We start from the raw sequence: 60,338 nt of genomic DNA on the forward strand, positions 1-60,338 counted from the left end.
TGAAGGGGCACTGTGTAGTTTCGGAGAAGAAATTCAAACTCAGAATGATTTAACATTTTACAATGTTAATATGCGAATGATACAAACTTCAGAAATATTTAATTTTTTCCCCATAACTGGATAAACAAGCTGTTCTTATAAACAAAGTAAAACGGTATGAAGTTGTGTTGTCCTTTAAGGTCAGTTTGTTTATTCTGTTTAGTCAGTCATGGAAAAAAGAAAAGACTATAGTAGGGCTGCAGCTCATTACTACTTGTGTTGCTGCTTTAACATTAAATCTTTTTTAGGATTAATTAAAAGTGTTATTGAGAGCCCATTAACCCTAACCCAGCTACTAAATGTGCATATTGCATTCACGTCACAGCACCGCAGCTGTTTGAATCACCTGCCCCCTTCAAGTGGTCGCCAGTGTCTGCACTGGCTGACGCTGGCTAATGATGCTAACGTTAAGTAGCAAACGGTAACATTGCTAACACTAGCTAACGTTAACCCTGCGGCGGCTAGAACAAAAATCGCTTGTTTTGAAAGCCCGACTGTTCAGAATCTAAAGCCGTTTAGTTGACATCGATATTAAACAGGCAGCAAACGGCAAAGTCTGACATTTGAGGAAAGCTGGAGCCAATTAATGTTTGGCATTTTTCCTTATTGCATTCTGCTGGTTATTAATATTCTGTCAATCTATCACACAGAATCACAACTTATTAGCCCAGTGATATAAGTCTCTAATATCCGTGCAGTATGATGCAAAAAAGTCTACCGTCGTGCCTCTCAGTGCGACGTCTCACCTAAATAATATACTGTCTGGGTTCCATGTGTTTTGCCCATGATATTATTAGGAGAAAAGTAATAGGATAGCTGAAGCACATATATATCTCATATATGTATATAAAAATTCTCTAAGGTCGTACCAGAATAAGCTCTAGTTAGTATGCATCGCAGCACATGTTTTTCCTTCCAGGATCAGTCTTACATGGAATTGATTTGTGCTCAAAAATGACGGATAATCCTCCACAGGGAGAAAATTTAAACCTGACATCCATCTATATGTCAGCATGTTACTCCCTCAACATAATGTATAGAAAATATGAGCACAAGTCTACGATAAAACATGTTTTCATGAGGTGTGACAGGTCACAAGGCAAATGCTGAGTCAGTGTCATTACAGCCATTGGGGGAAGAGAGGTTCTCCGGTGCATGTCTGCAGCAGGGTATATGGTTCATGTATGAACGGCTGTATGCACCGCGTCCCACTGTGTTGTTCCACGGCCCCGCTGGTTCAAATGGTACGCCATGCATTATTGATGGAGGCGTAAGTGCACACTGACCCACTGGTCTTGAGGTGCTCGGGCTCTTTTCTCAGCGGGAGGGAGGAGGAAGGAACAATCAGCTATGGTATGTCACGGAGGTGGAACCTGACCCCTCATCTACCTTCCTCTGACACTATTTCCCTGTAGTCACCTCATCGTCTACAAGAGGATATGGAGTTTCTTTTTTTTTTTTAAACACATGATGAATTGAGTTAGGCTACCATAGGCTTCCTTAATTAGAGTAACACATAAAAAGCATGAAATATGTCCATGATTTTTACATGCATGTGAATGTGTTCTGACTGCAAACGTGCATAGGAAAGGGGAAAAAAAAAAAAGTTATTCAAACTTTTATTTCCGTTTTTTATTCTGCAATTGGCTGTAACTGGGGAAAAAAAAAAAAAAAAAAAAAGCAGTGGAGGCAGAGCCAAGCTTGGAGCGCTTTTAAAAGAAAGAATTAGGCTGGGAAAGTAAATAGCGACGGCAGGAGTTCCTCTTTCAGAATAATGGTCTCAGCGGAGCGGCCTGTCACTATTAACAGTCCCTTCACAGTCCACTTTGGTTCCTTACAGTGATAGCATTCCCACGGAATTTAGAGTCGGAGTGCTGCAATCACTGCCTTTTCAGTGCTGAATTGCTTTCCTTGCGGAATGAGAACAACAGGCCTGATTGCACCTGATTGGTCCATCAAGTGAGCAGTAATTCTACCTTTCTTTTCACTTGTTCCTGCAGTGACGGGCTTTCACTGCAGGAGCACCAATTAGAGAAACGACTCCTTATTCTGTCATGTTGTTAACCTCCACGCTAATCACATCTCTGTTCAATATGGAAGGAGGCAACAGGGGAAATCTTGTAAGTTAACCTTTAAAGGGTTGTGCAAATTTTAATCTCTGGTATTTTCTCAACCTGGGTAACTGCTATATTTAAGTCTTGATGTAAATGAGTCATACTTACCAAAGTTTTCGGAATCAGTCCAGTTCAGCCGGCAGACGCAACACAGCTGCAGTTGCTGCAACATAATCCTTTGGGGCAACTGTGACTGTCAAAGTCAAGTTGTTGTTCTAAGTGTCTGACAACAGTACAGAAAAGTAAAACTTTTTGTTAAATTGTGAGGTGTGTTGGTACAGTTGTTGCCTCATCTAGATCAGATAAGCTGATGCTACAAAATCAGCTAAATACTTAGCCATGACTTTGGAAATAAATTCTTGCTTGCAGCTCCCCTAAGTAAACTCCAAACCCCTCTTTTCAATGCTCTCCACCACTGTCATCCTGCAGCGACTCACCTCTCCTGTGATTTCAGAGCAAGACTTCTCCATGAATGAGAGATGATTCTCGTTACAAAAAGGATCTCACACTTAATAAGGGCTTACCTCCATAGGCATCATTACCGTGATGTTTTGAGACATTATTGTAACACCCTCAGCCTGTCAGTTGCAAAAAGAAGGAAAGGATTACATGGCAACCATCGTCGGCCTGGTAAGGCTGCCTACTGAGGCGATCTAATGGACCAATTTGAAAAACTTTTTGTAAGTATGAATTATTTACACACCAAAAGATGTAACCGTAGGGCCCAGGTTTTAAAATACTGGTATTTCTTGGAAATAATAATTTAAATTCAGAGGATTTATAACCTTTGGACAAGCTAGCTATTTCCCCCTGCTACCATGTTTTGTCCTAAGTGGTGCTCACAACCTGTAGCTTAATGTTTATGGAACAGATATGGAAGCGGTATCAGTCTCCTCATCTAAATCTCAGCAGGAAAACAAAGAAGCATACCTAAAATGTCAGACTGTTCATTTAAATGTTAGAAAGCAAAAGGCCAGAATTCGAAGGTAGTTCAAAATTATGGGGGCCAGCAAAAAAAAAAAAATGCTTACCGCTGCTCAGTATACGCCTTGCAGTGTTCTGTGTATCTGTGGCTGTCATGATTAGCTTCCATTAGCATATAGCTCAACTAGCTATGAAGTTAACGTTAAGTTGCACAGATACCTGACTGGCCGCACACCGCAACCTCGAGATGCCAGGAGCACTGCAGTCAAGTGAACACAGCTGAACACCAGACTGGATCTGAACACAGCCTCTGACACCGACAGAGGCCAGTTTGAAGACAGGGACATGGTACAGAGGTGATTTCCAGCCAATCTGACCAGGACTATGACTTTAGGAAAGATAAGACATGTTAAATTGATAGCCAAGCATCAGCAGTGGGCACGTTGAGCCAGAATATTTCTACTTAGCGGGGCAATTAAGCTTGTCTTAGAGAAACTTGAATTCAGACAGTGTATGGTAGTATTTATTCTGTTGAATAAGGAAAATAGGTTTAGATTATTTCCTTTCTTGACATTTTTTTGTTTTGTTAATTGAGTAGTAGTGAACGTGCTGCTTTTAAATCACCCCACTGAAACTCCGGGGGCTGTGTGACTGTCACATCTTGCATCCGATACTCTGTCATTAATGTAAGTGCATTTTTTTTAATGCTTTAAATTAAATTCTATCCACGTCCTATGTCCTCCTTTAACATTGTCAATAGTGATAGTATAGGCCTAGTTTTGCACTCAACCAAGTGATACCGTTCAGAGTGAAGTCACAGCAGAGCAAACTAAGTCAGAATTGGCACCACCGTGACCTGCGTTCCTCTTTCCAGATACACTGTTGCACAGGATTACCTAATTAACTTAAAATACTAAATGCAAGAGGAAGCTGAGGTGGTGACAGCCCCCCTGGGGACAGAGCTGTGCTATGCTCCAATTTTAGCTTATTTTGGATTAAATCTCATCATGGGATAAAAATGAGCACTTCTAATGAAGATATAAATATTAATGTTTTAACTACAGTTGACACTATTGTAAAGACCATGAATTACACATAAGACCATTATATCATATAATTATACAATGTATCTTGAGTGTAAAAACGTTGTCACCATATTTCATCCAATGTAGGTTTGTGTATACTCGACTCATGTTTCACTCCAAACACTCCTGTTTCACTCTGTTTTGTCGTGAATTATTAATGAATCACTACATGCATATTTTTCACGCATTTTTGCCGTCCATTATCTTGCTGTCTCAGTCTCAATTAACCATGGACAACCTTTATTTAAGCATGTCGCACGTCCCCGATCCCTCGACCCTCATTGAACCAGACTGTCTCCGCAAGTGTGTTGCTCGGAGCCCCCACATCCTCTTGGATCGTGCGCTTTCACATGAAAGAGGCCGAATCCGCTTCAGAGGGCTGAAGGGACGACGCCATTATATCCCTTTTGGTCGGACACTTAGAGAGAATAAAGAAGGCAAGTACTCCAGTCTTTTTTCATGTGCTCTGGACACGCCGTCCTCAAACAAATCAACAGGAGATCAGCAGTGATCCTGTCCAACCGCTGCATATTTTTCCATTAATATTCTGAGACCATTAGGCATATTCAAGTGTTGTATTAGAGTCATGCAGGTTACAGTAGCCAGGGGTGCATATGTGTCACGTTCACAGAACCAAATATGAAATAGTAAGTAATAGTAATAGTGTTAAGTCTAAAACACAACTAACACCTGTCCTGGGTAACATTCCAGTGTGTGGAAGTGCAGCCCAGCAGTCTGAGAATAGGCTGATGCCAGTGCCCCTGTCTTGTTCCTCACTGGACACCAGCAATTGTAGCCATACTGGTTACCTAAGCTGGCGTTCCATTGTGCCCATGGCCTATTATTCCGAAATTATCCCAACAGTGTGGAAAATGTCTCATCTGACCACAACCCCATCTGGCTGACAAACCGCTATCCTGAAAGCGAACAAAGCCCCGAAGGCCTGTTCTTCTGAAGATACAACACTCTCTCTGAGAGGTTTGTTTTGCCTCTCAGTGTCAGGCAGGGTTACAGTATGTTACATTATCTGAGGTGGGAAAGATTGTCAATTAAGAATGGAACCGTCAATAATTTAGCGCCATTCATGGGGCCAGCAGTCGCTCAAAGTCACAACTGCAGGGAGTGTGTGTTTAAGGAGCAATGGGCCTTCAGAACGATGGTACAACACCCCAGCATTCGACAAAAACATTGCTTCAGCCTCGTCCTAAAAGCCTCTCTTGTTATCAGGATTACACAGTTAGGACATCAGAATAAATGTTGGCAAACTACAGATTTGTTGGAATGCAGCTCTCTGTCCCTTTAGGCTAAGTCTTCCTCATGGTCAAGTTAGGTTTAGACTTAGTGAGCATTAGGATAAGTTGATATGTTTGGGCTGAAAACACCTGCTTTGCTCACCACAAACAGCTGGAAAATTGTCCATATGTCTCCTTAAGATCCAGCGGTGTCAAGCCTACAAATGTTGAAATGCAGTCTGGCATTGCAGTCAGTGGCCAGGAAGTCTTTCTCTCTGTGTCTCCCATGACACAGATGATCCACTTAGTGAGGGTTTTGACTTTTTACCAAAGAAATGCTTTAGCCTCAGTCTCGGGCCCAGTGGTGTTCTGTTTGTCGCCATCAAGTTGTTCTCCTTTTAAAATGAGTGAGCTGGGCTCAAACAAAATCTGCATTTGGAGGCAAACACAACATAACATTAGCTCATTTAGCTAATTAGAGCTGTTATTGCAACCAACAAAATCAGTTTCTTCTGTTTACCATTTGAAATCAAGGAATATTGTCTGTGCTACAAATGTGGATAGTAAATCTGCCACGGTTATTAAACTGCACGAGTGCCATATGAGAATAGAGAGCGTGAGAGGGATAGCAGCATTTGGGGGCGCAGGGTTAGCGAATGGTCAGTTACATCATATGCCAAAGCATCTCTGCTCTGCTTTTTTCTTTTTATTCCTGGAAGTCAAAGTTGTTTTATTCAGCAGACAACAAAGAAGTCAGAGATACAGAGGCCAAACATGATCGTTGCCCAAAGCCAGTAACAGCTGCGAATGCAAAATAAAGAAGGTGAAGTTGCTCTCCCTTAGGGGATGATGAAGGATCTTTTAAAGTCACATTATCTAAACATGTATTCAGCATTTTGGAGAAAGATCTTGGCTGCAGGGGTTTAGGATCAGGCTGTGGATGAAACTCGGCTTTGTTCAATAATGGAACATGATTAGTTTACTGGAAGATGACTCAGCCTTGCATCTGAATGCAAAGTAGATTAGGAACAGAGATGGTAGGGTGTGTCAGAACTTCACTGTAACTGGAGAGCGTAATATTTTAGACTAGACTGATGCTGTTTTCTCGCATAGTGTGTATTGTAGTTGCTCCCTGAGCAATGGCTTTAAAGGTTGCAGGCTGGACAAACCTGTTGATGCCAACGCCAACACTGTTGCCAGGCAACTCATCAGTCTTGCAGCTGATCCAGAGTCATTCCAAATCAGACAGTTTTCTCTTCCAAACTTTGACGTGTGAGCTTCTGATTTTCGAGAGTCTGTCTGACAACAGGTTGTCTTATGCAACTGTGTTTGATCGAGGAACAACACTGAGTCACAGCAGTCAAGTCTGCCTTCACACTTTGCTCCAGGAAAGTTAGTTTTCTACTGATCAAAAAAAAAAACTCCCTGTTGATTGTGATATTACATCCTGCATCCACTTAGCATTCCCACCATCCCTTTAAAAATGTAGTGCGTCAGAGCTTTCGTTGCATTTGCAGAGCAGAAATAATCTCATATTCACACTGTCAGGTCTCCAAATATGCTAATTTCAAAAGCTCAATTTTGTTTTTTTTGCTCTCTGTTTCCATGGTAATGTTCCACATGTACAAGCCATGTCAGTCCAAATGAACACACACATTCACAGCTCTGATCCTGACCTCGCCGATATACACCTATTTGTGCATCATAAAGGCCAACGTCGTAGAAATCCAACACCTCCACCTTGACGACCGGACAAGAAAGAGTCATCGTGAAGCCGCAGAACCGGTCAGAGAAACACACCTTTAGCCATTTCAGAGTAAACAGCTCATCAGTGCCAGCAACAAATGTGGGCACAGGTGCTCGAATATCTGAGGGGGAGGAAGTTGTGAATATCAGAAACCTCCCTCATGCAGGTGAAAATTTCATAACCGTACTTGACATGTGCACGCTGTATATGTCACATCTCACATTCGTTTATTTTATATATATATATATATATATATATATATATATATATATATATATATATATATATATATATATATATATATATATATATATATTCACTGTGTCAGGATGGGAGTGACAGCTGCCCTGACATCCATTTCTGTTGGCCATTTATGTTCATGCACAGGATGTAATGAAAACATTCCAGCCGGGACTGAGTCAAGTCATATCAGATTATGACGACGCATCACTGTATGTATGATATTTGTGATGAGGGTGCAGACAGCAAAGGTCCTTAACAATTAGGAACAGCGATGATGTTGAACACTAGTTTGCAACAGGTCGTGTCTCTCGACTCATTTAGTCTCGTTCCGCGTCCCTCTGTAGTGCTGCCCTCAGCCTTAAAGCAGCAATGATTAAGATTTTCATACCGCCACAGTGTCAGAAAGGATGGCTTGTGGTAAAAAAAAAAAAATCCACAGAGGATCAACCCCTGGGTCTGTTGCCCTCAGTTGTACATTTATAGTTTATAGTTTTTAGTGTAATTTTATTCATATTTGTATGTGGCATATGTACCATTTAGACCTTTTCTACCATACATGTCATGTCACGTTCACACTACATGTTTGTGACCAAGCCAGTGATTGCAGTTGGAAGCTGCAATTTAACTGGATATTATTGACGGTCCAGATTCAGCCTTTGCAAAGCACGACAGCACCAAGGACATTTCCAGGGATATCTTGGGGCAATTTCCAACCGTACCTGTGGCAACGAAGCCAAGTATTTTCAAGCCAAAACGTGACCTCTTCCTTACCCTAAACATGTGGTTTTCTTGTGCCTAAACCTAACCAGATCAAAAGTGCAGCTTGTCACAAGATAAAATTGTTAATTGAACCTAAAGAAACTCAATTTTGCAACTAAAAAAAATATTATTCCTCAGGAGCTGGAGGAGACCAAAAATAGAGACAAAATTAAAGAATTAAGATGAATTTGGGGCACTGATTAGCCCCATGTGCAGAGGCTTTGTCCTCGCTGCAGCAACCCCGGGTTCGAGTCCCGACCTGGGGCCCTTTGCTGTGTGTCATACCCCTCTCTCTCCCCCATTTCCTGTCATCTCTGAAGCTGTCCTATCAACAAAGCCATAAAAAGGCAACCCCCCCCCCCCCAAAAAAAAAAAAAAAAACGTGGCAGCTTGATTTTGTTGCCCCTAAGGCCATACAATCAGATGTAGTTATATGGTCGTGACTAGTTCTCCACCTGTGCATTTTGTAAGTCTTCTGCTCATTCAACCTGAAGAGCACGAACTGTGAAAACTCTGGTCAGCCTTCCATTTGCATTTCTATCGGCGTGTTTAACAACCTGTTTGTACAGTAGGAAGAAAGATACAGACGTCATCACACTGACGTCCAGCGAATGCAGCCACAGTAACAAAAGGCAGCTGGTGTTTATGCCGTCGCTGTGATTGTTCAGAGGCTCCGTGCTTGCTAAGTCGTGCTGCTCACACGTTCGTTTTAACAGAAACAAAAATGCACCTCATTAAGGAATCCAAAGATACTCCGTCTTATAGCTTTATCGTGATCTAAACATAAGATCGACTGCGTATGGTGGCTTAAGACCGACTGTTTGTTCACTTTAAGACTACATCTAATGTCTCTCCTCTGGAGTAGCTTATATCCTGCATGATATGATAGAATGAAGTGGTAATTGGATTTCGCTCCTCGCGCTGAAATCCGATAGACCGCTGCCAAACGCTAATCTCTTATCTACCTGTCCATCACTGCACAACAGTATGACAAAGCAGAGATGGAGTACACTGACTAATCTGGAGCGCAGCTGCTCTTTGTCACATCGTGGGGCTCGTTCAGAGACATGTGGCTTACCTCCTGACTAAGCACAGTTGGTGCGATTTTTTCCAGATGCTACCTGCCATCTGATGCTCCTCCAGCATTCCCACTAAATCAAGGCTCCATCCCAGCACTCCCCTTCCACCCCTCCTCGTCACACAGGATCGGAGGCTTTGCTCTGGCAGACGGAGCATTGTTTGCCCCTTGGCTTCGCAAAGCGTCCGTCACGTGTTGCACATTTTTTTTTTATCATTTTCTAAATTGGATTTAAAGCGTGCGAGTACACGGCCATTTCCCCAGTCATGCAGGTTGATTAATGATTAGGAGATGTTGTCTTTTCCTCAGACAATCTGACGTCTTTGTCTGAAGATGTGGATTTATCTCCAGGTCTGACAGCGCCCCATTATTCAGCATCATTCCCCAGAGCTGACACGGTGGATCTAGCGCAGAGGCATTATGGACCGCAAGCATCCATTAGGACCAAAAAGGGGAGGGCCGAAAAACAATGTCTGACAGCTTGAGCTTTTGAGTTTAATTAAATGTGTCACAGGTTTCTGCCTATTTATGGTCTGGGTGGAGTGATAGGGACAGGCTGTAACTCCTGCGTGCACAGCAAGAAGAAATTTACCTCATTTATCTCCCACTGTGAACAGAGGGCTACATATTTTTTTCAGAAGTGTGAGCACTTGGAGCAGGAGACTGTACCAAGGCGCCAGACTTGTGTGAAATAAATTGTTAGACAGAGAAGATGAGGGTGACAATAAGACACTTTTTTTTTTTTTTTTTTTTATGCAGGATCGGTATTGGCTGCCAGTTCCCTGATAACAATATTGTAATCACGTGAAGAGACAACAACTTTTTGTGACTTCAAATCCCTTTGTGCTCACATTGTCTGAACAAATTCACATAGCAACTAAGAGTCCATCCGCGTGGGCGCTTGCTTCAGCCATTTACAAGTTATTTTCCTCTGAAAAACAAAGACAAACATTGCAGCGTCCTGTATTCGTCCTGTCTAGAAAATGTGTGATTAGCACCCTGTGTAGATCAGTGGAGGGTGCAGGCTGCTGATGACCCTTTGAATCCTGTTTAGCAGACTGCCATCACCTGAAATAATACGTGACTATTATACTCACACAGAGTTGGGTTTATTACAGGCTTTATAATGTCAAAGTAATCCTGATGCTTTTAACACATTTCACCAAAATAGCACAACACTGTCTGGCTAGTCTTTTTTTATTTTTATTTTTTATTTCTCATACTAAAAGGAATAAATGCATCCTACCAGAACACTTTACAGAAGATCTTCATCTGTCCCTGAGCAATGGAAAAAGCATTGAATGAGACATTCAGAAACATTTCCTGTCTCCTAATGCAACAAGAAGCTACTTTGGCAACATAATGAAAAAGAAAAGCTCTGTAAAATAGCCAAGGATCCGATCAGATCAGATACAACTAGAGCTTCAAATACTGCAACCAGAAACAATTTATCAGTTTAGCCGACCCAGTTCTGGTCCAACATGTTCACATCACGTTTTATAGTGAATTCATTTCGATCAGTATTTGTTTTCATATGTGATGAATGTTTTCCACAGTAACAAACATTAGTCCCCTTTTGCACTCATAAGGTCACTCATACATAAGAGCCACCTAAACACAGCAGCTTATTTTTCATCAAGATCTATGCATTATTCCTTTGCAGTGAATAGAAATGGTGAAAAAAAAACCCTTCCTCTAAATGTTACCAAAAGTGACATTAACATTTCTGGACTCACTTTCACTTTGTCCAGATCTGCACCAAATTAATTAATGGGGTCTATTCAAGCCTGAGACCAATCCTCTGTCCAAGTTCCATGAAATTCTGTTGAGGAGTTTTTGTGTAATCCTGTTTACAAACCACCCAACCTACAAATGGACACAAGTTAACACAAAACCTCTTTGGTGGAGGTAGCTGTCTTTAGCTCAGTCAGCTGCACAGCTAGCAGTCCAGACAGTGGCACCAGGTAAGCGTTGGTGTTTACACAGCAAACAAGGGAGCTTTGGACCGAGGCAGATTAGCATGCACGACACAACATATAGAAATCATAATGTTTCAACTGTTATTTACACACATTCAGTTGATAATTGCAGTCATTTTTGTAATGTTTTGAAACCAAAATACTTACATACTGCACCTTTTAATGGAAAGTTCATAAATTGGGTGAGTTCAGTACCAGATTGTCTGGACTGTAAATATGGTCCCTGAAAAACATTAGCAGAGTTTACTGGGTTACCTTAAAGTGGTTTTATATCTGTTCACCTTACTGGGTTAAAACACAGCTCCACAGGGGTGACTACAAACATAGAACGAAAAGCTAGACCTCAGAGAGCCTTGTCACACATTCATGACGTCTTCAAATTGTACCAGAAAGCTGCTCATAAATCCCGGGGAGACTTTATGGATCTATATTGGATTTGTCGGAGCATTTGCAATGAAATGAACCTCATTGTCTTGCCAGCGATAATCAATCTAATTTGGAAAAAGTACACATTATCCTGGCAGATTGAAGAGCAGAGTAAGCTTTTGCGTCCGATAAAAGATTGATCTGTCCCGAGCTACGTGGGCTGAATAATGTATTTGTGGGACTGATAATTAATCAGGTCTTGTTTTTCTATTACGGAATGCACTAAGTAATTTGATTCGACGGCGACATATGTCAGGCTTTATTTATTTTTCGATTTGAACGTTTCCAGCTTTTGTTTCCTCCAATTACAGTGTTTTTTTTCTTTTTACCTCTGAATGGAATGCGAGTTTTCTGCCGAGTCACCCTCCTTTCATATCCTAAATCTAGTTTAGCCTGGATTTGTATCGACGGCCTACATTCCAAGCCTTTTACACCTTTCAATTTCCTCAAAATCGACGCAATTTTGCCATGAATCAGTTGACATGGGAACACAGACGGCAGTGAGTAAGCCTTTTTTTTCACATTATGTGATTTTCGGGAAGATTTTTTTTTTTTAATGCCTTAACAAACTTAATAAACAAGCTCTCTTTGTTTTCATGAATGAACAAACAAACTGACCTTAAAGGACAACGCAGTTTCATACTGTTTTACTGTATTGACCTGAATATAGGACGGCCCTGATTATAAGACGACCCCTCTTTTCAAGACTAATCTTCAGAAAAAGACTCTGATAACCAAAATTGACTTAGAGCACCACGATAAGCTTTTCTCTTACTGTTAGCATTTTTTCAGACGGTCTTTTTCAACCTGCCATCTTCGGACGTTACACTCCGTAACTCCATATTTCTTGGCTGCCTGACGGTTGTTTGACGCCTTTGCTGCATTGACCACCATGATCGTAAATTCAGCATCATAGCTCCGTCTCAGGTGTCCGATAACTTGCCCCACTTTTGATCCACTTTGCTCTGCACAATCACAGCGCCTCTCCGTTTTTCATCTCCTGTCACTTCTTCTCCGCTGTGATTGACAGATAACCCCCGCCACAGTGTCAGTGACGTCTTTACTATAAGCTGGCGCCCTCTGCCGTTGCAGTCATGTAGCGACCCCAGACAACTATCAGCATACGGTTAGACCCCGGTTATAAGACGACCCCACTTTTTGGTGTTTTATTCGGGTCAATACGGTACTTCTGGCGGACCCTGCCACCTCTCTATCTTCAAACAGTGTTCTGGGGACCTTATTTTCTGCAGAGAACAGTTTGTTTATTCAGTTCTGGAAAAAAAAAAATTCATGTAGTTTGTATTATGACATCTTACCACCATTTATAATTCACCGAAAACACTGTGAAGACGTTGAGTAATATGGAGCGACTGCATCCTATTTGTGCCCGTCAGCAGAAAAGTGAAACGACGTCAAGAAGAGATGTTGATCTACGCTGCAGTCATCACGGGGGGGAATTTTCCTGCTCACGCAATAAGATGTAGCGCGATCCAGCTACCAAGGCAACCCACGTCTGCTGCCGGGGGGTTCTCTGAAAGGACCTGGCAGGGTTAATTAATTAGACATGAAGTGACAGAAACAACATCTGAGACCACCGCAGAGTCCGGCTCCTCATTTCAACTGAGAGATAGACGGAGCCTCTGGAAGTTTTCGTCAGAGATGCTTCTTTCCCCTTGTTTATGTCAGGAAAACTATCAGGTTCATTTCCTCACTTTCCTCGTCAACTTTTTAATACGTGGAGGTTAATTTGCGTGCACTCCGAGGAGGGCAGTAATGAGGGGAAAAGCCATTAGCCGCGCTCGTGAGAAACGCCTCTCTTGCCTCCTTTTTTGCGATCCACATCTCAGAAAAATCAGAAGTAGATAATGTTCGGAGTACAAATGACAGTCCATATTTCCATGGCAGCAGCCCAGCAGAGCATTTTAGCACAATTTAATATTTGATAGGACCCCTTTCCTGTAATGGAAGCCTCATGTTTCAGATGCACCTGATGGGGGAAGAGCACAATAGACAGGATGCGGTCAGCAGACTGGATGTCAGCTTGCAGCAACAGAAAGAAACATACAAACTAACAACAAGGCAGCAACTTGACTCAACACACATTTGCAGAGTGCTGGCAAGTGAAAGTCAGCTCGAATAATTTGTTGTGGACAGAAAAACACTCCATCACTTCAAACCACTACTCGGCCGTCTTATCCTTAATTTGTTTGGCGCCGAGTTAATATTCTGAGCTTTTGAAATGACATTTACAAATCATTTCACAGCCCGCAGTTGTGTGTCACATTTTGTGCGCACGTGAAAAAAAAATTGGACTCACATAGCCGAGTGCGAACTGTGAAGTGTGAATTTGTTTCCGAAAAATCACAAATTCAATTTTGCGGACATGTTTTGCAGCTGTAGAAATATCACGTTCGTGTGTAAAGTTAACGAAGCTGCTGAAATGTTTTATGTGTGCGCAGTTAAAATTTATGCATGAAGACACCGAACAGTTTAGTTTCATAGTCTGAGAGACATTGTGCAAATATGCCATGTACCTATGTGACGTTAAAGTCACAAGCTGCAAGATGCTTTTCATGCCTGAGCCTGACATCATGCTGCCCACTGACCATCCAACCAGAGGAAGTGAAACCACCTGCTGACCAAATGACTCATCTCACTGTCATAACTGATCCATTTAGTCCAGTACCATTTTGAGAGTCTCGAACTGCAGGAAGCATGTCATTGATTTGAGACACACCTTCAAACGGGTAGCCCAGTTTTCCCTGCTGCGCCAAGTCAAACCAAGCAGATCCAGACTGGTAGATGTATTGTAAAGGTCTCATTATACATCTAACTCTTTGATTTAGCCTGTATCCATGTGCAAAAATTAACATGCAAGTTTCAAAACCTTTTTTTTACAAATGTGCAAACTGTGTACATACATGCAGAAATATTTCGAAGCAGCAAAAGTTAATTATACATTCACACAGTCCAAATTGCAAGGATTTTTTTTTTTTTTTTTTTTTTTGCAAAATCACACATTGTTATTATTTTTTTTTTCACTTCACACATAAAAAAAAAAAAGGTGGCATACGACTGTGGGCTGAAAAATCATTTGCTGAAATCACTTCACCAGCTCTAATGACCCTTATTTGTGTTCCATGGTTTTGAACCCCTTTGTTTACTCAAGTCAAAAGCTCCCCGTGGGCATTGTTCAGAATCCATTCGCCACATCCAGTGCATATTAAAACAGCCATCATTCAATGCTCGGTGAATTATCGTACGCAAATAAAAATGTAATTGGGCTTGTGCGCGGACGGAGAAGGAGGAATATGACAAACCCATTTAGGAAAACTGATGAAAAACAGACAGCTGCGGGCAAAACACAGCGTCGCAATGATCTAATTACTTTCTTCCGCACATCCTCCACAATTACAGTACAGCTGCCTCCCCAAATCACTGGGTATGTTAATAAGTAAAATATCTCATGCTAAAACTCTATTACATGGAAACAAACAGAGAAGTCACTGGTTGAGAGCAGGCTCGCTAATTGGAGCCCTGCATGACGTCCGTTTGTTAGAATTTGTCAGGTACTTAGCTGTGATACATGTCATGTTGCTGTTCCATGGTCCATCTGGGAAAGGTTATTAAAAAGTAGATGATTATTAAAGCTTACCTCAGCTCAGGTGAGGAAAATCTTGATTTTACAGCATATAATTACATTCTACTTGTGTTTAAGAACATGATTGTCCAGCACAGAGGCCTGACCTCAATCTCACGCAGCAACTTACGCTTAGGTGATTGCAACCTCGAGTGAGCCAAGCCTTATCATTCAGGATCAGCGGCCGACTTTACTTTCTAATATCTTGTGACGACTGGAGGCTATTCTGTCAGCATTTTGATATCCATGGTTGTTATGTTCAACAATCAGGTATGGGGAGGAGGGGGTTTGGTGTCCACATCCTTGTTAAAACACAAGCATATAGCAGCCATGCTAGCAGCCATGCTAGCAGCCCTGTGATGCAGTACTTCAGCATCACAGTGCTCTGAGCTTATTGCTAATGTCAACATGCTCACAAAGCAGTTACAATAAGAGGAAATATTTTATTATACCTGTTTTTTTTTTTCTGTCTTTATTCAAAAACATTTTAAGGTACAATACATTAGAACTGGACAGCTCTCAAATTCATGCGCCAAAAAAACAGGGGGCAGTATATCACCTGAGCAGCCGCTAACTGCTGCTAACGGTAGCATGTGTTAGCTGGTTAGCTTGGTTAACTGTGCAGCAGGCTGACAGGGCACCAGGGAAACACTGGCGTTGTCTAACAACCAACTACTACCTCTTGAGTTACAAGCTAGCCATGGGGCTAGCTGGTTAACATGCTAACTTTAATAGATATCTGTGTAACACAGTAAGTAGATGTCTTCAACATAACATTGTGCTGTTTTGTCTTCACATTCTGTTAATCATTTCAGTAAATCTTTTAATCTTTTAAAGTGAAATTCTTATCAAGTGCATCTTGAAATGTCAATGAGCAAATAGGGAACAATCAAAAACATCCTCCTGTCATTTAAAGCTTAGCGTTAAAAGACGTCTCATTTGCTTCATCTGGACTGCGTGGGTAAAATACTGTGCGCAAAACAGCCTCGCACTATCGTCAGAGTTCCATTCAAATGTCACTGAATGTCCACTGATGCGCATTTCCAACATCACCTTTTTCCCAAATGAGCTCTGCCCACTTATACCAATGATAAGAGCTCAGAGACGAAATACAAAAACAGTCACCTCTCATGTGAAATGGGCAGAAAGTGTTGAATAGAGAGCACCGTCACTGATATTTAAAAGCTGATTTGGAAAGTAGATTTCAAAGGCCTTCAAACATCATCATTAATGCCAGGATATAATGTGGCTTGCACAGCCCTTTGTAGCTGTCTTTTCAGCCTCACTGAGCATGGCTTTTCAGGGCGCGACAGATGATCGCTGGAGTCTATTTTTAGGACACATGCTTCGTGATGAAGAGCCACACATCTGGTCAAAGTATCAAACCAGCGAACAAACTCCAAAGTGTCCTCCTGCCGCTCGTAACGTGAGAGTGGAGGGTTTGACCACAATGCGAGGGGAGAAATAAAGGATAATGATGACACTCCTTTATTATCCACAAACACCTTGGCGCCTCGCTGGATCGGCCGTGATGCTCTCATGTACTTGAGTAAGAAAGGCGTGCTTAGCTTGCATGCATAATTGATCAAGTCGCCGGGCTAGATGAAAGACGGATATGCTGTTGTGCACAATGAGAAGCGGAAAAAAAAAAAAAAGTCTCCCATTGGCTCGGCCCTAATGTGAAAGGAAATGGACTGCCACTTATTGCAAGATGCACTGTTATGGATGTCTCATTGCTTGGGCGAGGAGGCTCTGGCTCTTGCCAAAATGATGGTCTAAAGGTTAAGCGGGGGGGGGTTTATAAATAGGACTGCATATCAAGCCATATGCGGAAGATTTAAGCACTTACTTGATTAAGAGGACCCACTAGGCGAGGCTCTCGCAATGCTGCTCAGTCTTGAATTGATCACTAGATTTCAAAGGAGACCAGAGCACAACCCTTGATTGGCCCCGATTGCAGTGACCCCTGCAGCAGGATGATGTAACCTGAAACACTTCCAAAACTGCGCAGGAACAGCCCAAGGAATGTGATGAAGGGCTCAAGACGTGGGACCGGCCTCCAAATTCCCCAGATCTCAATCTGATCGAATTGTCCAAATTATAGAGACACCACTTGGTATCCATCAGGAGTCAAAGGATCTGCCAGGAGTCCTGTCAGGAGGTCCCGTGTCCATGCCTCGATGGCTCAGGGCGGAGTACGATTCAGAGCTGAGCCTCCACAGATCAGTCGTGCGCAATCAAATTAGGATTTGGGGAATTTGGAGGCCGTGTCGACACCTTGAGCTATTTGTCAGGTTCCTGAGCAGTACTTGCAGCGTGGCAGGACTCTCTGTCATGCTGTGGGGCTCACTGTCATCTATTAGAGCTGTTGCAAACGGTATCCACATGAGTGGCAGGAACCCAACATTTCCCAGCAGAAGATTGTGCTGCAAGAAGATGGTCAAAGTTATTCATTTCACCAGTCCGTGGTTTCAACGTTGCAGCTGATGGGTGTATGTTGTTGAGTAGTGAGTTGATAAGGTGAAAGTCTGCACCAACGGAAAACACTGCTCATGGCACGCCTCGTCAGTAGTCTTGCCTTGAATTCCGTGACTTTGTGACATCCCACTACGTCAAAGAGTCACACGTGTGCATGATTTATTCCAAGAATTGATTTGAATTGATTAAGCCTGGCTATTTTGTTATTGTTAGCAGTGCTGGATCAGGCATGTGTGAGCTGACCAATCAGGTAACTGGGTGTTCAAGAGGGGGGGGCCTTAAAAAAACAGAGACAAGGGGAGAATATAGTGCTGCAACACTGGACTGTATGAGAAAACTGATGTGCTTTTAGCATCAAAGCATGCAAACATGCATGGGTAGTCACCCAAAACAGAGTTATAATAGCATAATATGTCCACTTGGAAATAAGAATTTGATGTCAGGGTTTATTGCAACATAGCTGTCAGTGATTTGTGAACATGCAGATGTGTCTGAATAAAGGCTGACAGAGAAGTGGTCTTTGTTTTGTTCCGGGAAACATTTCTGTCACTCACATCATGAATTCCCAGTACTTTTCATTAATGCCGGCGGATGACACAGGGCTCTATCTTTCCACCTGTGGCATTTTGATTTTGTGATATCTTGGTCATCTGAGAGGAGCACTGTTGTTTTGAGGTAAGAGTTCACCCAGCGGTGCAGACCCATTCATCTGTCTGTGCTTCGTCACAGTTTCATTTAGTATTTTTATTGAAGCTGCTTTATTGCTCCTCCATGTAATCTGTCATCTCGTGTGCCCACCAGCTCCGAGCAATCTGTCTGCGTAATGCTGCGAAATGGAGCGTGGCGGCAAGTTAGACAGACAGACAGCTGCTTGAATAAAACTCTCAATAGCATCAAAAGGTTCGACAGCTACAGTTTTTTCCCGTCCTTTATTTGCCTCCAGAGACGGTGGCGTGTCGCACTCGGCTGATGCCTATTCTCATATCATTCACTGGAAACAGTACAACCAGAACAATGTGTTTTCAAAAGATATTGTTTGTTTTTGTTTTGTTTTTTTCCCTGCTTTCCTCACTGCACTCACATTTGACTGATGACTTTCAGATTGTTTTTTAAAAATGCTAGAAAACAGATGCACTATGGCATTCTGCAAAAGAAGTGTTCCAGTGCTTTGCCTCATTTCCATCAGAAGGGGCCAAATCCACCCTGGAGCAGAAGATGAGCTGAAGGCCCCTACTGACCGCCCCGGTTCCTCCCACTCTGTGATGGTTGTGCATGTATCATTTTGCCTTTAAACATGCAACTACAATCGTTTCCGCCACTTGGGTACAAATGAAATGAGCTGTTCACACATTTTCTGTTCACACATATCCTCAATTTAAGTGAACACTGTGCGTTTCCAAAACAACATTCTGATGACTGACTGGAGGGCAGTAGATACGGCGTCCTCTGTGGATCTGCTGGTTCTAAATACATTCTGGTGAAGGTGAGATGTTGGATTCGGTGTACTTGAGAACCAGTTTCGAAGCACTTTGTCAGAACCAGGGTGAGTATGCTTTCACTCGAGGTACTTAAATCAAGTCATGGGGGTTTTGATTTCGTTTTGTGTGTGAGTGTGTGTGTGTGTGTGTGTGTGTGTGTGTGTGTGTGTGTGTGTGTGTGTGTGTGTGTGTGTGTGTGTGTGTGTTTGCATTTGTCAGCAATTTGAAAAACAACTTCATGTAATTAATTGTGGCTTTCAACAAGCCCCTTAGCACTTGCAGACCTTCCGATTCAGCCTAAGGTAGAGCTGTCTGTATGTAGCCTGTGAGGTAAAACCCAGGGCAAAATAGTTTACAAAAGCTGCAGCCTGTTCAGCTCATTACACTGAGTGCTTGGTACTAACTGAAGGCGAGTCAGATGAGTGTGCCAACACATTTGTCTCCTCTTATCTGGACTATGGTGGCTGGAAGGTCAGAGGACGCTGTTCCTGTAATGAAATAAACCTGAAACTACGTGACTAATGTGGCAGCTCATTTACAATTTGCATGAGAAAAAACCGTTAGTGCTCCTTTACGAGTATTCTTGGGATTGCTGTGTCAACTACTCTGAGGCAGTTTGTTTGATTTGATGACGCTTCCTTGTTCAGCACACACAAAGGTCTTCGCTGCTTCAGGACTTATCCTATAATGGAAAGTGACACATTCAGTACTTTGCATTTAGGAGGATGCTTGTATTCAAAGCTTTACCCAGTGCCATTAGTGAAGACAGCATTGCACTTCTCTCTCACGAGCTCTCATATGGCTCTCAGACTGGCACTCAAGCGAGCGGAGAGTCCTCAGTGGACGGACAGACTTTTCCCGATGCAAGTTTTCTCCAAACAGAGCATCCAAACAAGCAGAGGGAGACAATTATTTCTTCTGTGTCCAATAATTTGACACTCTCTTGTCTTCTTGCAGCGTGAAAGTAGAACTTAAGCATCAGACAAGAAGTGCTAGTAAGGTTGGAAACCATTAAAGATATGATGAATCACACGAGTTGTGACCTCGGGGCTATTGATTTTCAAAACATGATGCCGGTATTGAGTCTACAATTAAAGGTGGATGAAATGCTTTGGAAGACCCGAGGCCTTTAGTCTTTTTTATAATGTCCAAGTTCAGAGTCTCCAATCTATAAATGCCCCCGGTTCACGGACGATGTTGTCAGAAGTTTAAAACTCAAAAGCTTTTCATGTTTTTTTTTTCCCTCGGGGTATCAATACACCACATATTTCACGAGAGCCGGCGCTGAATGCTACAGATTCACCTCACATTTTGGTCTGTTGGCTGAGAAGTGTTTTGGTGCACTCCAAACATGACCCCATTTACTAAACGCTGGCGGGATTGTAACCTAAGCAAAAGGTGCGAATGCACTCAAGACGCATTGAGAATGGAGACACATCTGACCACCAAAACCACATCCGGAGGTGGTCAGGGAAATGTCTGACCATGTTCACAATGGAATCTAAAATGCACTTTTATCCAGCCCACACGGCAGAGCTATTTAAACAAGCAGTAACACAGTGTATAATCTTTTTTGACACACTGCTGAGAGAAAGGTTAAGGCCTGGAGTTAACATATCACAGGCGCATCTGATCTTGTTACTGTCCAGTCAGATATAAACCAAAGACTTTGCCCTTGAGATATGAGTTGGCAACACTTTTATAGTTCACTGACAGTTGCATTTCAGTGCATCGCAGTTCAATCAGGTCAGATTTCTGGACTTGCTCAATGCCACGGTCATATTTCAGTCTGTATCAGTGTTAATTTCATTGAGAGAACATGTTCAACATTGTTAATTGTAAAACAGTACAATTGTCAATAAATAAAAATACAAAAATGTGAATGACTTAAGAATGAAAAAAAAAAGCTTTACTGTTTCAATGCAACGTCTTACTCAATAACCCACAAGTATTTGCAAAAAAACTCATACTGTTTCTCCTCTCCGGGAGTGAATTTAGCTGCTTAAAATGTTTTTCTGATCCAGTCTGTTCTCACTCCCAACAGTTGCACCTCTCCTTGCTGGAAGCGCCCCTCTCGAAGTTGACAGTTGGATGGGGTGGTTAAATGGGTCATGTACTGGACATTCCCCCAGGAGACTGGGGTATGTGTCCGGTGTCAACATGAAATTGTTTTTGAGATATCTTGTGTAATTTAGCTGAATTATGTGTAAAGTGATGTGATTGAAAGTATTGGAAACCAAAACATGATCTTTTCCTCAATGTAATTGACAGTCATGAAGTCAAAACCTGTCATTACATGTATGACATTTGTCGGCAAGCTTTATTTTGAAAGTCTAAGCAGACTTTGCATCGCAGTAATGACTGCGGAGCCCGATGCTTTTGGACATGATGAGGGGAAAGTAGAGCGTCATTGTTTGAATGTGAGAAGCTGTTGACTAGCATCTTTTTTTGCCACATTTGTTTTTTTCAGCAGGCTATCGATACAGATTACCAGGATTAAATTGTAACCACTAATTAAATGCTTCCATAATCCATTTGACAACAAGAAAAAAAGTGGGGCCGCATGCTGATATTTATTATTAGAATGTAAGTCAACGTCGGGTGGTAATCAACAATCTTGCAAAGTGGTGCACAGGGAACAATCTACTGCTCAACGTCAGCGAAACCATATGAGGAGGCAAATACTTACACATGTCTGTCTACATCAGTAGGGCGGAGGTGAAGCAGGGGAACAGTATGAGAGATTCTTTTGAATAACCATCAGTGAGAACCACAGAAGAGGCTCAAAATCCTACAGAAACAGGCTAAATTCCAGGGCAAGGTCCTGGTCAGCTTTTACAGAGGCACAACAGAAAGCATCCTGACTGGAAACATCTCAAACTGGCATGGTTTGGTCAAGGCCCAAGACAGGAAGTCTCTACAGCAGGTGATTAAAACTGCCCAGAACATCATTGGTACCCATCTACAGAGCATCAGTGACAGTGGTTGCCATCTGACAAGAGATACAGAAGTAACCACTGCCACACCACCAGACTATGGAGCAGCTTCTTTCTCCAGGCCATGAGACTCCACTATTCTATGTTTACTGACAAGACTGTGAAGTGGATGTTCACCATTTGCATAAATGACACTGCTAAATGTCATCTTGGGTCAATTTTCTAATCTAAAATTACATCAAAACCATGTAACCAGTTTATTGCTGAATACAAAAGTTCACAATTGCTAAAGGCTCATTATATAGGCTATAGCTTTTTCTGTGAATATTGTGCACCCTATATCATATATATATATATATATATATATATATATATATATATATATATATATATATATATATATATATATATATATATATATATACACACACATAAATATGAACATTAGTGGTCATTTCAAAGTAGAAACCAGACTGACTGAAAGAAGACAACACACTCCGGCTCTCAGTGTAAATGATCTCTCCTCTCCTCGCTGTAGTAAATCTCACTAACTGTATTGATCTTCCTCCCATCTGGAAAATAAGTGGCGGAGGTGAGGGAGCCTCCACCGTGTTGTTTTGCTCTCGCATCCGTCTGTGTCATGCATTGGCTGCCTACAGCTGCAGCAATAATACGAATGTGATAGACCACTCCTGGCCATGTTGGCCCCATCCTTCAATGCATAGACTTTATTATGATCATAGTCCATCGAGGGCGAGGCTGAGATCAGGCCTGCCATCCGTGGAAGTGTATTGATGACTTAAGATTGGAGAGGGTCCAAAATAAATTCTCTACTCGGACTGCAGTTCAAGATCTGAGAGCGCCTACGCACAGAATTGACAGAATCAGTTTGAGTGTGCAGTCCCGATCATGTACCCACTGGTTTTTAAGTTTCTGAAATTTGAATATATTGCTCCTCTGTTAGGAGGGATTGTTGACCCTGTGCCTGTTTAGGATTACATTTAATCTACATATTTTATGCCTTATCAGTAGCCTAGTTCTAGCCTAGAACTAGAAGCAAAATTATGGCAATCTGATGAATATCCATTGTTGCCTATCAGTCTGATCACAGTAAACACAAATGCCACCATGCTCATTAGATTCATGAAGGCAGAATTCAGCTCAGAAGTGACAATGAGCCTCATTCATAAATGCAGAGTGCAGTAATATTGACTCACAAACCTCCACTGTCAAACCCTTGTGCACTCGACGGTTTCACAGGGTCGCAGCTTTTAGCTCTCGTGGATTCAGCAGAAAACACTTGAGTGTCACACAATTGGATTTGGCCCAACCGCTCTCACATTTTTTTTTTTTTTTTTCCACGCCGAGGATATTCAGACAGCTGAAGTGAGTGGGAGCAGCTTTGATCATAATGAGAATCCCTGTCGCCGGCTCAAATGCAGTTACGCGATTCCTTTTACAAGAACGTGCCTGCGTGATCTCAAGGGTTGACCTGCTGTGGCACTCAAACATGTTCCACGCTCGCTCAAATCTTTTGTCGTCAGCGTACTTCCTGCGCACCGATATCCATGTCACCACTCCTCAAGAGCACTTAATGGAGGTGGGAGGAAATAAGCGCCCATTTTCTTCTCAGCCTAGACCTATAATTTCATGACCGTTGGTTCTATCAAAACTGTCCTGCTGTCCACTGCCCCCAGAACCTTTGACTCTGGCTGTCTGGATGAAGAAAGCCCAACGTGAAGGTTGACAAAAGAGACGCCAGTCTTTAAGCACAACAGGCATCCAATGCTGCCCGTTGATGGTGATTTTGTCTAATTACGGCTTTGCTAATTATTCCCGTCAAACCGCAGCACACACGCGCACCCTCCCCCATCATCCGTTTTAAGCTGACGAGCATAACCATCGATTCTGAATCCCGTCTCAGTATGCCAGTGTGGATGTCATCCTGTCTGCGTGTGCTGCCCAAACCGGTTTCAGCCACCGGGAGCTAAATATGTTACAGGAGGTAAGAAGCTGTCTTGAAATGAGCCGAACACAAAACTCACATCAAAGTCTGGCTGCAAATGGCGTTTGCCTCCCGTGAACCCGCGATTCGCTTTCATGCTTGAATCAACGGCTTTCGAGAGAGAGAGAGAGAGAGAGAGAGAGGCCGCTCCAGTGCGAGTGTCTGTTGCGCGACCTGCTGTCAGCCCACCTTGAATCAAGGTGAATCCACCTTCCCTGTGGGTATGTCACTAAAACTAACCACATATCAATAATTCTGCTCGGTTTACAGACTCCCATCAGGCCGCAGCTGTCACACTTGAGCTGAAACGGCGTGACGCCTCGTGGTGCTGTTTTTGTCCTTGTCTGTGTTGAGATGGAGGTCTATCCTCTCGGTGTACCTGCAGCGGTTTGATCAAATGCCTCAAAGGAAAAAGAAAACGCTTTATTTCTGTTGAGGAATTAATCGAAAATCTATCTCTGGAACACTCACCCCCTGCAGCTTTGTAAGTTGATCTGAAAAGTCAGTAGACTGTTACAGTGGTACAACAACAACAACAAAAAACAATAAAAGCATCAATAGAAACTCATGAATCCACTCACTGTCTATTTCTCTACTGTCCATTTTTCCCCACAGCAGAGTTGTTTATCCACAACGATATAATTGAACACACGGATGAATAACCAAAGTTTGTGCAACATGTATTACTGCTACATTCAGTTCACAGAGCTCAGCATTCGATTTTGCGAAATACAGATACCCAGCATTCTTTGGAAAACCCAGAGATTAGTTAATCGGTAATTAGCTTTAAACTTCTTAAAGCTAGGCAAATACAGAACACACACACGTACATTTATATACATTTATACATAAAAAAAAACATAGCACATGTTTTAAATGTATGTCAGGGTGAATGTAAGCAGCAGCAACAAGATGGCGATACATGGTCGGCATCTTCAGGTTTGGAGTTCGACACCTGGGAAACACTGTGGACCATCACCTGTGACTGTGTTTGAGTCCACTGCTTCATCACCCCGGTGAAGTGAAGACGGTGGATGCAACAGCTTGATCTGAGATGTTGTGGTGGAGATGGGTCCCTGTAAAGATCCAGACACAACAGTCTCTGATTGGGCCAATTTGTTTGATTTTCCTGCGATCGGACATTAGCGGGGGACAGCGTCAAACCTGGGTGGAATAACACGGCAGTTAGTCCATAGTTAGTCAAAGATCAGCCTGTGCTCATTTTTACAGAAAAAAAATCAAATCTGACTCCGATCTGATGGTAATGCACGAGAGGCACAAACTGGGTCAGAAGGATGAAAAGACGAGAGGCTGAAGAAGCGGTTTGAGGTGTGTTTTGATGTGCATTGACGCTGTGAATGCACATCAAAACTGAAAAGCAGCCACTTTCCTTCACGAAAGCTGTGAGCTCTTCAGAACCACCTGTCAAGGCCTACAAGCGACGAGTGACGGATACTTAAAATACCGAAACATAACCTGAGCACCTAAGACGCCTGAATGGATGCCGAGCGGGACCTGTATGGAAGAAATGGTTCGTTAAAGTGCCTGCAGTGTGGCAGTGTGTTTCATGACACCATTACTGCATTGCTGATGCACAGATACTTGATTTACTGTTGTTCCACTCACGCTTCTGTCCGATGCTGATACGAATCTTTCTCAGACGTCCGACTCGAGCTCCTTCAGGCGAGCGTCGTTTTCTCCGAGATGCACACATAAAAAAACATCACAAACACACTCTCTGAAGGAGGACAGCCATCGTCCAGCACGCCATGCCTGGATGATGCATTAGCACTTCAGAGGTTGTAGATGGTGTTTGGAAGGCTGTGGGGGTTGAAGAGCAGTCCATTGGCTTCATCCATTAGCCTAATGCGTTCTTTTCCACTCAATAGCCGATCCCTCCAAAGCCCCGGTGACTACTTTGTCGCGTGCTTTTCTCCTTTCACCTCTCTATTGTGTTCGGCGCGATGAGACAGAAAAGACAGCACTGTATTAGTGAGTTATGCCTCCTCTAACAGCAAATAATGGGTCATATTCCCTCGTATCACTACCTTTTTTCGAGGCCCCGAAGATGCTCGGCAACAAGACGATGAAAGGCAGACTATAGCGTAAGATGCTAAATCTGGCTGTCACTGAGCATTGTCGTCATTATATATTTTTCAGGTTCAACTTTATGCCTTTAATCTCCTACTTGCACCAAAAAAAAAAAAAAAAAAAAACCTTTCCACACTGACTGGTTTGATCTTTTCTCCAGACATGGTGCCAGGTTCAGTGAGGGTCACTGCACGTTTGATCAGACAGACCTTTTTTTTTTTTTTTTGTAATGATGAAAGTGAAAGAAAAGTTTTGGATGAAATCCCAACGTAAGTTAACAGTTGCAAAAAAGAGTGTGATGCAGTCTGTGATCAGTGAGCGAAATCTATAGGAACTTGAATCGATTTCAAATAACAGTATATTCCCATTTTAAGTATATCACAAATATACTAAAAAGAACTACTATCTGTAAATACGCGACTCAAAATGAGCTGGGGATATTGGGCTATTTTACTGTTTTCACTTGATTGTTTATTCTGTGGTGTATCTGAATGAAAGAATTTTGTTTTGTGACTATTTTCAGTCCCCCAAAATATTGCAACACCTTTCATTTGACTGTTATCGCATATCCATGCACCCATATTCCAATATCCCTAACTAATTTTGAGTAGTTTACACATGAAAATATCAGACTCCAAATATTTTTTCAATAATACTCTGGACGCATTTGAAAATAATGGTACTATAGTCCACTTTCTAGAAAAGTATTACAGGAAAATATACTTGGATTTTAGAACATAAAAGTATACTAAGTACACAAATACACTACGATCCAGTTACAACTGAAAAATACTTTGTTCAAAATGCGTTATTCCCAAATAGTAATAAAACCAAATAAAACTTGAAGTTCACTGATGATACTTGAAGTGTGCTGATGATTAGTCTGGCTACCAGTATACTTCAGTATGCTAGGATTTTAATATACATACAAAGTAGATTTTTTTCATGAGGGCGTTTTGTTTATTATTCTGATCAGGTGCCTCCATATTCAGGTCTGAACTAAACAGATAAATAGAAAAAAATAAAATTAAAAAAAACAATCATAACTTCAAATCTGTTGATTATTCCTTGTACAGCTTAGTTTTCAGTGGGAAATGCAGTATCTATGTGTCCGACTGAAAACAAACAGCCCTGATTCTGCATCCTGCATCCAGCGGATGTGTCACTGTTTGCTGGCTTCTGCCGCAGCAGCATATGCTGCACAGCTGTCAGTGCTGCCGCGAGGTCCAGAGCTCACTGCTCCAGGTTTTTGCAAACATGTGATGATTAGCCATGCGAGGGGACAGGCATCATCTCACTTTTAATGATATGAGTGAGCATATCCCGCTTGCCCTGGGAATGCTGGTGAAATTACATTTTTACCGGAAAACCTGCAATCAGGCGTGCATAAATATGTAATGTCACGCCAGATAACGCGCCCTGAAAAGAGATTTCCAAATTCTAAATTGGCTGTCCCTGGGTCAGATTCCCCTTGAAATCATAACATTACTAGGGAGTGTTTAATTAATCAACCGAACAACCAATCCTGTTAGTCGTAGGCTTCATACAAGTTCACCTAAGAGTATGAATGGGACGAAGACAAACCCTACTCTGCTTCACCAGCTTTATACAACAGTGATTAATCACACAAACAACAGTTAGATACAACAGATAGAGGCCAGTGTCATGACAGGGAATACACTACCGAGGAGGTTCTCTTGCCAAGATTGGCTCCTGGCACCCGGGGCAGTCAGACCACAGACAGTGAGCTTTGGCACTGAAAATAAAGTCAGCTGACAAAGACAAACACTGGCACTAAAACATTCTGCATTTGAAAATGTTGTTTTGGCACTGAAAAATAAAAAAAGACCTTAAAAAGAAGAAAGGAAGAATTTTGAAAATGTTGTTTTTCAATTACAATCTTCTGGGTTTTTTTTTTCTGTAACAGGGTTTTTGACACTGTCAGTTTTTTTTCTCAGTGTCCCTGATTCACCGTTTTATTTAGATTTTTTTATTTTTTTATTTCCCTCAAATATATTTGTTTCGGTCCCAATGCAACATTTTCAAATGCAACCGTCTCAATGCCAATGATCATTTTGTTCAGGTTTTGGGTTTCAGTGTCAAATTTTATTTTCAATGCCATACTTCCAGGTCACTGGCAGCAAATGAGTCAACAAATACCTGCAGGAGCGCTGACCTCGAGGCACAGTTAACCATGTGAACATTTAGCAACAGTTAGCACTTAGGCTACTTTAGTAATAAAACAACTGGTATCAGGTTACTCCATAAATCAAGTACTGTAACAAAAGGGCTTTTCTTTGCTACTGTTGGGCATATCGCTGACATACAGTGAAAGACATACTGTATGATAATAAAACTTAATGGGAACTGTAATATTGACTTGATGATTGACACAAAGGTTTGCATGGACATATGAATCTTTAGGCCATGATGTTGCATGCCATGGTTTTCAAACACAAAAATGTATGTCCCTCCTCCGGATGATGAGTTATAGTAACAGTGGTGATCATGTGACTTTTCCTTCAGCACCATCCTCGGATCCAAATTGTTCAACATTTCAACTTATTACATGCCTGTAAATCTCATGAAAAAGTTAGCAGAGTCGCGGGCTAAGCTCTGATGGTCAACATGAACATAAACATAAGATCTGCTTAACATCAGAATGTTATGCCGCTGGCATGGCCTCGCTAACCACAGCACAAAGACACACACCAGCTCACCCACACATAATGGGAGGGTGCTGTCAGGAAGCACTACAGAGTGTGTCTGAAAAAAAAAGCTTCAGTTCAGTTCAGTTCATTACAGTCCCATTACAACCCGAGTCCTCCAGGTGGACAAGAAATGGGCTCTAGTAGGGATTTAATTATCAGAAAAAATCAGTTCGTAAGATTGAGACTGTTTCAGCGAGCCAACTCTGGAGGCGCCGATGTGAGGAAGATTTGTTTTTTTTCTCTTGGCTCCGCTCCAAAGATCGTCGTGCAGCCGTAAGCTGATGTACAGTAGTATCAGGACAACCCTGCTACGTTAACTGGAACAGTATGTCTATTTAGCATTTTTCGTCTTCAGCAATCCCCCAAGTGCTCTCTGGATGCACCAGCTTTTCATGTATAAATCAATTATATGATTTTTATTTGGTGACGCTGAACTGAAGTTTAGAAGAGATATTGCCGGGACCCAGGCAGTGGAGAGCCATCTGAGGTGTGCTTTAATGTGTGTGTGTGTGTGTGTGTGTGTGTGTGAGTTTGGGCCGAAGGAAGCTTGGGATCTCAGTAGCCACGCTGAAGAAAAAAGTGTTCCACCAGAGAAGCAGAAGGGACAGCTAATTTGTCGGATTACCTGGCAGCTGGGGGGGAAAGGTAACATGGCAAATAACCCGCGAGTTTTGCCAGGTAATTGCTTTCATTTGCAATTCATTTTTTTAGCGAGGTGCGTGACGAGCGCGGGGCTGTGCATCTCACAGGTGTCGCCGGCTGCCCGCCAGCGTGACAGACAGGCAGGCAGACAGACAGACAGGTGGACAGTCAAAGCAGGCAAATTCAGCAGCGTGGATTACAAAAACAAAAATCAGTTTAACGAAAACACAGTCAGAAAGTTGTTTTTTTTTTTGGGTTCTGGCAGAAGCCCATTTTCTCATTTCCTGTTTCTTTAATTGAAAGGTAACAGTGTGACGGACAGCTCCCTTCTACAGCAGGATATCAAATCTGGTTGGACATTGGTTTGAAATGAACTGTTCTGTTTTTTCTTCATCTTTTAATATTGCTATTTTTTCAGTAAAACAACACGTTAAAAACTTCTTATTGTCTTAATCTTCCAGCATGATGGACAGCTACACCAGCAACTGAGCTGACTGTGAATTAGCTCCCATTGTTTGGCCAAAGCACATTATTTCCATCAGTTTCCAGCAGTTTGGGTAAAATATGCAATTGTAGGAGCATTCTGGATTTATGTGGCTAAAAAAAAACAACAGGCAGGTCCTCATGAATGTTTTTGAATGCTGTCATCACGTATCATTTGGTTAACAGTGTCGCTTTTAATGCAAAGATGAAATGGTCTTAAATGTCTTGACATTAACCGAGAAGTCTTTGTTTTGGCAGGTTTTAGCGATCTAGTGGTGTTACCAAATTAAAAACATGTAGGTGAGCTGCAAAATCCTTGATTTAAGTCCGTGGCTTCCTTTTGTCTCTCTTTTGCTGTTCTAGCAACACATAGAGAACACTTTATGTAACTTCACTGTGTTCGTAAGTCAAAGCAACTCACCGCTGACTTGATCCAACCAATCAACCCTGAACCCTTTTCACTATTGGTACCACTTCTCCTGACGTCCTTTCTTTTTAGCTCTAATTACTACTGCAGCGGTTAAAGGCTGTCGCTGAACAACAACAATAAGTACGGATCATAATAAGCTGCTTTCATTTTTGAGCTTTAGTGTTTTTTTCCCCGATGAGGTCAGGCTCAACAAAGCACCTGATCCTGCATTTAGACAAACAGAGCTCAATATAAGACAACAGAAATACACACTGATGAAAACATAATTATGAATATTTGATCAACTTCTGCCAATAGATCCCTCTGCCCCTAAAATCCTACACACAGGACCACTCATCAGCATGAGGGGGAAAAATGGTGTGTTTCATTAAGAGTTTGGTAGTCACGACTACAAATCTGATTGCATTGTCTTTGTCTTCACATTAACATTCACATATCCAGACCCTAAGCCAGAGCCTGCTGCACGCCTCCATCCCACGCGTGACTGTTTCATCGGTAGGAAGTCAGCCAGTCCCAGTGAGGGGCGTTCGGTCTGATCATCCCACTCAGTGGTCTGGTAAAAGAAAGGGTGCTTACCAGGATAAGGAGGGCTGTAATGTAGTCCATTCATACAGTCACTATCACAGGATTACAATCAGTGAACACCTTATCAATTGGACTCCGGCTCGATAATCCAATCTGAGCCCTTTCAAGCAGCCAGGGGTATCATCCAACATGTAGAGCGTCGTCACAGATGTAGCCTACAGGACGTTGTCTTGCGTGTGTGAAAGCGACCATGCTAACAAAAGGCAAATCGGATATCAGTGCATTTTGGCGTAACACCGTATATTCCTGCTTAACATCAGCATGTTGGCATTGTTGTTGTGAGCACACTGATGCGGACTCTCAAACTGTGTCTGAAATCACTAGTGTACAAATAACGTGAAATTGCGTACGGTGCATTTTACCCAACATTAACTTCAGTGGAAAGCAGATCCATATTAATGTGACCTCGGCTGTCGCAGTAACAACAACAAACATGTAACAGCTCGGCCATGTTTAGGTGTAAAAAGCGCAAAACTCGTTAGGTTTAGGAAACTATTAGCTCATGTATGTCATGCAAGTTTAGTATGTCCGTTAACTTACAAATGTAAATGAAAACAATTAAATGTGGACTTCTGGTTTCACCAGGGCAGTGGCGGTTCTGGGGGGGGCCAACGGGGGCCAGTGCCCCCCGTAACTCTGATTCCAGACCCCCCTGTGGCCCCCCCACCACAGAGTCTGCATCAATGATACAATGACAGATTTCTTGCAATGATTTTGGATTGAAGGGAAAGGTGGAAATTAAGTGTCTCAGCAGTTTACAACCCAATTAAAATTGTTGAAATTATAAACATTGTTTTAAGTCCCATTTATTTCATGCCTGAATGAGGAATTTGGCTTTTCTTTAACAGATTGTATGTGCCCCTCTAACAAAAAAGCTGGCCCCAACCTCGCCCCCCTATTAAAACTGGTCTAGAACCACCACTGCACCGGGGACACGAAAGTGGGATGTGTAAGCGCTAACTTTAGATTTCTGAGATTAGTGATATGTACTGTAAGTTGTGTTCTGAGAAATAAAAGCAGACAAGGAAAGTAAAGGAACGGAAAGAAAGGAACAAACAAAAAAAAGATGACCAAGTTAGAAAAAGAACGATCCAGATGTATGTTGTACCGTATGTGCAGCAAGGTGCCTCACAGTAGACATATGAGCACATTCCTCACCCTGAAAAGATTTCAGTGCAGGCTCCCAGATCTTATCCGACACATCGCCTCCGTCTCCATCACCAAATCTCAACCTCTCCAGACGTATTGTGCTCGACGTGCTCTGTCAGCCACACATCATATGCAAGAACAGCCTCCATTTACCCTGGTATGTGTACGGTTAACTGCATAACCAAATACAATGGTTACAGACTTACATCATTCAAATGATCTGCTCGTCATCAAGCTCTGCTGGAGTCCGATAACGACCCATTCATCTGAATTAGGAGTGTTGGGGCAGATGCAGGACGGAGGATCCCAAGGACCAGGGCTGCAGAACACTGATGCCAGATGCTGTCTGCTGTTCCCAGATCTGTTCTGTCTTCTTCCAGAGCGCATGTTTTGAGGTGGTAAAGCACAGGTGCTACTGATAACATTAACTATGTCGCTCTCTTCGAGATCAAGTGTATCAGTGAGTCATTACAGTGTGACGGTGAGTCAGCCGGCACATTACCAGGACACTTCAAACTCAGCTGTCGTTAAAGTTGTGTTGGTTTTTTTAGGGTTTTTTTTCCCCTGCTGTCACATGTCAAACCGTCCTCAGAGAAGAATCTCACAAACTGCCATTCCCTCCCTGTCACTCTCAGTGCTAGACATCCGTCTACCTAATACCACCTGTCACTATTAGCAGATCTCCACACCTGCCTCCAATTCCCGAAAAAAAAGACAGTATGTGCCCCGCAGCCACAGTATAGCTCCTTGTTATGTTGTCTGTTCGAGCTGTATTCCAGCCCTCGTGTCATGTCATCCTCCATCCATCCCTCTGTTTCGTGACCCTTGCCTGCCCTTTTTTTGCTTTTTGTCTGCTTGTCACTGCCCTTTTGAACTGGGTTGCCTGCTCCGCGTGTGCCCATGTGCAGACTTCTGCTTTGTTTTCTGACAAAGTGACCCCTTTGTTTTTAACCTCACCGCCTGTGATTCGTGCTTCTGAGTCCTCGCTCTGTGTTATCTCCGCGCGGTAATCCAGGGGGGAAGGCTGGGAAATAAACTGTGGCGGTGGTCTGCGGACTGAAACAGCCGCGACATGACACCGACTTGCTTTTTAAACTTAACTGTGGATGCCAGCTATTTGTTTTCTGAAATGCACTGACTTACATTTTGAACTATCAGATAATTCTACACGTACTGTGACACAGGACACTGGGGAGAAAATGCATCGACTGGATTTTCCATTATTGTGATAAGAGTCTGAGAGATCAGCGCTGATTGTCTTAATGCGCAGAAGTACTGATAATGTATCTCCATAAACAGCCAGCTTTCTAATTTCCTGTAATCCCAGCTGGAGCATAACCAAATTCAGAAAACCTCTCTACGCCCCGAAGCAAACAAGCGAGAAGGCAGGCAGCTCAATACTTCAATCTCAAGTGTGAGGAGTCAGGGATGTCCTCGGAGCGTTCTGAATCATCCGAGTCATACTGGATTCTCTTTAAAGGTGAGATCGCTTTGATGTGAGCCGAGGAACACTGTCCGACCAGCATGTGTGCGTGTGTTTGCTGTGGCTCAAGGATACTGCAACGGGAGACACCTGGGGCTATTTGAAAGCACATTCCTCACAAGCAAGTCGAGTTCGAAATTGACTTGGTTGTGGACCACGGCAGCGTTGAATCTACCAGGTTAATTTATTTATATAAAAACCTAGCACCACCGCTAATGAGCTAAATGTCAATGAGGAGAAAATGGAAAATTAACAAAGCGGAAATGCAAACGATGACAAAAAAAAAAAGGTGTGTTATGAATAAAAAGTAGCCCCCCAACATTGCACTGAAAATCATGAAAGTCAGATTTACTGGATGTTGAGTACTGACTGTCACCCGGGAGACTTCCTTAACGTTGGACAACAGTGTGTTATTCTAACTTAGTAGGTGACTTATGTAGTGAAAATAATGTGCGTAAGTTAGGTATCTAAGTTAGAGAGCAAAAGTAAGATTCATTAATTTAATTAAACCCAAAGCATAATCTTTTCTTAAACTTAAAAGTAAGAAAATATCTCAGCACATACAATCATCTATCAAGTTTGACCAATAAACCCGACCAAGTAGCCTGAGAGCCAAAAAGTTTTTAGAGCCTAAACATAACCAAGTTATAGTCATATATTGTATGTTTGGGGAGGATGTGTTATTTATGACTCATGACTCTAATCTAATAAATCTAATTCGAACCCGATACCACAAACCCATTCAATGCATCATGCTGTTATATTAGGCAGCGAGACTCAAGCTTCAGCAACCTGACCTTTGACTTTCTTCTCTTCAGGAGGATCAATATAAAATCACTGGGTCACGGTAATGCCAGCATCTGATCTATCTCTTGTGTCTTCCACTTCAGAGTCTGAATGGTGAGGTAAAAAAAAATTCAGGAGCTCTCTGCGGGATCTCATTGGCTCCGTGACCTTTAAAAAGTAGGACAGAGACGCACAGCAAGCTGAGGTTTCCCACAAGCACAGGAACCTTTAACAGCTCTCAAAAGAGGCGATGAAATCCTTTCATATTTACTCCAAAATGTTGGATGAGATCACTATCTTGTCACAGCCAATACCTCTCTTTCACACTTCAGACGCCTACGAGCAATTTCTGCTCCAGTGAAACACAACCACTCGCCACTTTCTCAAACCCTCAGTCTATTGTGTGTCTGTTTTAGTCTCTTCCTGTTCAAAATGATATCAGCCCCCTGGGAAAATCAATTTATAGCCGGGCACTGTCGAGCACAATGCATGATAACAATGGACATAACCCTGGCAGAGATATAAAAATAGACTAGACGTGGAGAGACCAGAGAATTGACCGCAGAGGTGAGAATATGTCACATTACATGCACAGGATGCTGAATTTAACTCCGGCAGTAGGAGCTTTCTTGCTTTCATCTTTCCCCTGGGTGCTTGGATGTCAGAGGTTTTCACCACTCTCCCTTATTGTTCATTTTTGAAGCAGCAGTCAGTGGTCTTGTCTGTGTTGGTGCCATATGGGGCAAAAGAGCACGGGTATTACCATCTGGGTTTGCCATCTGTAACATCAGATTGCCACTGCATTAGCACCCCAACTCCTGTCTTGGCCTCCGCCTACTTCTGAGGAGGAAAAACGGCTCATTAGCTGCTAAAGGCTGTGCTGTTTGCACCAGCTAGCTGCTAACGTTGTCTGTCAGCTGTTTTTGCTGCATTCAGCTTTCCCACTGAAAGCGACGGCCTGTTATGGATTAATATGGTGTGTAACTGGAGCCGTCGGAGTGGAACAGAACAGCTCACTTGTTGGCTGGAAAACCAAAACAACAGGCTTAAAGGCGCTAAAAGACCGCAACTGTGGACCTAGCTTGCATCAGGCATTGTGACATGATCCACTGGCAAAAGTACAATATCGATTAGTACAGTTTGTCACGTTTTTTCTCCCACATTCTTTTTCATCCATTTCATCGACCAGCCTTTTCACTTCAATCTTTGTCAACGTTAGACCTTGGAATTGCGTGCAGTAGATACAACAAAGAGGCAATGTGACAGTTGCCTCTCCCCCTAAGAACTGTTTTTGCTCCCAGCTTAGAAGATGGTTTAAAGATGTTGCCTTTGGACCGCTAAAAGCAACACTCAACGCCCTGGCCTGCTGTCAGACTGTGCAACCAGCACTGCTCCATATAGACCTCACCCTGTGCTCTGCACTGTGCAATAAGTCTGTACAAACTCATTTCAACACCCATATTTATTATCTATATTTAAAATCTGTATATAAAAATGTGTTGCTCAATTTTGCACTATATCATGTAAATATGAACATACGTCGATTCTATTTTTCTTTCCTTTTTAATTATTTTGTCTATTTTGCTATTGCTCTGTTCTTGAAATATTCTGCTGTTGCGACAAACAAATTTCCCCGTCTGCGGGACACTAAAGTATCTCTGAGTCTGATTCAAAGCTCACTAGCTAACTAACGTATGAATATAAGATCAGGATAGGTCAGGACAGGACTTTGGATAGGTCTATCCTTCCCATTAAGTTCTGAGGAACACAGAAATACACATAATGGGCATCAAAAATAGCACATGGAGCCATTGCAGTGGGCGATATTAAGATGATCCTCACTGACCTTGACTTCGGATAATGTCTTTCCAAAGTGAGGCCCAAAAAACACATTTACTCCCACAAGGTTGTTTTCAGTTCCAATGTTGAACTTTATCAAATCTTCTTCAAAACACCAAAACCACCTTCGGAACTTTGATTGCACCGTTGTCAAATTTTCCAGCGTTGTTCCAGCGTGTAATTACCTGTGTCTCAAAAAACACTGTTAACTCGGAGCATTCAGGCAAAACATTGTCAGCCTCAGTGGGTATACACAGACAGCGTTTTGGAATGAAAACTCCCCCTTGGCTTTGGTACAGCTCGCCGAAGCAGATCACACCTACAGAAAGTTGCCACAGGGCCGAAGCCAACAGAGGGCGAAACCAGGTGTCTGCCAGATCTGATGTGCGTCTTCCAGTTGTGTCTGTGTGTGGTCGCTGTGACACAGCTGATTGGTCGGGTCAGCCTGCTTCTACAAAAAAAAAAACTTTCATTTTTTTTTAATCAGATTTGACCAGTGATTCTATACATACACATTTTATGTCTAGGTGACAGCAGGAAGTGGAGTTATGAATCTCTCCCTGTTCATTTAGAAAGGAGGCCTGGTCTTGTTAGCCAGAAATAATGTGGCGTTCCAAGATGGCTGCCAAGTGGCAAGAGTAAGCACTTTGGTAGAACTTAATTGGAAAACGTATAATTAAAAAGCATTATAAATCACAAATATCTTTCGGAGTTTGAGCCAACATCAAAGTAATGTTGAAATGTGAAAATTAAAAGTATTCATCTGTGTGTGTGTGTGTGTGTGTGTGTGTGTGTGTGTGTGTGTGCTCTCATTCCTCTGTACTGTTTTTTTTTGTTTTTTCATTCTTCACTTCTTCAGAGGACTGTTTGAGGGACTGTTTGAAGACTTGGTTTTATTGGCTTTGATTTAAAGGTGCAGTGCGCAAAAAATGTTGGTATAAAACATTCAAATATTTTCTAAAATTATTAAAAGAATGTAGAGAAATGACATTTCTAGTGTTATGTCAAATACGTCAGTGTATAGAGTTGCAGAGATATCTCCTGAAGTCCTGCTAAGTAGCTAGCCCTAGGTCAGATAACCTCTAACTGGGCTAACGAGCTAACAGTAGCAACAGTCACAGATGGATAAAACAGAAGCGGGAGCTGGCAGTCACTCAGGCGATATGCTGCCCTTATTTGTTGGGAGTATGAATTCAACAGCTTGCCAATTCTTACATGTTGCCCCTTTAAGTCAAGGTTGGGTTGAGCGCAAAATTCAAGATTGGTTTTAATGTTAGGGGAAGAATGAGGTTTAAGTTGAAGCTAAGGTTGCGGTAAGGCCTGGGGTCGGGCCGGTAGCAGATACGGCTGAGAGAGAACAATGTATACGTATACACAAAAGTCTCAAGTAAGAAAGAAAAATGGGTGTATATTATGTGTCTTTTACGGCCTCTAACCTGCTGAACTATGCACTTCAAGCCACCGACCCTTTTAGAAGCACTCAGTCTTTTACATTGAACGTGTTTCTTTTCTGAGCGTGCTGAGCCCTCTGGCAGGTCTGCTGACGTGGTGAGCTTTAATAGGACAGTGTACGTTATATTACATTGTATATATTGATATTTCAAGTGAATAATAAACATGAGACCAACCACATATTTGGTATAAATGTATTATATAGTAATCCTCCTCTTATCACCATGAGCTTATATCTCAAAACAGACTTGTCTCTTTAAAGAGAGTTTTATCGCGGCCACGCTACATCGCATTACACTCAGGCAGAGGGCGAAATGATGCGGAAATGTTCCCGGGAAGGAGCTGATGTCGGGGAACGGCAAACTTTCCCTTTCCTAATTTCAGTTTTTCAAAGACAAGATGAGCACAGCAAACATAACATTTAAAGTAAGCCTGCATGCCCAATCGTGCGCAGCTGAAAAACATTCCCCCACACAGCAAAGCTTTTAAAGTGATGCACTGTACAGGATTTACCTTCTGTATTCTCTCTCAGACTGGGCTCGCTCTCTGAAAACGTCTTTCAGCGGCCGCTCTTATCTCCGTTGGGCGAAGTCTTTAATGGAAACAGAAAGAGAATAAAAGGTCTGAGTCACGCAGGTAAACACGGCTTGAAAGACAAATTAAGCGACAGAGTACTGATTATGTTCAGTCTGAACTTGAATTGCCCGGTGATGGAGATTTGTACTGAAGACAGGCTTTGCTTTAAAAGCAGTGAAAGAGCAAATTCAGAAACAATTACACCCCTGTGATGAGTAATTATATACGGTGTGCTACTTAAATCCTGCAGATTAAAGGATAACTTAAATCTGTGATTACATAAATCCTAAAATGAGCCTAGTTTTGCATTTCAGTACAAAACTAGACTTTTAATTTTTATAGTGCTGCTTTATTGGTTACCACTTAATCACCCCATTTGTTCACTATCTTCATCTGTATCACTGCTGATGTTCAAATAGGATAAGTAACTGTTATTCACACGATTCAATCACACAATTCAAACGCCCTGATGACTTTAAACACGTTTTTCTTATCTTTATTTTCAGATGCACTTAATCTCTCTCAATCACACCAAATCAAACAGGCCTTTACAGCCTACAACACTGCTGCCATTAAACTACTTTAAAAAAAGGAGTTAGATCTTTTAAAGAATGATGATAATGATAATGCATTTTAAGAGAAAACTATGAATACGTGTATTCCGGCATTGCTGTTTTGTAATTTAATCTTAGTGATATCAGCCTCGCAGCTTGCTGATGACACTCCCGTGGCCAGATCAGAGCTGTATGAAGTTATGGCCAATACATTTTCTCTCACCATCAAAACAAATTAACACGAGAACATTAACGTCAGTCATGCGGTCCTCTCTTCTTGGAAAAGCGAAAAGTGGTCTGTGATCTTGTGCTCTTCTGAATCAATTTCTCATTTGATTCAACATAATGATGATAATAATAATAATAACAATAACATCACAATAATGGACAGTAAAGAAATAAATCAAAGACAGATAAGAGTTTTTTCCCCCGCTATACCAAATGTTATGGGCACAACCAGTGTAGCTTTAGAAAAGTGACATTGGGATATCATAGCCTACGTGACGGCACTTACATTTAGGCTAAACAAGAGAACCAAATCTTAAAGAGAACCGTGTTTCGCTTTTAGGCGTACTACTACTTACAGGATCAGAGGACACTCCTTGGTGAATCTCATTTTTATGTGTTGTGACTAAAGCAATTTTCAAAGGAGTTTGAAAGTTTCGCCTTCACAGATCCAGTTACAGAGCCTTCGGTGGGCAAATGGCTCAAAATGTTACGGCCGTAAATTCACTCGGAGAAACCTCTATTCATCCTCATCGGAGGCGCCGCACAAAGTGATGATGGATATCATCAAAACAGTTTTTATGTCGGCTCCCCCCGTGGAAAGATCGAGCCCTGGATCAGAGGCCGGCTGGATGATTTTCCATCCCCACAACACAAATTGGTCTGACTTTAATAGCTGATGCAAGCTGAAAGGGGGAGGGGGGGGGCGGTTGATTATTGTCCAAAGGGCTGCTCATCTGATAATGATGAGCAATTAGAGGAGTACTGATGCCTTGAATGAAAGCTTGGCAATCTACTCTACAGCTTCACATTCACAATGGTGCTTCACATCCAAAACCCAAGACGAGATCCAAAGCTTCAAACAGAAACAGCTAGTGATGTTTTCCTGGACTGTGAAGGTTTTTTTTTTCCAAAGTTCCTTTATTTAGCTCGAACCACTTGTTGAGATATTGACCATCATGTATAATGGCATTATTCACACTAATATAACACACCAGACTGGAATGGACGCAGGCTGCTTTTGGTACTCAATACAACAAACGCAACAGTTTTAACATGAACTTATTGATATTTGTGCTGAGCAAGGCCAGAACTGGTCAAGCAGTTTCTTCATATACGTCATTCTTGAGCTGTTGACACTGTTACAATAGACAGTTCCATTAGTGCATTTAGAAACAACTGTCAAACAGAGAGCTTGTGTTGTGGAAAGGGATGTACAAATTGTGATCCGACAGGCAAATATTTTCCTGTATGCACGCATTATTTCCACCTAATTGCACAGAACACCAAATCTGTCCTGCGTCCTACATATTGCACTCTATTCGTGATGGCCCCCCGACAAATGCTGGTATAAAATGCTTTCACGACGTATATTTTCACTCAACGAATTTAGAGAACTACTTAGTCAGCGGTTTGGTTTGAGTCAGGTGTTCATAGTGTGAAGAATTCCAGTTTCTTTGTTTTCTAAACCTGTATATTTGCATGCTTGGGTGTGTAAAGGATCCATGCTCGCCAAACGTTCTTGGAATCGGCCCAGTCAGTAGCAAAACCAAGCACTTTTACTGAACATTACATTGTCAACAGTCAGGTGAGGTGATCTGCTGGATTGATTGTATGCTGGGTAGGTATGAAGCATTTACAGGCCTGAACATCTAATCTAGGGGCCATCTAATGGGCAAACAGGCTGAATGTACTTTTGGGGTAGAAGTGTAACTCCATTAAGTCATTAAAACAATTACAAGTTTCACACTGTATGTGAAACGGGACAGTAGCCTTTAATATATTGACTGGGAAAAACAGGTTTTTTGATTTGCAGCTCGCTCACAGTTGTGGCACATCTTGTGTGCGATCAAAACTGTTTACCCCAGTGAATCACGAGTAGATGATGAAAATGAGCAGCAGACACATCAGTCAGTCATTCAGAAGTGATTTTGGCATAGGAAGTGGAATTTAAAGGTGCACTATGTAGTTTCATAGCTTCAGTGGCTGACTTGTATGCCTAAACAAAGTGTATTGCTTTTAATGACTGGATTAACAGTATAACAAACTGACCTTAAAGGACAACACAATTTCAAACTGTTTGACTTTGTTTATACTCCATGTGGCGGACCCTGCCACCACCCTAGGGACCTTGTTTTCCTCTGAGAACAGCTTGTACATACAGCTACTTAAAAGACGTTCTATTATAACCTCATTAATATTGAAAATATTAAAATGCAGAGTTTGAATTTCTCAAGAACAAAAACATACAATTTCTTGATTAGCATCTCTTTTGTGGTGTTTTTACAAGTGAGATGTTTGACGACTTCCAGGGTTATGGGAACTGGAAATGTGGAAAGCCTAGATAAATAATGGATGAAGCACCTTGACTGAAGGGCCATAAAAACTTATGGCAGCAGCCATCTCCTCCATCAAGTCCTGGGATCAATGAACAAAACATTAAATACTACTTTTATGGGCTGTATAAATAGTTTGCCCTGCAACAAATATTCCTAAAGTTGAAACATAAGAGCACCATAACTCCCAACAGGAAATAAAATGACACCAGTCTGGCTATATTTCATCCTTAAAGCTGAATCAACTTGAGGCCAAGAGTTCATGTAAAAAACTTTTATTACATTTTGTCACAGAATGTAAAATCATCTCAATTAATCAGTTATTTATATATTAAACATTTTAAAACAGAAACGGAAGTGTCCCATCATCATACAACTTAGCCAAACCCATCACTCGGGCTGATGTCAGCAGCCTTCTAAACGACCAGTCACTCCCGCACAATAGCCTGAGAAATGCAGTACTATTGCATTGTAGCTAATTCGACCTGAGCTCAACATCCCTTCCATATCGTGCATTAGCTAATGAGCTTCAGCTGCTGACTACAGCTGCAGAACAGTAACAGATCTTACAGCTGACACTGGCTCAGACTTCCTTGCGTAAATAAATTAACCGTTTCTGGAGGTCCTGGACTTCCTGTCAACTTAACGACATCATAGACCAGATAAGGAAAAAAAAGGCATTACTTAAAGCTAGGCACCAATTCTGGGGAAAAAAAAAAAAAAAAAAAGTTGCGTGAGGTCTAATTAAGACAAACGTTTCAATTGGGATTAAAAAATCAGTGATTAAAAAAGAGTTAGGAATCAGAACCCTTAAAAAAAAACCTAAATGTAAATTAAAAAAACCCACAACAGATTAAGAACCCGAAAACTGTGCAGAATAATGCTAATATGAATTGGCAGTAACCAGAGGCACTGGTTATTTTCTACATCTTGAAAATACAAAACATACAAAAAAAAATGGAACAGTTCCTCCCGCAGACACTTAGATGACAGACATGCTGTAATGCACTTGGATGGATTTCACCAAACAGAGAAGAGAGATCAAAAGTAGCTCCAGACATCAGGTGGCAGATTGGCTTTAAAGTGGTTGCCCTGTAGCTGAAAAGTCACAGATTGATTGGAAAGGAAAGGATCAGCTGAACGGCTGAGGTGTACATTTCCACTGTCAATTCTTTTGTTCTTTTTCTGTTTTTCTCTGTCACATTAAACAGTTAAATTAGCCACTTTGTTGAACATATAAAAAGTCAGCCAAAACCCCTTAAAGGACAATTTTAATTTGAATGCTGAAGTTGCCAGCCAGCTGTAACAGGCATGTAGCTAGTGTAAACTGTTTGCTGTGCGTGTTTTAGTGAAGCTTTTTTTGAATGCTGCACTAAGAACCACTTGCAAGACTGTCTGGCTTGGAGAGCTTAGAAGGCCTCATCCATACTGCAAGTCAGAAAACAGGACTTAAGGAGAAACATTCAGATACTGCTGTTCTCTCTCGAACCAAGCACGCCCCCATCAACCTCATTTTAACACTGTTAAAAAAAACGAACACAAACACTTCTTCAATGGGAGTCCAGACGCTCAGATTTGACGTCCTAAATTCCCCCTCTGACTGTAAAGGAGCTGGGCCTGTATGAGAGGTCCTTATAAAAACACCTTTACAGTCGCCACCATGTCCGTTTTCTCTGTGGCACAGTGAGCTCTGGTGGGCTTCTGCGGTAGTGCCGTCGCTACCTGGATGCATCGGGGACGAGTCTCTTAAACCAGCGGCCCACGGCCATGTCTACTCTCAGCACCAGTGTGACCCCGATCAGCAGGGCCACGCTGCTCACCAGGAATCCTGAGGCCTCAAACATTAACCTGGAGAGAGAAAGGAAAGGATTCTATGATGCCGGGTGGGAAATTCACATCTTAAAACTATCCGACCTGTCGAACCTCAATTTAAAGTCCAACATTATATATTGTTGATTGCAATTTTATGATCTATTACAGTAGCTGTAAAATACATGACATTTTTTGAGTTATAACTCAAGGCAGAACTCAACAATAAAGACTGCCCAGGTTAAGTAATATGCCATATCGGGCTAGGAAATCCAGCAGCTCACTTGCATGGTTGAGAAAATGGTGAAAAAAAAAAAAAAATTAAACACAGTTTACCATCCTTCTTTCTCATCTCATTTGAGAGTTGCACATGTGCAGTGTTGATAAGGAACTTGTGAGAAAAGACTGGTAAAGCTGAAACCCAAAAACCCATTTCAATTATCCTGGAAACAGGAGTTGAAAGGGGCACTATGTAGTTTTGGAGAAGACACCTGAACTCAGTAAATAATATTTCCAATATTAATGAGACAAACTAAACTGCAATTAAATAAACAAGCTGTTCTCAGAGGACAAACACACTGTACACCTAGAGAAGGTGGCAGGGTCTGCCTAACATAAACAAAGATAAACAATATGAATTTCCACAATGAAGCACAAATGCATAGAAAGAAATGCAGGAATAAATAGCTTTGTGGAAATAAACAGGGAACACAAAACAAATGCTTGATAATGAAACTGGATAGTAAATACATTTCTGAATTAATACAAGAAGTTAATAAACACTGAAGCAAAGGAAAGCAGGAATACCTATTTGTCACATTTTATATATCAATCAATGCCTACATTCAATTGTGTGGCATAATTATCCATAGAGGCCCTTATGAATTGTGTCTGATCTATAAGGGTGAGTAAAAATTGACCCCGGGCAAGGCAATTTCTAACCCACAATGTTGAACCCTGCCATGTTTTCATGTAAGCAACAAAAACAGAATGATATCCTAGCAGTAAATATTTTGCTAAATTCAAATTATTTGGATTTTAAATCACCAACATTCGCTGAACAAGTAATGATTGCCACAATAACATCAATAAAAATAAAGGTAGGACTCCCTGCTTTAAGATGAGCAGAGGTAAACATGTATCTCTTGCACTGGTAATCTACAGAAAAGCAGGCCTGTACTAATGGGCTCTTGTTGAACGGCCCGAGGAGAGTAAGTGGTCGACAGTTGGATAAGCCTTTACTGTTAGTGAGTTTGCATGAGCTGGAAAATCCATCTAGGCACTTACTTGGGTGCGAAAACCTTCCACACCATTAGGTGTCTCCTGAGGATAGCAGCAGCACAGACTGAAGCAAAGACCTGTGAAGAGATGCACAGATACTCAATGGACTGATGGGATACTGATACACATGGGAAAGAAGAAATTCCACATCACACCAACGCGAGACTTAATCCGAAGTCACAGATTCCTGAGCTGACGCTAACAATTAATTCCTAACAGATGATAATGATCCAAACAACTCTAATGTTTGAATCTTCCATAAGGCTGTCATATCTGTACCTGCGCTCCGAGAATAAAGAGGTAGCGTGTTGAGAGTTGTAGGAGAGCGGAGCTGAACTGCTGGGGGTTTTCTCTCAGTCTCATCTCCATCACAGCATCCTCTCCTTCCTCTCCGTATGCTCTCCCTCCCCTGCTGCCTCGCACCTCGCACACCAGAGGCCAGAACAGCAGCAAAGGACAGCTCACTGAAGGCAATGACACACACAAATCAGCTGTTAGCTTCCTCGGTCAATTTCATTTCATTCCCGATTAATTCGATCGGCTCTTCATTTTCCCCCCTCTGTAACACCTACTTTTCGTTTTACAGTTTAACAAAAAATGGATCAATAACTGCAAATAACTTGGCACTAAGCTTAGGGGCTCTGGCGTGAGGGATATGTGCTTGACCAATCGAGCTGAACCCACAGTGATGCACCACAGGATTCACTGAAATTGAAATTTTTGGGGACCAACCATCAGACTGATATACTGTAAAGATAATAATAATGTGCAATGTTTAATACAAGCAAATTGATTTTCTTACACTGGTTGTATTTATGATATTCAAAATGACATTTAATGTTTCAATATGTTCAATTTATATGACTTATTTAGAGTTGATCCAATTAACTGACAGGGGAACAGAATCAGATGGTTTTAGGCATGACCAGATGGCCGGTGTCAGATACATCAGATTGTGTGTTGGTCATTAACACACATGCCACGCCAGCAGGGCTGCCAGCTTGAACTGAGAGAGACAAACTAAGTATTTTATGTTAATTACCCATAATACTGCGTTTTGCATTTTTAGTCGCACTTTTCTAACAGCTTTCTCTTTTCCTCTGCTGCCTGTCTGTGTGCATTTCACTGGGGGGCACACTGACATGGAGCTCTGCAGAGATTTGAGTTGATGACAGGTGTGTTTCTTGTGGGAAAGCAAAACACTGTAGTCGAGGGTTATGAATGCAAAATAGCAGTCTGTTGTCAAAGGCACAACAGCCAACTTGAATTCTCCTTTTATACTCAGTCTTTGTTTCTAATTTATTTTGTCTTTTGTTGCAGCTGGATCCTTTTACTTTTCCCAAAGTGATCATGATGTATTTAAAATCTGTTAATTCACTGTATTTGTAACTACCTGCAAACAGGATGTGTGAGGCAAAAGTGTTGAGAGTAACCAGTGAGGCGGGCAGCATGGTGCCTGTGTGTCCATCAGGGAATCCCACGAAGGCAGCGCCCCACTGGATGGAGGGGAAGGTGGGAAGGTGACCTGTGGCATGGAAGAACTGGGTGGCAGCCAGGGACCACAGCACCACTGGAGTCCAGGGCACATTAAACCCACCTGAGGGAAAGAATAAGAGACGGGTGAGCTGAGTGAAATTTTTACAAAGGAGAGCGATCATGTCGTGAGGGATAAACACACTGAGAAGCTCACCAGTATATGTTCCATTCAGGCCACTGAGGGTAGTGGAGGAGGCGTGAATGTGCAACAGAGCTCCCGTTTCAAGCAGCAGCAGAAGGAAAGACAGAGCCATGCCCTCTGGGTGCAGCAGCAGCAGACCGATTCCCAGCAGGCCGCAAAACAGCAGCAAAGGAGCAGAGTAGACAGTTCCCAGTCCGTAGGCCTCCACAGCGGGCCTGCTGTCCACCTCTCCACCCCCACTCAGCTCCCCATCGTTCAGGGAACAACGCATGCGCTGGTAAATCTGAGGAATGAGGTGGTGCAGCTCAGCTTGGGGGCTGATGCCGGTGCTCGCTCGGTAGCGGGGAGGGGGTAGGGATGTGCTTCTGGCTGTGGCCGCGGCCCTGGTCTTCACAAACACAGTGAGGGGGTCCAGCCAGATGAGGAACAGCCCCAGTCCCAGGAGAAGGAAAGCAGCCCTGGGGAGGGCCAGCTGGGCCAGGCTGATAAGCTCGGCCAGATTCCTGAAGCTGTCCTCTGGAGTGGCACTAACAGCCCAGTGGACCGCCAGGCACACAGACAGCAGCGGTAGGATCCAGCGGGCCGTGAACACCGTCGCACCTGAGGAGTTGAGGTTACCGTAGTGGCGGAGGCAGCGTCTCAGCAGATACGTCCACAAGCCCAGGGAGCAGACGGAGAGGACGTAGTGGAGGTTCTTCAGCTGGTTGTCCTGCAGCCGGGAGAGAGGCGACAGGAACGGGGACGGCTGGCAGGAGCCCTGCTCTTCCCGACAGCCGTGAAAGGACAGGGAGAGGTAGAGGCTGCCGATGAGAAGCCCTAGGCAGGCCAGGAGAGTGCTGCTTTCTTTCCTCACAGTGGATGGGGACAAGGCTGCGGAAGGTACGAGCCCTGCAGCCTTCAGAGGGTCATGGCTCGGGGGTAGGAGCAGGCCATCCCAGTTGAGATGGATGGGAATGTAGAGAGCAAGGGAGAACACCAGAAAGGTCACCACCCGGCCCTCAGCGATCACGTAGCTGTCTGAGAGCAGGGAGGCACAGCGGAGGAGCGGCACCAAGAGAGGGGGGATGAGGAGGCTGCGCGGGGTCAGCCAGGTAGAGCACTTTGGAGCTTTGAAACTGTTCTTTGCCACAGTCAGGGCTCTGGATCGATGGGCTCTCCAGAGAAAGAGAAGTTCAGAGCTGAAGGCAGCAGCTGCCAGGCACCAAGCCACCTCAATGTAGCCCTGTGTGAGCATCTGACCAGCAACCACGCAACCCCCCGCAGCCAGTGCCACGACAACTGGGGCTTTTAGTCCGGGACCGTTCTCCCTGATTAACACGAGGGACAACTCAGACAGGATGAAACATGTTAAGCAGGCAAATGCGAGGATGGCTAAACCTGCTGCCATCTTGAGCGGGTTGAATCGAGCCCAGGTGGCTCGGCAGGTGTCTCTGACGGAGGTGAGGTAAGCCTGCAGCGAAGCGGCCAGCTGTGGGGAGGGTGACCGACCCTGTCTAACTGCGGTGAGGTACTCAGAGGAGAGGCGGGAGAATTCTGCCTTCAGTTTAGAAAGGCTCTGCGGCGGGATGTCTTTGGCCATGCCGGAGTACGTCTCGAGGAAACGGTTGACCTTCAGAAACGGAACGGTCACATGAGATGGAATTTAATACACAAAATAACTGTCATGCTCCAGGATATGTGAAGTCTGGAGTGATTCCTATGTGGAGACATTAAAAAACATGCTTCACAGCTCTGAACTGAGAACAGTACCTGTTTTGCATTGATCCACAGTGCCTCCAGCTGGCTGATACCTCCAACTGCGCCTTCTGTCAGCCCATGAGAAGGGAACAACGGCAGGAGAATCTGCCCCACATTGCTGTATGGGATGGGAACTCCCAGGAGCAGAGCCAGGGTGGGCACCAGGTCCGTCTGTGGCACCACATCTGGTTCACTCTGCAGACATGAGAGAATAGATGAGAGCAGCCATATTGTCACCAGAATGACAACGTTTTCTTGGCTGAAAACAATCACTGTGAAGGTAATGGTGTCAAACAGAAAACCACTTTTTTCACATTAAATAATAAAAAAATCCCAAAGGATATGATTTTCTTTATTTTCCCAAAGAATTAATGACAGTAAGAGAAGAGATCTGTGGCTTTAGACTCTCCACAGACAGGATGACAATGGTCAACTGTGAGACCCCGCCAGTCAAATTGTGTGCGTCCCAAAACCTCATTACAGTTTGCTTAATGATGTTACTGAGTAAATGACTTGTGTGCCGATTGAGCCTGTAGTTCAGAGTTAATAAAAAAAAGAGCCACTGCAAAGTTTTAACTACAGTTTTAACCATGAAAAAAGTATGGCCTGACCATAAAATGCTTATATTTAGAATGGAGTTTGGTTTAATAGCCTCTCCATTTGACAGACCGCCAGCAGCAGAGGGTGTTTTAATACTAATAATTCACACAAAATGGGATGATCTACTTTTCTTGTGATCGCTGTATTTCATGATATTCAGATGACATTAAAAAACCTAATAATGAACCTTATAAACAGCATTGAGTTATGTTGGAAGTGGAGCTAAACCCGACCCGTTTTCTCCTCGGCTCAGCTCGTTGTAAATGGACATGCGTTAAAGTAGAGACAGTTATTGGAATTGGTAGTCGATGTAATTATTTTATGATTAAATCACATTAGACAGCAGAATTTAAAAAACAGCCAAATAAAGTGTCTTGATGACAGAAAAGATGATAGATGAGAGACAAATTAGCTATTAAATTGGTAAAGTCGTTTCAATTTGCATTTACCTGCCAGCCAATTTAGAGGGGCTGTTTTCACCCAAGACAGGGCGGGGGGCGTGACACAAGGGCAAAGTACTCAGATGGGTGGCTCTCATCTATAAAAGCCTTCCGTGTCAGATGACTACATAAATTACAAGTACCTGTGATGTAAAGGGCTGTTCTGACATCTACAAGGTAATCTGTGTAACCGATCTTCCTCTTGAGCACAGAAACCACATCATGTGCTGCGCCCAGCACCAACAGGGAAGCGTCATGCTGCAGTGTGTCGACACACATCGCAGGACAATGAAACACCCGGCAACAAATCGCAACAAATAGGGTTGGGGAACAGAACAACCCTGAATAAACAGGGGATTTTTTGAGGAAATATCTGAAGAAGAATTCCGAACAGTGTAGAGTAGTTAGGTTAAATCCATCACTGTGGCATTTCTTGGTGAGATTCAGATAACTGAGTGTCTAATTACCTCCCCTTTCCACAATGTTTCTGTGCGCTCTATAACCTGCGATTTTCCACAGTGTTTTACATAACGTTCCAATTACACAGCAATTATGGAAATCAGTTCACTTTTTTCTAGTGCGGTATCCACTTTAATCCCTGAAAAAGGCAGAGACCACCTGCCAGCGCCAATTTAGCGGATTCAGGGGGGATCTGCACAGTCGGCCATGAACAGAAATGATCATGCCTGGAAAGGTTTGATGTTTAATATTCTCGACACGAGAAACGCTCCGCCGATTTGGTGAGATAAACACGAATTATTTGCTGGTAAAATAAGAAGAAACATAAAACACACAAATAGATTTTCCTCTGGTATCTTAGCAGCTCATTTGTGGATTGGCTGTGATGTCTGACAGCATCTGATGTTTTAAAAAAAGGTCCAGCAGACAAAAGTTTCTCTCTGACATTTAATAATGGAATATAACGAGTCTGTTCTGTAAACATTCTGGAATCTTATCAGTGTTTATCGCTCACTCTGCATTTCATTTACATCTAGTTAACTGATTGCTGCCATTTAGCAGAGACAGAAAAGGACAGCTGATGTTATGGTACAATCAGTAAAAATCAGTCCAACCGAGCAGGACTGGGCTTAGATGGCTTATTACTATTCTATCATACTTTTGAGCATTACTGTTTATACATAGAGCTCCAATGCTTTTCAAGACTGTGGTTATTAAGGGTCTTAAGTTGAGGGAAGTTTTGTTCAGCAAGATAATCTTAAATAAAAACCACCTCCATGTTGTTTTTAAGCATAAATGTGATTGGCAGAAGTATAAAAGCTAATGTTAGGCTGTAAACATGAACGTCAGCACAATTGAGCTTCCAGACCTTGACCAGAATGACCATTTCAAGCATCTCGTGTTAATACTTGGTGTGAAAAAGGCAGCAACCCTACTAACCTTGGATGGCGGGGCGGGAAAAAGAGGGGAGGGACTGTAGAGGAAGATGGCGGCGTCGGTCTCTTTCTGACTTTCTCCGCCATGATCTCCGGTGTCCGTCATCCCGTGATCTCCCATCACCACCAGGAGGGTGTCGTTCTGCAGGCGGTCCATCACAGACCTGGAGGAACAGGGGTTTCAGGAGATTAATTAGGATTGCTGCAATTAAAATCCATGACTACTCAGATGTGGAATGAGCAGTTTTAATGTTTGATTATTAGCTAAATTGAGACTTTTGTGAGACTTATTCTTAGCAGTTTTCTCCCCTTAGAAAATAACTTCTAGTGCCATTCATGATTTTTCATGATCTACATGTGTCAACATCTTACAATAAGCAGTGTAAGTAAGTGTCTTGACATATCTACAGTACTACAGCTGCACTTTGACAGCACAGAATGGTGACAGCAGCTAGGGAGTGCTGTATAACAAGCTCGCAGCAGCTGCACTGTTGTCTGACCTGATGACTCCGTCCATCTGGGTGAGCTTGTCGGCCATGGCTGGGTGGTCGGGTCCAAACCTGTGACCACAGTGATCCACTCCAAGGAAATGAGCGACCAGGACATCCCAGTCATCCCCCACCACTGTCAAAACCAACAGCAGGTGACGGGCGGAGAGGTGTTAAGTAGAATACAAGAGCAGAACAGAATACACACAACATATGATGTAAAGACATACTAGTTGTGTAGAGGTGCTGGAGGATCCCGTTGTCCACAGTGTGCAGATCCTTTACATTGAAAGACGGGAAGGGCAGAGAGCGGTGGAACCTCTTTGGAAAAAGACTCTCCCACGTGTCATCGCCCATGAACACCACCCGTTTGCCTGTGAGGGGATACACACATTTATAATTAAGTAAATCAGGTGAAACATTTTCACCAAAGATTACGTAAAGTCTGCTTGAAAGACTCTGGGGTGTGTCTGAGCATGATATAGGTACAACACACGTGTCTGTATGGTCATAACTCTCAAGATTACTGTTTTTACAACAAACAAAAAATGTGAGGTTATCAAGATTAAGCTTGATATTATTTTAATTTGGCCTTATTCAATATTGTGAGATCAAACATTTGAGCATATTTTATAATAAACTTATAACATTGTCAGGCATATTTGACAACCATGGAGACTCTCTTTTTTCAATTGCCCTCTCCTGAATAAAAATAAGAATGCTCAAGCAAATTTCAAGATTTTTCTAAAGGAAAGTTTAAAAGGAAAGAAGCTATTTTTTCTTTTTATGTAATGTTGACAAGAGGGGCCGCACAAACATTGAGGTCCCAAGGTTGGCAAGTGTGTTTCATGACAGCCACTGTGGATATCTGATGTGTTCCTTGACTTTTTCGTTCCCTCTGACCTGCTGGAACAGCACCCTGTGTGTTGACCTTTTGACTTTCAAATTAAGCAGTGGTAACTGACTAAATTAAATAAACGAAGTGGAGTGAAAGTATTAAGTACCTCTAAATTGTACATAAAAGCTGTACTTGGGTAAACTGTAGATGGTTACATGCCATGACTGGTTCTGGACTTTTAGACCAAGATTGAAATTTTTCCAGTAAATGTAGCTCTGATGAACGGTTATCAGTCTCCTGGAATACTTATAATCGATATTGGTGTTGGCCCTAAAAAAAAATATTGGTCAACCCCCAAATACAGCATTCCCAAGGCAGTTCAGGTGCTGGTTCGGAGCAACTGCCAACTCTGGAACCATTTGCCTTTTGAGAGCCAAAGAACTGGCTCCAGGCCAGCAAAACTGGTCCCAGGGTAGCATCAACACTTCACTAGTCTAGAACAAAGACCTGATAACAGGGCTGAGGGTGGGGGTGGAGCTATTATGACCAATGACGTACTAAAACCACTTGTGACTGCCTTTTTTAAAATCCAAAGCTAGTGTAGCATTTTCTAGCGCATGAGCAGGAGAACAAACTGAAGATAGTCACTATTTACCCCTATTCGAAGCAACAGTGGACAAGGACCAGTCATGTTTGGATGACTGGGTTTCACAGGCGTAACCAACTCCAAACCAGCGCTAGCACCAGCCCAGAACCAGCTCTTGTTTCACTTTGATGGAAAAGGGGGTATGTGGTGCTTTCCCAGTGAAGTAAATGTGACACAGAGCCCTTGAACTGGAGAAATGCCCTCTCCTCTGCCCTCCCACTGCACACATACGCGCTGCTCTTCTTAAACCCACCTTTGTAATGCAGTACACGCTGCTGTGGTACTTACCCACTTGCCCAAACTGGTGGATGAGGTTGTCCTCCAGAATGGCACTAGAAGCAAAGTTGTTACCCACGTCCACAAAGGTGGGCAGGGAGCCCGTGGTGAAGCCCTTGATCCTCTGCATGGTGGTAGTAGGCGGGTCTGCGCGGAAAGGGTACAGCCGGCTGTGCGAAGGCCTGACCGACACCGTCTCCTCCAGCACGGGCAGCTTGTTCTCGTAGGGTCTGGGCGCCGTGTTGTTGGGGTCGAAGCGGGCGAAGTCGATCTTGAGGGCGTCGATGATGAGGAGGACGGCCCTGCGGAACCTCGGCTGGGCGCGGCAGAAGTCCCCCGGCTCCCCTCCGGGCTGCAGCACGTCCCCGCAAGTGCTGGTCCTGTTCACCTCCAGCCTCACCAGCAGGAAGCCGCCCACGAACAGGTAGATGCCCACGAAGTACACCGCGCACACCCACAGGAGCAGGGACAGCACCGGGAGCCCCTTCATCCTGGACGGACACACACAGGTGACAGCGTGCAGGTGGAATAAGTCAGGCAACACTTGCTTCGCACTATAAGTCAGAAGAGGGGCGCCTGCTACATGGCATGCTAACGCCGCTAACGCGTAACTTGACAGAAACCACAAACTCCACTCAGACCTAAACAAAAAGGCGGCGACGTGACAGGTAACATTAACTAGCTAACGTGAAGACGAGGTTCGTAAGTTGTCGCTGTTAGCCGCGGCTAGCTAACCTCGCTCTTGTCACTGACCTTGTAGCAGCCGGGTTTTCGTCCTCTCTCGGCTGGAGGGCGGACGCGAGTGTGTGCGCTAACAACACGGGCACAGGTGTCTCAGGTAAACAGAGAACGACGCCACACCACGCTCACCTTCATTTGGGACACCGGTACAATGAGATTAGATGGCTGCAGACGGCTAGGAACTTCAGCGTGCGTGCAACCCGGCGGAAGTACGCGGCGGACGTGTTTCCGTGTAACACGGAGTAATTCTGGAGAAGCTTCGCCCTGAAGTCAGACTGTCAGGCACAATCCTGCCTTCAACCAGTGGACCGTGTGAGGGCACAGTGTTAAAATAATAATGTGACCAGGAAATGTGATATTACAGTAGCATTTATGTCGAATTCCGTTATCATTTTTATTTAACATATTGTGAGAAATTACCACAAAAGAGAGTGAGGAATGTAACTCCCTTGGTGAGAACATGTAAATGTAAATGCAAATGCGTTACATTTGGTTTTAGTGTTTTGCTTATATTATTTGAATGTTTTCCACTCTACAACAGGTAACTTGTCAAATAGCCTTTTCCATTTTCATTTTAATATGACCATAGAATAAGTGTCAAAATGAAATAAAAAGGACTATTACAATGTCATTTTCATTTTCACCCAAATAACACATGCACAAATGGAATGTTTTAATGTTCTTGCGGGATTCCATTTCCATTTTCAAGGATACGCAATCACGTTTGACAAAATCACCTATGGCCTACCAAAGGACAGAATAACAAAGATATAAGATACACACTCAGTTGTGAAATCAAAACCCAGTGCGTCCTGGAAATTGGCTAACTAAATCACTAGGGTCTGAAAATCCTTTTAAAAAAATAATCAAAGATAGTCTTGCCAAAAAAACAACTCTCAATCGGATATTTTTTGTTAAATCAATAAATACAGTGTACAGAGAAATCATACTTTAGTAAAAGTAAAGATACCATGTTAAAGTATTACTTTGGTACACTTAGCCACTGGACACTCGCCTGTGGTTTGAATTGGTCCTGCCAATATGCATGGAGGCTCGCTGAAGGCCTTCTCCCCCTCTCAACATCCTCTTGCTCTATCTGTTCTCTCTTCTGTCATGGCTCATGCTGACAACTGGGTGGTGGGGTGGGGACTAACTTGCGCCGGCCTGTGCCTTGCCGCTGTCTCTCTACCCAAACTATGCTTGTCGGTGGGCAACATAGGGAGAGACTCTGAGTACTTTACCACTATACCTAACCCCCCCCCATATGAATAGCACTCCAGTAAAAGTACCTGAAATTAAATGTGCTTAAGTATTACAAGTAATTTTCTGGCAATACATGTTCTATAGAAGCATCAAAAGTACACGTAAAAGTAAATTATGCATACATGTTATATACTGCGTACTGTGGGTCGACCAGTTATCAACTCGGCCAATTATTGAATCTGATATTCAGAAATTTTCTGATATCTAAATCAGCTTTGTTTTCTTTTTTTTAATTGGACTGTAAATATGACTAAAAAGTACAATACAAAATGAAAAGAAGTACCGATTCTCAAGGAAAAATACCTCAACATTTGGCTTAAGTAGTTACATTCCATCACTGAATAGCAATACATACGTTCTATGTAAAGTCTGTTTTGTCTTCTGACATGCTGCCAAATTTATATTTACATTTGTGTTACTATGGCAACTGATCTCCAGCAGGTGAAACCTTGCAAATCACAGTGGCACATTTTGAAATATTGACACACAGACTTTGTTAACGAACATATTTTTTATTTATTTCCTTATTGTAACTTAACATTGCTGAACCCAGACATTGGCTTAAAACATGGAAGTCAACTAAAGCATTTTCAAATCATACTGTCAGTTTTTTCTTCATTCATAGTCAGAACAGTACATTTAAAGAAGTCCAGTTGTTTGTCATGAATTGTTCTATTTAGCTACCTCTTAACATTATTGTATATTTTCAAACAAGTGCTTTACAATATCCCATTCCACCACGTCATACACACAGCGAAGTCTCTACTTTGTGAGAGTCTTTGACATTTTTTGCATTATGTTTTCTTAAACCTGTGAGCATCAGTGAAGCCAAAGCAATGACAAATTTGCGGTGACCCATGAAATGTAATAAATATATCCAATAAGACATAAGAGGTGAATATAAACACGAGAGAACAGGGGTGTTTTCTCATGACTTTATACTATTTAGTTATCAAGAGGGGCTTGTTTCTGAATCATTTTGAAGAAGGACATGTATTTCTAAAGCAAGTAAAGGATGGAGTTTAAGGGAAATAATGTTTTCATCTAACAAGTCGGCCAAATTATGAATCTGCTACACTTTTCATCATTCTGGGGCATCAAGCCAGACGTCACATCGAGCATAATTAAAGTCGCTGGTCCCAATGACGCTGAAAACAATTGAAGAATTGTCACTGAAGTACGTAAAGGAGCCGAATTCTCAGCAGATTTATTGTGATTGCCACATTAATACCAATGAATCCACATTAACATGAGAAGAGTTATTCTGGTCAACCCTGGAGATGAGGCTGCAAAAGGAGAAGCCACCACGCACCATTGTATGTTTCGCGTATACTTTATGCAGAGTCAAAAGCGTTCAGTTCTATGCGGGTACAAACAATGAATCATACCTCAGCAGATCTGTTGTGTGTGAGAAGAAATTGCGCAGAAATAATTATTTATGGTACTAAATCATAAACTGCACACCACCGAGGTCTTAAACTGCATCAACTCCCATGTTGTCAACCTGCCAAAGTCACTGGTATTATTTTGGCTCACAGCTGGTGTAAATTTATCCGACAGTAACTGAGCATAAACAAAAGTCAGCGAAGATTAAAAACCTGACGAAAGGTGTGATTTATTCCGAGGACTCTAAGGCAAAACATCCCAGAGGTTTATAAAGTTTGTCCTTCTGTCCTGTCAGGTTAACTCTGCTCACACAGCGATGCCTTCAAGCCCCGATAACTGAAACAAACTGCTTCTCCTGCGTCATTTCTCTGCTTTGAGTTCATTCATGAAGTCCTCTGTTATTGCAGTGGTGGCGACTGGTTCTCAGGGTTTTCGATCTTCTCCTCCAACACTTCTGGCGCTGCTTTCTGGCTCGTCTTTCCCAACGTGTTGTAGATGGCCATAGCCTGAACGCAGGAACACAGGATGGGGAAATATTATCATGACTGAGGGCTACAGAAGCAACACAGACACTCTGACATATAAATTCAAGCAAGAAATACCTGTGTGACCATTGAGCTCATGTCACCGGTGTTGGTGGGCAGCAGGATGGTGTTGGACTCTTTGGCGAGGTTGGAGAAAGCGCTCACGTACTGCTCGGCTACAGTTAGCGAGGCTGCCGCATTTCCGTTCTGTAAGACACAAAATAAAACTGATCAGAAAGAACAGAAATCGACGACAGACTGTGATCTCGTTTAAAAAAAAAAGTCAAAGTGGTGTTCACCTGCTCAGACAGAGCCTCCGACAGAACGCGAATAGCCTGAGATTTTGCCTCTGCTTTGACCAGGACTGCATGGGCCTCACCTGAAGGGAACACAGTAATCGATTGGTGACTGTTACCATGTGAAGTCCATTAGTAATTCAAGTATTTCTACTGAAGGAGAGCAGCAGAAATGGAAAAAAAAACAACATCTCTCAGCACACAAGCTGCATTAAAAACTAGACAGATAAACACTGACTCTCTAAGTGCACCCACCAGTCGCATTATTGATTCGCTCAGCTTTTTCACCCTCCGAGGCCAGAATCTGAGCTTGTTTACGACCCTCGGCGACATTAATGGCCGCCTCCCTCGTCCCTTCGGACTCCAGCACCGTGGCTCTCTTCTTGCGTTCAGCCTCCACCTACGCAGGGTGAATAAAAACACGTGTTAAAACCTGTTTCTGAGATTTATACTTGCCCAGAGCCTCACCGGTAAATTGCTGAATTTTATAGTGACTTTTCTCTTGTTCAGACAGTTAAACCAACAAGAACTCTTGGGCTATCTGTACAAAAACAAAATGCTTTCACCAGAATCAGAGGATTTAGGAAGTTTTATTTATTGTTAAAGGCAGTAAAACCTCCAACTGGGGGAGCCTAGGTGAGTTGCTATAACCCTGATATAAATCAGACCAAGTATATATTCATTCTGTTCAACCCACCTGCATCTGCATGGATTCTTTGACACGAGGTGGTACATGTATATCTTTGATTTCATAACGGAGGCAGCGGATCCCCCAGTCGTCTGACGCCTGGTTGATGGAGTGGACAATGTTGGAATTGAGGGACTCCCTTTCCTTTAAAAAACAGAAATGTAAACATCATAAGTGATCACAGCACCTTTCACTACAAGCCTATGGAACAAGGAGAGGTAGAGCAGTAGTTCTCCCTACCCTGAACACTTTGTCCAGTGTGAGCTTGCCCAGTTCTGAACGCATGGTGGTCTGTGCCAACTGCGTGACGGCATATTCTGGATCCTCAACACCGTAACTGGCCTGGGAACGGAAAAAAAATGGGTCAAGACACAAACATGTCATTTCTATCCCTCTGAGTTGAGCAAAGCAATGAAGCAACTGCTCCAGCATACCTTAAAAGGGTCTAGGATCCTTAAATAAAGCACTCCATCAATCTGTAGTGTTACATTATCTGTAAAAACAAGGTGGTAAAAAAACACTGTTACATTATGTCACACAATCATAGCTGTAGAATATTCATCAAGAATTTGAGTCTCTACATACCTAGAGATACTGCAGACTGCTCTGGTACATCAATCACAATCTCCTTGAGACTTTGCACGTAGCGAATCCGGTCAAGTAAAGGTATGAGGAAATTTAAACCCTAAAAGAGATGAAACAGTTAGTGAGTTTTTGATATTTCCCCTTGTAATAGTTGAAGCTAGCGCTCTGCTGACAATAAAGGGGTATTACTGGCTCTAAGATGCGGTGGAAGCGACCCATTCTCTCCACCACCCAGGCTTCCTGTTGAGGCACGAACAGGACCAGAGTGTTCATGGGGAGGCTGGACGCCCATCGCTGCTGGGCCGGTGTGACCCACAACCTCGGCGCAGCCCGCTGGGTTTGCTACAGGGACACGAAAGCACAGTGACATGGTATCAGAATACAGGACTCCTGCTTGATGAATAACTTTCATTCCAAAACGTAGTCCTAACTGCAAAGATGATGTCATGATGCACAGGTATGTGTTTAAAGGTGCAATATGTAGTGAAAAACATTCAACATTAAGTGAAATAATCAACAGAAAGTGAAGGAAAAACTATTTTGAAATTATGTATAGTGATGCAAAGCATCTTTACCATGCTAACCAGCTCGCCCTGGCCCATTTCAATCCAAATATCCTGTGCTAGTAGGGTAAACACCAGCAATCCTTTGAGTTTCGGACTCCAAGTCAAGACTGCTAGCTGCACACCTAACTGAGCTAACTCAGTAATGGCAGCTACCTTTGGCAGCAGTTAGTGGTGGCTTGATATCCTGACCCACTTTTGAGTACGAGTTCAACAGGTGGCAAATTCTAACATATTGCACCTTAATCACAGTGGAGAAAATGGAACCAGCTAATATTTAGCATTTTAGCTTGAAAGTCATTGCTCCAGCGAATAAATACAAATTTAAACTACTCCTTTGAGGGGTATCATAAACTACAACACATTAAAGGTTGAATATATGAAAAAAAATAAATAAATTCTTGACTTAAATGATCAACAGAATGTGAACAGTGTAATGCTTAAGCCACTGTAAAGGGCGATAAGAAAACACTAACACTCCTCGAGTGCTAGCTGCATTGTCACTGGGCTTACTAGCTAACAGCAGCTACAGTTAGCAGCAGTAGGTGGCTACTCTGATGATACACTGCCCCCTACTTGTTTGGAGTACATACTACATGCATATTGCAGCTTTAAAATAAGTAACACCTTGTTCAGAGCCCCTTTAAAATTTGTTAATATTAAAATATATAAGTGCAACTACTTCATTTCAGATTTAGCTGGCTTACTTCCTGTATTTTCCCACATATTAATAACCTTCCTTATGTATATATTAAATATAGGTAAACAGTATTAATATATAGAATATCCTAATAGTACAATTTCTCCAAAGAATGAATGGTGAGCCTATTCACACTAGCATGCCCACTACTTCCTGCCCATCCGTTCGTATTACTATCTAACTATCTCAGTCAGTGGTTCGCTAAAAGGAGGTCGCTCTCTTGTCAACTTAAAACAACTCAGTGATACCTCCATCACATTGAAGAGTGACATTTCCTCAATTATTAACACACAGATGCACTCTGAATGACAGACACTTCACCGACAGCCGGGGGAACAACTGTCAGCAGGTTGTGACGAGCTAACAGGCGGTGTATGACGATAAGGCAGTTATTTACCTGCAGCAGGGCCCCGCCGGTCCGACACAGCGTTCGTAACATCGTTTAAATTAAGTTAAGCGATTGTATGGAGAAGATTCAGCTTCGTAGACGTGACTAACTACACTCTGTTCTCATGTGTTTGACCCTTGTCGATCAGGAAATGAAAGTTACATCACTGGTGCAACGGTGGAAAACTCCGGTGGGCTACAAAAACAAACGACTATGGTTCCCCCGGCACAAAAATAGTATCTACAGCAACTACTACTGGTGCTACTGTTGATGTTTATTTTATTTTATTTTATTTTATTTTATGTCATTTCATTTTATTCAGTTTTATTTAATTTCATTATTTGGAGCCAAAACACTAAATAAACATATTTACTTTTCGAATAAAACGTTTGAATTCCCCGCAATGGATGAAAAGAGTGAAGGCGTGTGAAGATGAAAATAACGATTCGTGTGGAAGTATTAGAAATAAGACACATTTTTAAAAAATGGTTGAGTAAATCCGTCCAGACCCA

At 42.6% G+C, this 60,338-nt stretch overlaps 2 protein-coding genes across 3 annotated transcripts; both read right to left on the reverse strand.

Moving 5' to 3' along the window:
• Nucleotides 1-41,764: 41,764 nt before the first annotated feature.
• Nucleotides 41,765-54,032, reverse strand: pigo (phosphatidylinositol glycan anchor biosynthesis, class O). Of its 2 annotated transcripts, none has more exons than XM_037117722.1 (11): nucleotides 53,446-54,030; nucleotides 52,705-53,183; nucleotides 51,163-51,306; nucleotides 50,945-51,068; nucleotides 50,449-50,608; nucleotides 48,023-48,205; nucleotides 46,286-47,882; nucleotides 45,989-46,192; nucleotides 44,875-45,059; nucleotides 44,602-44,672; nucleotides 41,765-43,353 (listed from the first exon to the last, which is right to left on the reverse strand). In XM_037117722.1, exons 2-11 carry the CDS (start codon nucleotides 53,180-53,182, stop codon nucleotides 43,224-43,226), a joined length of 3,276 nt encoding a protein of 1,091 aa, XP_036973617.1. In that variant the 5' UTR covers nucleotide 53,183; nucleotides 53,446-54,030; the 3' UTR covers nucleotides 41,765-43,223. The 2 variants fall into 2 exon arrangements, with proteins under 2 accessions (XP_036973617.1, XP_036973618.1); XM_037117723.1 differs by having other exon boundaries at nucleotides 43,218-43,353; nucleotides 53,563-54,032.
• Nucleotides 54,033-55,192: 1,160 nt separating this feature from the next.
• stoml2 (stomatin (EPB72)-like 2) lies at nucleotides 55,193-60,013 on the reverse strand. Its single transcript, XM_037116575.1, has 10 exons — nucleotides 59,836-60,013; nucleotides 58,365-58,517; nucleotides 58,176-58,275; nucleotides 58,025-58,083; nucleotides 57,831-57,932; nucleotides 57,600-57,734; nucleotides 57,158-57,302; nucleotides 56,906-56,985; nucleotides 56,685-56,813; nucleotides 55,193-56,588 (listed from the first exon to the last, which is right to left on the reverse strand). Exons 1-10 carry the CDS (start codon nucleotides 59,875-59,877, stop codon nucleotides 56,481-56,483), a joined length of 1,053 nt encoding a protein of 350 aa, XP_036972470.1. The 5' UTR covers nucleotides 59,878-60,013; the 3' UTR covers nucleotides 55,193-56,480.
• Between the last annotated feature and the right edge of the window lie 325 nt (nucleotides 60,014-60,338).

The sequence above is a fragment of the Acanthopagrus latus genome, chromosome 12 (genome assembly GCF_904848185.1).
Source record: "Acanthopagrus latus isolate v.2019 chromosome 12, fAcaLat1.1, whole genome shotgun sequence".
NCBI lineage: Eukaryota > Metazoa > Chordata > Actinopteri > Spariformes > Sparidae > Acanthopagrus > Acanthopagrus latus.

What these genes read in the sequence shown, in the direction of transcription:
- pigo (XM_037117722.1), bottom strand. Translation starts at nt 53,182, where the DNA reads ATGAAGGGGCTCCCGGTGCTGTCCCTGCTCCTGTGGGTGTGCGCGGTG. An exon ending in TTCCCGCCCCGCCATCCAAG is followed by an intron (nt 48,206 to 50,448) that starts GTTAGTAGGGTT and finishes TCATGTCTGCAG; the next exon opens with AGTGAACCAGATGTGGTGCC. An exon ending in TCTTTATTCTCGGAGCGCAG is followed by an intron (nt 44,673 to 44,874) that starts GTACAGATATGA and finishes ATCTCTTCACAG; the next exon opens with GTCTTTGCTTCAGTCTGTGC.
- stoml2 (XM_037116575.1), bottom strand. Translation starts at nt 59,877, where the DNA reads ATGTTACGAACGCTGTGTCGGACCGGCGGGGCCCTGCTGCAG. An exon ending in GGATCCTAGACCCTTTTAAG is followed by an intron (nt 57,933 to 58,024) that starts GTATGCTGGAGC and finishes TTCCGTTCCCAG; the next exon opens with GCCAGTTACGGTGTTGAGGA. An exon ending in CACTGGACAAAGTGTTCAGG is followed by an intron (nt 57,735 to 57,830) that starts GTAGGGAGAACT and finishes TGTTTTTTAAAG; the next exon opens with GAAAGGGAGTCCCTCAATTC.